This window comes from Miscanthus floridulus, chromosome 8 (genome assembly GCF_019320115.1).
Source record: "Miscanthus floridulus cultivar M001 chromosome 8, ASM1932011v1, whole genome shotgun sequence".
In the NCBI taxonomy this organism is placed as follows: domain Eukaryota; kingdom Viridiplantae; phylum Streptophyta; class Magnoliopsida; order Poales; family Poaceae; genus Miscanthus; species Miscanthus floridulus.
This window is the reverse complement of record NC_089587.1, coordinates 62484207-62554726: the sequence shown is the minus strand read 5'-3', so window position 1 is coordinate 62554726 and position 70520 is coordinate 62484207. Positions and strand designations below refer to the sequence as shown.

Sequence of the window (70520 nt, the reverse complement as noted above, 5' to 3'; positions counted from 1 at the left end):
GATCATGACACCAAATTTTTGAGTTACTTTTGGAAAACTTTATGGGGAAAACTTGGAACACGATTGCTGTTCTCTACGACGTGTCATCCATAAATGGATGGACAAACTGAAGTTGTGAACCATACTCTATCAATGCTACTGCGAGCTATCCTCAAGAAGAACTTGAAACTTTGGGAAAAAAGTTTGCCACATGTCGAGTTTTCATACAATAGGGCAGTACACTCGACCACTAAATTTTGTCCATTTGAAATTGTATATGGGTTCAAACCCACTGCTCCCATAGATCTTTTGCCTTTACCTATGCAGGAACGTGTAAACTTCGATGCAAGCAAGCGAGCCGAGTTTGTCAAGAACCTTCATGATAGAGCTCGGACAAACATTGAAAAGATGACAAGGATGTATGAGAAGCACGCCAATAAAGGTCGAAGGAAGGTGTTATTTAAACCAGGAGACTTGGTTTGGGTGCATCTACGCAAGGACAGATTTCTTGAACAATGCAAAAGCAAGTTGCAAGCCTGAGCTGATGGTCCATTCAAAGTGCTACGCAAGATCAACGACAATGCTTATGAAATTGATCTGCCTAGTACTTATGGTGTGAGTACCAGTTTTAATGTGGCCGACCTATCTCCATTCTTTGGATTGGAAGAGTCGAGGATGACTCTTTTTCAAGAGGGGGAGGATGATGTGACCATGCCAGCATCGGGGACCTCGGTGATCTCTCTGACCACCTCTACAAGCTCTTCGACCACCTCGGCAATCTCTTCGACCACCTTGGCGACCTCTCCGACCACCTTGGTGACCTCTCCGACCACTTCACCGACCTTGGTGACCTCTCCGACCACCTCACCGGCTGATACACCACTCCAAGTCCCTACTGGACCAATCACCCGTAGTCACGCCCGAAAGATACAGCAAGAGGTGCACGCGCTACTTTGTGAATTTCAATTAAACATTGATGGTAATTTTGAGCTACCTAAGTCATGCATGTTGTTATTACTCAGGTTCTCCGAGAAGGAAGACAAGGATACATCAAGGATGGATCAGAGAGAAGAGCTACGTTCGAGTCAACCCAGCATGACAGAACCATCTAGAAGAAACAATCATATCTTTTGTCTCCCAAAGGCTATGAAGGTGAATGAGTACTTGTTGGATAGATCTTGAAACCTAGTTTCCAATGCTGTCATGCTGATCAGTTTGGAGTAACCAGCATGGTGTCCGACCAGTTTTAGTGAAGACTGCTCCGAAGCTCAATAGTCTGCATGAAGCTAAAGATCCCATGCAAAACTATACCACTCTATAATAATTCGTGGTGCATAGCATACATGGTTGGAAAGATGATGAAGTAAGTTTTCCAACGCATCCAACGGTTCATCATTTGGACTTCCTAGGAAGGAGTTATGACCAAAACATTAAAGACTGCACCGAAGCCCAGAAGACGCGCGGAAACTAAAGACCACCTCGTGAATGCTCTAGACCATTGACCTCCCACCTCCCAACCTGGCTTCTTCAGTTCACATCTATCTTAGAGACTTCTCATAGTATAAATATTACCTCTAGGCTACTAGAAAAGCACTTTTTGATGATTTGATAATTCTAGTGATATTGCAGCCAAGCTGCCGAGTGCTTACTCAAACCCTTATTCTTCCTTGTTCTTCCTGGACTTGTGAAGAGATTCCTCTAGGATCCACTAGTTCATGCTTTGTGGGTTCCAGTACGGCTGCCCCGCCTTGTGTGGATTAGCTCCGGTTGTGGTTCTTCGATCGTTCGGAGATTGAGTCAAAGTCTTCATGGTTTCGGTGTCTCTCTCCCCATTGCTTGGTCGCATCCAACCTTTGTCAGGTATAAAGCTAGTTACTCTGCTATTCTCCAGCAAGTTACCCTTTTATCCCCACTATCTTGTTGCAAGTTATCTTGATTGTGACCTACTATCGTGAAGATCGGGCCAACTCCCGTACTAAAATAGTTCAGTACCTATCAAGATCCGATCTCAGAACCGCCTCCGAGGTCGCCTTCATCAACAACTCGCCGCCTGCTTCCTCCTTACCAGAGGAGGTAGATCAACAACGACGATCTGATCGCATCCATTGATCAGATCTATTGGAGGCTGCTCGGGAAACTCTAGGAGTTATGGCCCTACCTTTTGGGTTCACCAATGTCGCCGCCACCGTCCAAGATGCCCTATGGGGCAAATTCATCAACCAGGTTGAAGACGTCCATCCTCTCGCTGACCAGATAGCGTCATACGCCACCGACCAGACTTTCTGTCTAAAGCTAAGTCACGCTTTAATATTTTTCTAAATATTCTCCAGTCTCCATATATCGCCGCAATGTTTCTCCGAACTGTTTTCTCCATGTTTGCTCTCCAAACGATTTTCTGAACCCTTGAACACCTCCAGAGACGGCCCTGTCTCTGGCTAAGTCCTGTTGATGCTCGGACACCTCTAGAGACGGCCCTGTCTCTGGCTCCTCCCTACATATGCACGAGCGTCTGCCCTCTGCGTTATGGGTGGTCAGCAGTGGCTCCTTAGCGACGCTTGTTCCTCCTACATGTGCACGAGCTCCGTGCTCCGCGTTATGGTTAAACAGGCTAGCTAGGGCTAGAGACTCAGCTACACACTAACTGTGCGGGTGGTTTATATTAAATACATCTTCACTCCAACTGATCGCCAAACTACATACACTATTTTTTCTCCAGAGTTCATATATATTTACATCATGTACTACCCATTATATATGTTTGTATTACAGGATCATCGTCTAGGTGATCGGATCACCTGGTGCTTAGGAATCCCCACCAATCAACTGGTCAGACCACTCGGTTCATGGACTCCGTCGCCGACCAGTTGATCGGACTATTCGCCGGTCGCTTCTACTCAATGCTCACTTCACCGCCGACTAGTTGACCAGACTGTTTGTCGCTCATGCTTCATCTCTAGCTACGCCGGAGACTCCTCGGTGCTCGGTTTCTTTATGCTCGAGGAGTAAGTGGGCACACTTCACCGCACGGAAGTCGCTAGCTATGCTGGGGACTCCTCGGTGCACGGACCTCGCCAGCTTCACCAGGGACTCCTTGATGCTAGGACATCGCCAGCGACGTCGAGGACTCCTCGCTCCTCGGTGCTCGGACCTCACCAGCTTCGCCGGGGACTCCTTGGTGCTCGAACATCGCTAGCGATGCCGGGGACTCCTTGCTCCTCGGTGCTCAGTCATCACCAGCGACGCTGGGGACTCCTCGGTGCTCGGTCATCACCAGCAACACCAGGGACTCCTCGCTCCTCGGTGCTCGGACATCGCCAGCAATGCTGGGGACTCCTCGGTGCTCGATCATTGCCAGCGACGCTAAGGACTCCTTGCTCCTCGATGCTCGAACATCGCCAGTGACGCTAGGGACTCCTCCCTCCTCAGTGCTCGGACATCGCCAGCGACGCTGGAGACTCCTTGCTCCTTGGTGCTCGATCATCGCTAGCGACACCGGGGACTCCTCGCTCCTTGTGCTCGATCATCGCCAGCGATGCCAGGACTCCTCGCTCCTTAGTGCTCGGACATTGCCAGCGACATCGGGAACTCCTTGCTCCTCGGTGCTCGGTCGTCGCCAGCGACGTCGGGGACTCCTCCCTCCTCGGTGCTCGGACATCGCCAGCGACGCCGGGGACTCCTCGCTCCTTGGTGCTCGGTCATCACCAGCGACACCGGGGACTCCTCGCTCCTCGATGCTCGGTCATCGCCAGCGACGTCGGGACTCCTTGCTCCTCGGTGCTCAGACATCGCCAGCGATGTTGGGAACTCCTTGCTCCTCGATGCTCGGTCGTCGCCAGCGATGCTAGGGACTCCTCGCTCCTCGATGCTCGGTCATCGCCAGCGACATCGAGACTCCTCGCTCCTCGGTGCTTGGTCATCGCCAGCGACGCCAGGGACTCCTCGCTTTTCGGTGCTCGGACCTCGCCAGCTTTGCCGAGAACTCCTCGGCGCTCAGACATCACCAGCTACGCCGGGGACTCCTCGATGCTCGATCATTGCCAGTGACGTCGGGGACTCCTTGCTCCTGGGTGCTCGGACATCGCCAGTAACGCCAGGGACTCCTCGCTCTTCGATGCTCGGTCATCGCCAGCGACGTTGGGGACTCCTCGCTCATCGGTGCTCGGACAGTGCCAATGACACCGGGGACTCCCTTGCTGGTTGGATCTTGCTACGTCTCATGCATCGGTGTGCTATCAAGCTGCTCCATGCTATTCGGATCAGGGTGCTGATCTTGGGCAGCACGTCTGGGGTCTTGATACGTGCATGTCAGACGACGTCGGCAAGCTTTCAGACTTCTTTTCCTTTGACCCTGCTACAAGATTCATTCTTCATGTTCCAGTAGGCTTAGGGACTAAGTGGGCACACTTCACCTTGCGGTGAATGTGTTTTTTCTCATCTCATGGCTACACCTAGGGACTGGCTGCCTGCTCAATTGGTCTTCTACTTTCTGACCCTGGCACCACGTGACTACGTCACCTACTGTCAGGCTCGGGGACTAGCTGTGGGGGTATGGCTGCCGGTATCCACAAGACAAGACATGGGCTGCACCATCAAAGGTGGCCCAGCCCATAAGATCAAGGCGTGCACGGCGCTGCTCGGCGTGCACCGCAAGATATTGTATAGTACCAAATAGGCTACTTTCCTTGTAACCCTGCCCCTCTAGAGTATATAAGGAGAGGTAGGGGTCCCCTAGCGGACAAGATACATACATCTCAATGCAATACATCAGAACACAGGATGTAGATATTACATCATACTGACGGCCGAACCTGTATAAATCTTGTGTCTTGGTGCTTGTATTACCATCTCGCTCCTGATCTCGCTCACCTCTATGACAAATCTACTATCGTGGGATACCCCTCGGTGGACTGTCGGGCATCTTTTGTTGACATTCCCCTTTCCCCACTTTCGGCCTATAGGCCTGCTCCCACGCTCGTGGCTGCTTCTTCACGTCGGCCCACTCACGCTTTGCGCTTCTCTACGCTGGCCCATCTCCCTCGGCCCGTTTCCCGTGTGGCCTTCTACTTCCCCACGTCGGCCTAGCTTTGCCGAAGGCCTAGGTCTATGCACGCGCTTTCCATCCCTCTCTGAGTCGCTGACCACCTTGGCCCACCTAGCAGCCATCTTCCTCCTTACGTCGTGTCCAAGCCAGAAACATCTCTATCACCGCCGTCTGACTCCGCGCCTGCTACGCCTCTTGCCAAGCCTTGTGCCGCAAGCCGCCTTCCCTCTTAAATACCGCCTGGGCCTGCGCCGCCTCCCTGTCCAAACCCCAGAGCAAGCACCACCCCTGCTCGAGCCCGAGGCAGCCAACCCTAGCATCGTCGTGAACTTGGAGAACCGTTGTCCGTCTCATCGAGCCCCGTGCCTGTCTTGTTCCCTCTTCGGCTTTGAGGTAACCCTAGGTGAGTCCGCCGTCGTCCTCTCCTTCCCCCCATGTCTTTGGTTCATCAAACGATGGATAGTAGGCTAGGTTTGTTGAGCTTCGCCGTGTCGGCCATGGCGCCGCCGCCGCTGGGTTCGCCGCCGGCCCTGTTCTGGCCACTTCCTTCTCCCATGCAATCCTGGGCATCCGATTTTGGTCCAACGACCGAAAATAGAAGATACCCCTTCGCTGGCGTTTTTGCAAAAAAAAACCCTTACAACTAATTAGATCCTAACCCACAGTCCATAGCGTCTTTCTATATTTCATTTTCTTCTTTTGAAAGCGTACTTTGTTTCGGTTAGATCTAAAATACGTTTTCACCTATTTACAGTTTTGCCACTAATCTTGTTTTAGCCATAAAATCTCCGTTTTAACTCCGATTTGGTCCGTTCAAGTTGTGTTAGGTTTGTAATTCCATAATCTTCATGTTCATACTACTGTTAAGTAGGTTTTCAACTTCTAAAATTCGAGGTTAGATTTAATCTATTATTTTACTAAAGGAAACCTTGTTTAATTCATAACTTCTTTGTTTTAGCTCTGATTTTTGTAATATTCGCGTCTGTGTGTTCATAGTGAGACGTAGATTTATTTTCCAAACTTTTCATCTTGATTTTATGCTGTTGGTGTACTATTCTAATCTATAGCTTTTGTTTGCTATGCATGATTACTTCTAGATGCTTGTATGTTGCTGTGATTATCGAGTATAGACAGTGAGTAATTCGTGGGAGACCAAGAGTATTACTTTGATGTGCTGGATCAGCAGGAGTACTTTGCTCAAGGCAAGTATAGCATGGGATCATCGTTGTTTCCTATTTACTTTAATACATTAAATTCATGTTGCATGTATCGCCTTGATAGGGATTCCCTAGAATTGAACTTATACCTTGTCACCTACAGTATATGCATTGGGTAGCTTTGCTAGTGCTCAATTAAACTATGATCTTATAACTTGACTAATGGTATATGCAATAAACATTAAAATATGACTTTTTAGCAACTTGGAAATAGGGGGCTGGAGTGTTTAGCTACTTTCTAAATGCTTCAGATTCCTCTCCCTAAGGACTTATCTGTAAGTGATCATCCGGGACTTACAGTACAGCTGTGAGGGTTACATGGCTCTGGCTTTAGCTCAGTATGAGAACCTTTTCTAGCTTGTTAGTGGTTACCTTTATTGACATAAGAATGGCTTGCCGAATCGGTTATAGTGCGGCCTCTGTCCCCATGTGTATAGGCTGCGTGTCAATGTGCCATCGGGAAGGAGGGCTCTACATCTGTTTGCCGAGTGAATTTAATGGCCCTAACTTGTTAGATGAACCTTTGAAAGGCTTCATAGTGACCCCTGCCAGCTCACTTTGGAAGTGTTTTGGGAGTTGCAAACCCGGGCATATGGGTATCATGACTCACAGTGAAAGTGTACAACCTTTGTAGAGTGTAAAACTGGTATATCAGCCGTGCTCACGGTCACGAGCGGCCTTGGAACCCTTATGGAATAGATGAACACTAAGAATTATCTGTTTGTGCTATTCATTATTCATGTTTACATTGATCGTGTGTTTTGCATTGGGAATTGAATCAACTTGTTGCTACTCTTAAGCTAAAATTGTGACAACTAAAAGCTGAATGTTGTTAAACCTATGCCAAGCCTTTTGAGCCTCATGAACCCCATGTTACACTTGTTGAGTATGATATGTACTTACGCTTGTTTATTTTCATTATTTGGATAAAAATCCCGGATGGATAATAGATGGCTGTGGTAATGACGATTTCCTTGAGGATTACTAGACTTGTGGTCAACCAGTTGATGTCCATGTGATATGGAGCTTCCGTGAGAGATCTTTTCTCACTTTCGCTACATTTATGTGAAGACTCTGTCTTATTCGTGATGTAATAGACACTTGTGATGATACTATTCATAATTTATCGGCTTATGTGTGTGACTGATCTCTGGACGCACATAAGATTTTGCATCCCATTTTATCCTTAAAATCGGGTGTGACATGGAGGAGGACACCGGGGTGGGTGAGGGCGCCGCCATTGGCTAGGGAGGGAACTGGCAGCACGCGCGACGAGAGGGGCGTGAGCGAGCGGATGGGGAGCAATGGCGTGGGATGGGGTGCGCGGCACGGTGGAGTCTTGCGTCACGAGCAAGCGCGCATCGCGGGAGGGATCGAGGCAGCGTGGGAATGAGCGGATGGTGCAACAAGCGGATAAGGACGTGGAGAGATGAGTGGAGGAGGACGTGCGGGCGCCGTAGCCAATCGTTATCTGTCGCGTCTGGATACGCCGGATGTTCGAGTCAGAACATTATCGTTTACTCTCTTTGTCCAGAAAAGGATGCAAATTCTCGCTTTTGATGAGTCAAACAACTCGAACTTTGATTAAAGTTAAGTAAAAAAGTATTAACATTCAAAATACAACATAAGTACAAAAATTAATTATAAAATACATTTTTGTAGTAAACTTTATTGGATATATAAATGTCAATACTATTTATTATAAACTTAGATTAAACTTAAACTAATTTAACTAGTACAAATCCTATAATTACATCCTTTTGAGCAGAGAGGATAACACAAATCTACTCATACCACTTGCAAGCATTTAAACTCAACACGATAAAAAGTAGTATTTTATAGTCAAAGCTTGGAAGACAACCTCAAATAATTGTCAAATGTCACTCTTTTGTCACCGGATCGGAGGGAGTAATGGTGAGCATGTATGTGGAGGCGTACATACGCATTTGCATGTTCTTTGTTCTATAGGTTCCAAAATGTAGCTCAATTTAGTTTTATACTAAGTCAAACGGGTGTGGTACTTCGAAATAATTATGAACCGTTGATCTAAATAACAATTATCATATATAATTATCTTCTAAGAGGTAATAGAAGAAATAGGGAATATCTTTCTATTATGGCATTTCCAGTGGCTTTTTGAAACCGATTTATCGTCCGACGTGGTGTACCAATGAATCGACTTAACCACTGCACTAGGTGACTCATGAAAGAGAGAATGAACCGATGCAAGATCATGAGTTGATTCTTGATGAATAAACAAAAGGTTTTGGAGGAGGGAAGAATCAACCTTCCCCTCAGGTGCGCGGAGGAAACGGGTCCATCAGGTCAGGCTACTGAGAGAGAAATGCGTTTTTTTATTTCTACATGGGGCCCATCGTGCTTTTTACTCTCTGAGTCGACTCATCCTTTCTGACAACATTGTTGTCTCTCCTCGATGAACCTGTGCACGACTATGGTGGCCCTAATATGCATGTATGATCTAATAACTAGACATGAGGATTAGATTTTCTCCTAACATATTTTTTTATCGTGAAAATTTCAAACATGATTTAGTTGTACCTTTTGTTAATATGGAAAATCTAAATTGGGTAAAGATTCTCTTAACGAGTGTGAGTGGCGACAAATTATACGGACTTTGAGAAATAGATACAACAGTGGCAAAAAAAAAAATGGTGCCCTCAATAATATGCAAGTTGAGTGAGCTTGACATATGATTCCATGACCCACAAGTGAATCTGATATGCATCATTTTCCAAATGTCACAAAAACTAACTTTGCAATGGCATCTCTTTCCATGGACAAAAAATATGTATCAAAATTAGTGGGGCATTATTGTCCAAGAATATAATTTATCCGCATAGGATAAAAAAGGGACAGTTTCCTTATAAATACTAATAATTTAATCTACATTATTAGCCATTTTTAATTATTTTTTTTACTTTTAGTTTTGCTGTGCAAAGTGAATGCAATGCCATGCCAGAATCGGAGCTCGCACGATTAGGTCAGTCTCAACGAGGATTTCAAAAAAGTTTTATTCTCATTAATACAGTGACACATCAGCAAATTTGCTGACTTGGCAGCTTAATTATGAAGAGAGATATAAAAGAGAGTTTTATAGAGTTTCATCTGGATGAAACCGCTATCACAGTTACCAACGCAAAAGCTGATGTGGCAAATCTTGGTACATTGGATAAAAAAACTATGTCATAAAACTCTACTTAGTCTGGCCTGACGGGCCACCGGGGATGAATGCCCATAAAAAGGGCACGCAATGGCAGCCATCCACGCGTCAGACTCCTGTAAAATTATTCCCTTTGACCTTTGCTAATGATTTGACGCAAGAACAAAGCCGACGTGGCATAATTATATGAAGGATCACACTGCCACGTGGCAGCTGCAGTGGTCGTCTGACTAGGAAAGATGCATGGCATCGAGGGCGACGCCTCCAATGGAGAATCTGTAACTAGTGCTATTCGTTACAGTATACTAAAGATGCAACCACCTCTGTCTCACTATTGATAAGATCTTTTCTTACTCATAAATGGTTTTATATGGTTGCCAAATCATCTATTCATATGGGTGCGGCCAGTAATAATAAGTATCGAGTGATTAATCAACAACATTCCAAGAATAGACATCTTTAGCAACCACTTGTGTTGGAGGATCTCTTTTAAAAAAACTTGTTAATAATTATGTTAATAATAATCTGATAGAAAAACTATTTCCTAAACTAACTTTTTGGTTGTACGAATACACCAAGCGCAACAGGACCAATTTAACGTGCCACATGCATTGACGTAAGAATGTCCGCCACGCTAGCACCATCGGATGACCAAGGCTAGTGTGGTGACATGGTGGGGGCTCACTATGTCGTGCCATGCATCCTAGCACGACAAGACCTAGTATACAGGTCATGCTATACCCTCTTATTTCTTCTTTCCTATTCCCCCTTCTATTCTCCTTGCCTAAGCTTTGCTTTTGTTAGTGGAAATTTGCAATTTTGTTGGTAGTTTTTTCAGATCTGTCAGGAAGATCAAGTTATCGTGTACTAAGCTCAGTATTTCACCTAGTAGATACACATTTTGTAGATCAAAAGATTTTTTAATAAATGGTAGTTCTTTTTGATTTATTGTTATCAAATTATGATTAAAGTTCTAGTTGTTTTAGCTATAGTAGACATGATAATATAATGGATTTAAACCAACTAAGGTATTGTATCTTTGTAGATGCTAGTGTTATCAATAGCTGGATAGGATTTCTCTCTCTTTTTAGTGTAATGCAATGAATAAGGTATTGTTTTAGTGAAATAAATTTTGAAGATACATAATTCAATGTTTTTTTATTATTTTTCTTCGTGATGAGGACAAGACACCTAAAAAATGCCCATAAAAGTTAAAAACAAAGTGAGCTCGTTCCTATGTTTGCACAGTGACATAATTAAGAATGATGATGATGACTATGCAAACATGCAGAAGACTCTTTCTATGTTCTCTACAAGAGATGGGGTGGGATATGCCATGCATTAGACCGACCTTGGAGTGCAAGCCCATCAAAGCTAAATATTCGGTTGGTCAGCAGCCTAACAGTACTCTATTTTGAAGGCCCTAACTCTTCCATTCGGAGTGTGATTGAGGTCCATGATCACCTGATGGAAAGCTTATTTGATATGCTTTCAAATAAATCTGATCTGACCTCAATATCACGTTGGCAAGGCCTCCAAATAATCAAGATATGTTGCTACTAATTCTATCGAGTACTACGATGTCGTTGTGGGCCTGTTAATCGCCATTGGGACCCTGGCCCAAGTGGGAGCACACACAAACCATGTGGAGAACACTTCAAGGATGTCTAAGGACATCATTCTCCTTGGCCACCACCTTAGAAGGCCAGTGTGCGCGTCCAAGAAAAGTTGGAGGCCTAATACATATATGTCTAAGTTCATCTCAAAACTCTATGGAGCAGCAGACGCCAAAATGATGCCGGCTTATGGACTCCGTTTTGGATGTCCCATGCACGGAAAGCTAAAGAGGTAATCTTTTCAATGGCATTAGTCTCACTTTAAAATTCCTTCAGAAATCATCGTAACAAGTTGACACATCCAGAATCTGTCAGGGTGATGTATCACTGTCTTTTGGGCTGTTGGGCCTTGTAATATGTTAGGACTCCAAGATTCCTTAGGGACGCAAATGGTATCCTTGACCGTCCGTTAGATTATATGTTCAATAATGATCTCTCAAGTTAGATTTTAGGTTTTGGTTTAGGTCAATCTGTCTTTGAATAGTTATCGTTTATCGATTTATGAGACTCCAATTTTGAATGCTTAATCATACATCGCAATTGTCACTTTCATTTAGATTGCGTTCTTCGATAGTTTTTGCTTGTATTCTTCGATCCGCGGGCAAGGATAGGCGGTGGATAAGTAGAGGATATGTGGTGCTAAGGTTAGAGGGTTTAGATCTTTTTATCTCAAGCCGGATCGATGTGTCAAGTCTCTACCAAATCATTGTTTATCTCGACCTGATAAAAGATTGGGACCCGTTCGCATCAACTCGCTCGAGCATGGATCCTTTAAAATGTATGCTTAAAGTGAAACCTATAAAATGGAGAAAGAGTATTTTGGCCCTTTGTTGCAACCTCCGATCGGTGGTAGCGTGCATCTACTACTATGCATGCATGCATGGGTAATGCCTAAATATCTAAGGAAATTAAAAGTCGTGCAAGTGCAACCATAGCCCATCTTGATGAGACGTAGACTTGTAGATGCTTATCGATCGTAGATAGCTCATCTAGTTCTTGTCGGAGAACGAGCAGCGCGATATGGTGAAGACAAAATGCTTTGGATGGCGTTGGCACCAAAATGTAAGCCATGGTGTAACTACAGGGATTGTTTGATCTAATATGTATTGTAGGAAGTGAGAGTGGGAGTACAGCTCTTTCATTCATAAGAAGAAAACAAGTTTAGTCTAATACAATGAGAGTGAAAGGCAAAGACCCATGTCGACGCTCACAACATGCATTTAGATCCTGTTTAGATTCATTATCTGCTAATAGTTAGTTGTAGGGTGTTTGGATGCACATCTAACGAAAAATGCCACTAAGAGACAACTATTAGCTATTATTATCTTATTTGGTCCAACTAGTGATATAGTTTTCATCTAAAGATCCAACTAACAATTAGCAATTTTATTAGCTGCGCATGTTTAGATCTAAAAGAAATAACTATTATGTTAGCAGATAGCTATTATCTATATAGATCCAAACATGACCTTAGTCAACCCAAGTTCCTCTACAAGCTCATGAGTAAATCGTCATTATTTCTTGATTATTCCCTGGATCTATCAATACTAATAGATGTGGATCAATACAAGTGAATTGAAGAGAAGCAAATGAAAATTTTCTCCCAGTCCACTCAATTTACATATATTCCCTCTGCCCTGTTATATAGTGCATTCTAGGAATTTAATACAAATTAAGAGAGAATATAAAAGACACATGTATCCTCATTTTATTTCCTAATCAAATGCTATCGTCAACGTAATTAATGGTGATTGGTTGATAAATGGAAAGTATTTAATTAAAATTGATTTTTGTCCTCTAGAATGCATTATATTTGAGGACAAATTTTGAATACTAGACTGCACTATATTACAGGACGGATGGGCTAGGATCAAAATGGGCTTATCCAAACAACCTCAATTCAGAATAAAATAGCAGTATTATATAGTCCAAAAGGAAACTGATCACCATATAGGAAGGGCGAATTAGGTCACGGAGTAAGTAAAATTGATTTTTTTTCTATAAACAAAATAAAGAGTTGCAGCCTCTGCAACCGCACATACAATTTTTTTCGTACAGTTTTCAGCTTATCGGTTGATCACAAAATAAGGGCACAAATGAGAGAAGAGAAAAAATAATAACAAAATCTATTTTTACTTTTGCATCCAACATTGTTACCTGACCTCCAAGCAACGAAGGCATAAGGATACCGAGATATATACTTAGAAATGAGTATGTCGATAAGATTTGGTCAATAAGTATTTAGGAAAAAAAAAGTACTGCACGACATATGCGTATATTTGTATTTGAAAATCCACAAATTATCGTTAAATCTGAATGATTCCAAGAATACATGTTATAGAAAAAAATCAATAATGACAAATGGACATCGAAGACACTACTGGATTCAGGAGCTTTGCCGAGTGCCAGGGGCATTCGGCGAAGCCACAAAAACACTTGGCAAACGACACTCGGTAAACTGGTTATCGGCAAACGCTAGTTTACCGAGTGTTTTTTGTCGAACACTCGGCAAAGACTTTGCCGAGTGCCCAAAATACACTCGGCAAATATTTTTTTCGAAAAAAAGCCATCACAAACATTTTTTTGAAAAATAAAAAAAGCCACCACCGGCCGGTCTCCGCCGGCCGCCGTCTTTCTCCTCGGCGACGCTCTTCCCCTGCGTCTCGCCTCCGCTCCCCGGCTTCACGGCCGCCGCCACGAGCCACCACCGGCCACCACCACCACGCCACCGCCGCCCACCACCACCACGCCACCACCCGCCACGCTAGGGAAGAGAGGGAGAGGAGGGCGCGGCCACCGGATCCGGGGAAGAGAGGGAAAGGAGGGGGCGGCCGCGCCAGATCCGCCGCTGGGGAAGAGAGAGGAGGGGGCGGCCGCACCGGATCCGCCGCTGGGGAAGAGAGGGAGAGGAGGGGGAGGGGCGCCGGCGGTGGGAAGAGAGGGAGAGGAGGGGAGGGGGGCCAGGTGCATGCGGAGGAAAGAGAGTGGGGCGTTGGGTGTTGAAGATATTTTTTGTTTGCCGAGTGTCCCAAATCGGGCACTCGGCAAAGTTTTTTATTTATTTTTTTCTTCTCATTCTTTTTTAGAAAAAAATATTTTATTACTTTGCCGAGTGTTCTAGATCTGAGCATTTAGCAAAGTTTTTTTTTCATTTTTTTTCTTCTCCTTCTTGTCTAGGAAAAATATTTTATTTCTTTGTCGAGTGTTTTTTTGACACCATCTTTGCCGAGTGTTTTTTTGACACTCAGCAAACCTCTTATTTGCCGAGTGTTTTTTTACCGAGTGTTTTTATCGCAGCACTCAACAAAGAACTTGTTCGCCGAGTGTCCGAGGGAATACACTCGGCAAACATAAAAACACTCGGCAAATTTAAGGATTCCGGTAGTGAGACCATACAAAGTTTAAAATCAGTTTGGAATATACAGGAATTTTTTAAGAATCATACATGAATTTCACAGAAATCGGTTTGATTTTATAGAAAGATGTAGGAATAGAGAAAAAAAATTCCCATGTTCTAAACCAGACTTTACCTAACAAGTGTTTTTTATGGCATGGAGTACTTAAACATTATCTAGGTATAGGAACGTGGGGGTAGTACTTCCAATGTTCAAAAAAAATGCAATGCTCGTTTTTTTGAGAAAGCAAACAATTTGAACTTGGACTAAATTTATATAAAAATTACTAACATTCATGGTACAAAATAAGTAATATTAGATTAGTAATAGAATATATTTTATAATAAATTTATTTAGAGCCATAAATAATAGTACTATTTACTATAAACTTACTCAAATATGAATTAGTTTGATCAGCGTGGTTTCGATAATTATATTCTTACGAGGACGGGAAGTATACAACAGAGTAAAAGAGTGCGTGTTCGTACGGCCTAAAGATACAATTCCAACTGAAAGGTACTGTGGCAAGCTAGTTGGAAGGCGCGCCATGCTAAGCTAGGCCTAGGCGGAATTCAAGCCGCAATTCCAAACCGAGGTGTAAAGCTAGCCAAGCAGAGGCAGCCAACGGCGAGCACACTTGTCGCGGCCGCCTTGACAAGTCAGAACCGAATCCGCCCCGCCCGGCCACCTCCGAGCGAGGATTAACAATTCCAAGTTTTTGTTCTCCAGGAAACGACAGGAAGCCCGATGGAGCAAGCGGAATTATTGGCGCCAAGGGGGAGATTCGATGGAAGGAGGACTGGAGGAGGAGGAGAGGTCGGGAAAGAGAGCTCGGCAGCTGAGCTGAGCTGAGCCTACGCTCGCTCGCGGGGGCAGGGAATTCGGCCATATCCGAAAGGCATCCATCCATACCAGGCACACGCACACGCATCGCCCATCCATCCACTCAGCATCATCTCCCCCGGCGCCGACGTCGGTTTCTTTCCGGGATTCCTCCATGGCCAGGCCAGGCCAGCGAATAATAATCTATCCCCCATCCCATTCGCCCCGCCCCAGAGATGAGAGAATCCACCTCGGCTGGCCGGCCGGCCATCCCCCTCCCGCCCTTAAATATGATCCCACCCCCCGTCTCCTGCCACCGTGGAGCTCCACAACCCAAACCCCTCTCTCCATCATCATCTCCTCCAGCTTCTCTCTCTCTCTCTCCTCCTCCGGCTAGCTTAGCTGCAGTTCAAAGGCGCACGTACGTGCGTTGTTCGGAATATAGCTTGGGGTTCTTGCCTTGGTAAATCTTCATTCTTGCCCTATGGCTTCCATGCTTGGGTTTCAGGGTTTAGCAGATTCCTTTCTTTCTCCTTCTTGCGCGGCAGCTAGCTTATTACCATGGTGCGCAAGCTCTGAGTTTCTCATCTCATCTATAGCTGCGATGCGACACCCTGCGCATTGCCTACGTACCATGCTTTAGAAGTTCACAGATCGATCTCAGGCCAGGATGATGCACAGCACAGCTAGCCACCTAGCACCTGTACATGTTGTGCATGTCGAATTTTGCCCACCGCAAAATGTGACCAGAGCTGTCCAAGTTCATGGCGTCATCCTTTCCATTAAGGAAAACATGGTCGCAAATGCAGTAGAATATAGCAGATAGCTCACCGTTGAATTGGCGTGCTCACTCTCTGCTGACAGCTGCATATATATACATGCTGTAGTCCACCCCCGTTTTCTTTTTTCTTGAGTCCATAGAGAAAGGGATGATGGATATACGCAGCCACGTAGCCTGTTTTGTAACTGTCAGATCAATTCCCTCTTAATGAAATACGTGCAAAGCCAAGTTCGCGAAAAAAAAAGGGTCAGATCAAAGTGTTGCATCCTCTTGCAGCTGAACTGCGATTTGGAATTCTAACCGCACCAATTTCCAATTGCAGGCATGCATAGCCAGTTGGTCTGCAGCGGCTGCAGGCGCCTTCTTCAGTACCGCAGGGGAGCCACCGGCGTCTGCTGCCCAACCTGCAACACTTTCACCGTCGCTAACCCATCAGGTACATACATATATGCATAAAGCACAAAGCCTTTTTCCTTGTCTGAAACAGCTTATTGTTGACATGATGCTACAGTCTAAAGATGCAATTGCCTGTTCGTTTTTTTTCAGCTAAATCTCTGCTTTCTTGTAGGACCAGAGATGTCTGAACTCGTCTGTGCCGGCTGCTTCACCATGCTGGTGCACTCCCGCAGCGCCACCAACATACGCTGCCCGCACTGTAGAAGGCTCAACTCCACAAGATCAGGTGAAACCTCGTGTCCAATTCCCTTTAGTCTGCCTGCAACAAACAGGCTACAACTGCATTCTCCTGCAAGTTTCATCCTCCAGCTGACACAAGTTTCCTGATCCTAAACTGAAGCAGGAAACCAAATGGGGCACCTGTCATGCGGGCAATGCCGGACAACTCTGGCATACCCACCGGGAGCGACAACAGTCGGGTGCCCAACATGCAGCAACATCAATCCAGTCAGGGTATGTGTACTGCAACACTGAATCTGTCTTTTCATCGTCGTTGCCTATGTCGTCAATGGCAGGCCTTGTTTAGTTCCAAAAACTTTTCCCAAAAAGTGCTACAGTAGCCATTACATCGAATTTTGCGATACGTGCATGGAGCATTAAATGTAGACGAAAAAAAAACTAATTGCACAGTTTGAATGGAAATCGTTTGACGAACGTTTTGAGCCTAATTAGTCCATGATTGAATACTAATTGCCAAATAAAAACGAAAGTGCTACAGTAGCCAAATTCCCAAATTTCACCCAACTAAACACAGCCAACTCATATTCCATTTACAAACTACTTCCTACAGAACAACAACGCCGGTGGCTCTGCACGGACAGCGCCATCGGTGAGTCCTTGTTTTTGCCTAGTCTCACCGGTCAGTACAGTTCCACACATATATAGAACACCAAAGTTATTAGGAGGCAGTACTATTGGTCTCCAAAGTAATTCTATGGGATGGGATGGGACCATTAAGCAGTTGATGACCACAGCACAACCACCCCTTTTGTTGCATCAATTGTGGGGCTGTCCTTCATAAAAATCACAACTTTGGTAGGTTCAGGTTGCTCCATGGTTTCATGGGAATCAGTTCCTCAAGTAGGCAAGTACTTGAAATCCTACCAATGATTAGCATATTCCACACACGTCCCGCCGAGATTTTTCGCTTGAAATCCTCTTGGACCATCTAGTATTGCGATGAAAGTGCTGGTCCATTGGGTTGAAACAAACCGTCTGAATCCAGACTGATGTCAAATGTTCGTCGATAATGAAACAGGCTTTATTCGCTCAACTTTCATGCTCCTACTTGCAGGATGCTCGGCCCCAGACGGTTCTTGTGGAGAATCCTAAGACGCTGGATGAAAAGGGCAAACTGGTGATGAATTTATCTGAAACACTATGACCATAATCGTTTGTTTTCCCTCGTTGTCAAGTCACTAAGTGAACTATGAACAATCAATCTGACTTGACTGTTTTGTTTCTTCTGATATGTCCCAGGTGAGCAATGTCGCCGTTGGTGTCACCTCATGGAAAACATGACCAAGAACTCCTGGTAATCGTCCCAGGGGTTGCCTATAAACTAAACCCTTCGTGGACATGTATAACTACTATCATCATCGTCAACAACGACAGCTAATGTAAAATCAAGTGTGTTTTGAAGCTTGATGTTATATAAAAAGAAGAAGTAACTGTTGAGCAGCAAAAGATCTGAAAAATGTAAATACGCTAGCCAGCCGTGTGCGCTAGCCTGCTGTGTACTTTGAGCCAAAAAGGAATGGAAAGGAGCGAAGCATTGTGTCCTGGAATTTTATTCTTGTCCTACCAATGTTAGACACGCTGAGTCGACTCTGCACTCTAGCGGTTTGCAAATTCGGATTCTCGGGTTGAAAAAACAAGACAGCTACTTTGTGCTTGTGGAGAAAGGATAGTGATAGCTAGCCACAGGGGGTGTGCTGCCTGCTTCTTTTTACTGTGCACAGAAAAGCGGCACTCCTAATTCGAGCGTTCCTCATGATAAGATTTGACCAGCTGAAGATTCTGCAGCCTCAACTCTATAGAGAGTTTTTGCAGAAACTGCGTCGGTCGTTTTCAGTTTTTTCTCACTGCTGAACTGAAGTGCTGACCTGGATGATAATTCTAAAAAAGTGCTGATCTGGATGTGGTTATCCAGAAGGTAGAAGAAGAACCCAAAAAAAAAGCAGGCACCTTTCAAAGGAAGTCTGTGTAAAAAGATGGCTGTTTGTGCCTTTGTGCAGCACAGTTTTTCAGTTCATGCTAAATCCATTTTGCAGTGATGGGATGCAAGCAGTAACCAGATTGCAAGTTCAGATAACCGGAAGATGTCATGACCGAATTCGCAGCACAGTTTTCAGTTCATGCGAAATCATTTGGCCCCCTGTTAGCGAGTGCTAGATGGGTTGAGATTTGAGAACAAGGGGACAGGCAATGGCAAGCTCACCTGAATTTGTTAGTTGATCTCCACCAATAGGCCCAACGGCCTATTGGGCCCTATCTCTGCTCCCTGATCGGGGGAGCCCAACCCTAATTCGGTTGGAGGGCCCCTGTCGCACAGCACACATAAAAGGAAGGTGGGGGTGAGGGCTCGGACTACGAGGTTGACCGGAGCCGCCACACCCACCCAAAGAGAAACCCTAATACCGATCTAAAGAGATGCTGCCAGCGACGGGATGTGCCCCAACCACCGCCGTCTCCCTCTGCAGGACACCGCCGGCGTCACTGGACTTCATCTCGCCGGAGCTGAACGTCTTCTACACCGCGGCACCGGCTGCGGTGCATCTACTGAAAGGGCGAGGAGCCTATCCGGATATACGGGTTACACAGAAAGGTACATACACATCGTCGATCCTAACAATGGTACCAGAGCAGGTTACCTCTGTGTGTCCCTAACCCTAACCGGGTAAAAGCAAAAGAAAGAGAGACCGGCTCACGGTCTACCGGTCATCACGGCCACCGCGCGTGGGGGAAAGGAGCCGCACCGTTCGACGGCGCACGGCAAAAGTAAAGGAAAGAATAGATCCGTGTTCGGATCAGAGAAGAATAAGAAAAGTAAACAAGATCCATTCGGATCGTAGAAAAGGAAGGGCCATCGGCCCTTGAACTCTAACCCTAACTGGGTTAAAGAATGGATGAAAAGAAAGAAAAGGTTTCGGCCTTGAGATGAACAAAGCCGAACCCTAAATCCAAAAGAGAAAAAGAAATCAAAGAAAAGAAAGGAAAACAGAAAAGAACAAAGAGAAAAAGAAGGGTCGGAAAACTAACCCTAACCCTAGATCCCGATTCGGATGAACTCCAAAAAGGAAAACCGAATCGGTCGAATCAAAAGAAAGAAAAGACATAAAAGAAAACAGAATCGAACCCTAGAACCATTCGGATGTCAGAGAAAAGAAAGGGGAAAAGAGATCTCAAGAACCCTAAGACCTAACCCTAACTCGCATGGAGAAAGGGCTAACCCCAATCGGTCAAACAAAGAAAAGCATCCAAATCCGAAAGGGGAAGGGGAAAAGAACAGGGGTCGGGACACTGAAACCCTAACCCTAATCCCATTCGGATGAACAAGCGAAAAGAAAACAGTGAAAACCCCATTCCCAAACCCTAACCCTAATTCCTGTGCGTCGGTATGAAGAGAGAAGGAGACGGGGAAGAACGGGAAAAGAAAGAACCTCGCCGGGCGTCGCGAAAACCTTTCGCCGGCGCGGGAGAAGAAAGACCGCCGAACCGGTGCTGCTGCTCGCCGGGCTCGGCAAAGGGGTCACCGCGGCCAGGCCGCTCGACGGCGGCGCGCTCACTCGCTGGGGAGCGCGCACGCCGGCGAGGGGGCCAGCGGCGGTGCCATGGATGCCCGCCTCGCTCCACCACTCGCTCTCGTCTGGCTCGGTTCTGCTTGGCTGAGAAGAGAGAGCAAGGTAGAGAGAGGAGAGAGCGGCGCTGAGAGAGAAAGAAGAGAGAGAAGCAGAGACTTCGAATGGCCTAGGGTTTCCAGTCAGAGGACGCGGCAGCGGTTTTGTTCGCGCGAAATCGACGCGCAGCCGTCGATCTCCATCGGACGGCCGAGATGGAACGGGCCAGCGATGCGGCCCAAGCGGGCGCGCGCGGCCGAGTCGCTTTGCCGGCCCAGGCCCAGGTTGCGGCCTGGGTGCGGCAGCGCGAACGGAGAATAGCTGGGCCGAGCTGGTTTTACCGGTTGGGCCGAAAAAAAGGGAAAGAATCAAGATCAGTTTTTTCTTTTCCAGTAATTGCTAATTTCTGGAAAATGAAAAAATATATCAAAGAAAATATGAAAAGTGATTTTACCTATGGGTAAAATTCAAGAAATTGAGCATATGTTTCCCGCTGCGAAAGAAAAGTACATCCTCCAGTGATTTTGAACCGACATGATATTTAACTGGAGAAAAGAAAAGATTTTCCAGAAAACGTTTATTCCCTGGAAATTGATTAATAGATTAAAGGAAATAGAAAATACTTTTTTTCCCTGTGGGTAAAATTCAAGAAAAGGAGAAGTTTTTCCACTGCTAAAGAGAAATAGTTTATTCTCCAATTAATTTTGTACCAACGTGGTATTTAATCGGAGAAAAAGAAAGTTATTCCGCTGCTAAAGAAAACGTTGATTCTCCAGTTATTTTGAACCAATGTGGTATTTAATTGGAGAGAAAAAGAGATTTGACATGATTATGATGTTGTTATTTTCTGACCAACGTTGATAATAACAATATCGTAATGTTAATGATTTATGTATTAATTCTACTTCTGCCCAACGGTGATGTAGAATTAGTGTATAAGAACAGATGTTAATTTTAATGATTTATGCATTAATTCTACTTCTGCCCAACGGTGATGTAGAATTAGTATGTAAGAACACTTGTGAAAGTTAAAGATTTATGCATTAATTCTATTTCTGCCCAACGGTGATGTAGAATTAGTGTATAAGAATAATTGTGTGTTTTGATTTTGACCAACGTTGGAATCAAGGCATGCAAATGATGTGTTATTTTATGTTAAGAAAAGTTTTAACCTGGTTTTCTCATCTTGTCTAAGGTGGACTGGGTAGTCACCTCACCGTATTCCACTGAGTTTGTGGCACCGGTGAGGGAGACAAAAGTGAATGATGCCATTTGGGCAACTAAAGAGAGGGATTTTGAATCCCAAAAAGATATCCTATGACTCCTTGGGCATAGGAAATGAATCACTACCAACAAGAAAAAGTTTGGCTGTGATAAAGAACATGATTGAACCTGCAATTGTAGGCTAAATCTCAAAATGTGACACGGTCACCGAGTACCTCGATAGAATAAAGAGTCAGTTCACTGACACTTCAAAGACATATGCTACTCAGCTGATAAAGCAGCTGGTGACAGAGTGTAACTCTGGAAATGGTGGCATAAGAGAGCTCACGATGCGTTGTCGAAATTATAGCACTATCGTTCAGGCCATATTTCGAGGGGGAGAATAGAAAGACAAGTTAAGAATGATGTTCTTCCTCCATTAGAGCTCTCAGATTAAGAACAATGCAGAGAATGCATAAAAGAAAAGTATGTAAAGAAAGATGTTAAATGAAGCGCAGGAATTTTATAGATTATTCACACAGACATCTGTGGTCAGTTTCCTATAAAGAGTGTGGATGGTTATGATCCATTCACAGATGATTACTCCCATTATGACTATATTTATCCAATCAAAGAAAGAAAAGATGTATTGGATAAATTTAAGACATTAAAGATTAAAGACAGTCAGGTCTGACCGTGATGGAGTACTACGGTCGGCATACCCTAAAAGAATGGTATAGTAGCCCAGTATTCAATACCGGGCGAACCTCAGCAGAATAAAGAAGCTAAAAGAATCGATCGTACCCTGATGGATATGGTGGGCAGTATAATAATTTACTCCACCTTATAGTTGAGCCTATGGATGGAGGCGTTAAAACCTCTATTCATATTCTCAATAGAGTATTAAGAAAGTCGGTGCTCAAAACACTGTATGAGTTGTGGACAGAAAGAATACCCTCACTTAACCACTTGCGTGTGTGGGGGGGAGCCCTGCTGAGGCTAAAGTGTTTAACCCAAACATTGGGAAGTTATATCCCAAAACAGTAAGTTGTCATTTATTTGGCTACACAGAAAAGTCAAAAGGTTTTCGTTTCTACTGTCTAGAGAGACATACAAAGTTTGTGGAAACGAGACATGCTGTCTTCCTAGAGGACGAATTAATGAGGGGGAGCATGGTAGCTCGAGAAATTGACCTTGAAGTGAAGCGGGTGCAAGCGCCCACTCCAATGATTCATAAGCCAATTTTCTCACTACCTGCTGTAGCTGCACCGACAGTGCTAGATACTGTGGTGCCAGCACCAGTTGTTATCCCACCTGTGGCAACAATGAATGAAAATGAGGAACCTGTTCTTCAGGATTCAATAGAACCAATTGCCACACATGAGGGGGAGTAACAACAGCCTCAAACAGAAGATGTGCCAAATGTGGAGGCCCCTAGAAGGTCTCAAAGAGTTAGAAAATCAGCTATTCCTGCTGATTATGAAGTGTACAACACTGAGGAATTTCAAATGGAGGATGATCCCACCTCATTTGAAGAAGCCATGAGAAGTGATCATTCATCAAAGTGGCTTGAAGCCATGGAAGATGAAATGAAAACAATGAATGTCAACAAAGTTTGGGTTTTGGAAATAATTCCTAAAGGAGTCAAAACAGTAGGCTGTAAATGGGTCTACAGAACAAAACTTGGCTCTCAAAGGAATATAGAGAAATATAAAGCACGACTTGTGGCAAAAGGCTATATGCAAAGAGAAGGGATTGATTACAATGAGATATTTTCTTCAGTCTCATGTAAAGTTTCCTTCAGAATCATAATGGCATTAGTGGCACATTACGATTAAGAATTACATCATGTGGATGTAAAGACGGCATTTCTCAACAGCGACTTAGAGAAAAATGTTTACATGGCACAACCGAAAGGTTTTGTCATGGAAGGAAAAGAACGAATGAGATGTCGCCTAAAGAAATCCATTTATGGATTAAAGCAAGCTTCAAAACAGTGGTACTTGAAGTTTGATCAGTCAATAAAGAATTTTGGGTTTTAAAAGAGAATGTAGAGGACAATTGTGTCTATGCAAAGTTTAAGAATGAGAAGTTTATCTTCCTTGTCCTGTATGTGGATGATATCTTACTTGCTAGTAGTGATGTCAGTCTACTATAGGAGACAAAGAAGTTTTGTCCTCAAAACTTGATATGAAAGATCTTGATGAAGCCTCGTTCGTTCTAGGGATCGAGATTCACCAAGATAGAAGAAAAAGGGTATAAGGACTGTCACAAAAGGCATACGTGGAAAAGATCTTAAATAAATTCAGTATGCACAAATATAGTCCATCACCTGCTCCTATAGTCAAGGGCGACAGATATGGGGATTTTAAATACCCCAGGAACCAATATGAGCTCAATCGATAAAGTGAAAGTGGTTCCATATGCTTTAGTTGTCGGAAGCTTGCAACATGCTCAAGTATAAACACGCCCTGACTTGGCATTTGTTACTGGGTTTTACTTGGCAGATTTCAGAGGAACTCTGGAATAGAACATTAAAATTGATAAAGAAAATCTTGCGTTATTTGCAAGGAACGAAAGGCCTCATGATGACATATAGAAGATCTAATTCACTCCACATGGTGTGATATTCAGATTCTGATTATGCGAGAGTGAATGCATATCCAGACGTGGATTTCCTATCATCTCGCAAAAGGGAGCTATTTCATGGAAAAGCTCAAAGCAAACTGTCACTATATCGTCCACAATGTATGACGGTTTGTAGCATGTTATGAGGCAACGGGCAGGTGAACTAACTAACGAAGTTCATACCCGGTTTGAAGGTGGTTGACGACATCTATGGACCACTTAAAGTAATACTGCGATTATAATCTGGCAGTACAATATGCTCACAACATAAGTCAAGTGGTGCTGCCAAACACATTGACATAGAGTATTATGTTGTGAAAGATAAGTCCAGGATCAAGTCATAAGTCTTGAGCATATGAGAACAGAAAGGATGTTCGCGGATCCGCTTACAAAAGGCTTACCACCCAACATATTCAGAGGACGTGGTGTTCAGAGAACATGTAGCTAGCTTGGGTTTAAGGGAAAGCCTAAAATATTCCTGGACAAAAGAAGGCCCAAAGATAAGTATCTATTTCAGAACAGAGTAGTGAGTTGTAGCTGTTAAGTCTATCGGTAATGGACCGTGACGATGAGATATGCTCTATGAGCTAATCTGTAATGGAATGAACAAAAGCAAATGATATGAAAGTGAAAGATGGAATGAGATCAAGGGGGAGAATGTTAGTTGATCTCCACCAATAGGCCCAACGGCCTATTGGGCCCTATCTCTGCTCCCTGATCGGGGGAGCCCAACCCTAATTCGGTTGGAGGGCCCCTGTCGCACAGCACACATAAAAGGAAGGTGGGGGTGAGGGCTCGGACTACGAGGTTGACCGGAGCCGCCACACCCACCCAAAGAGAAACCCTAATACCGATCTAAAGAGATGCTGCCAGCGACGGGATGTGCCCCAACCACCGCCGTCTCCCTCTGCAGGACACCGCCGGCGTCACTGGACTTCATCTCGCCGGAGCTGAACGTCTTCTACACCGCGGCACCGGCTGCGGTGCATCTACTGAAAGGGCGAGGAGCCTATCCGGATATACAGGTTACACAGAAAGGTACATACACATCGTCGATCCTAACAGAATTCACCTCCGTGGACTGGGCGACGGCGGCCTGACTGGCTGCTTCTGACCATCCGGCACCTGACTAAGCTACGCTATGCACACGGAGGCGCTGCGGTGGCGGGGCGGCCGAGAGTGGGGACTACACCGATCGACGGCCGTTTAGTGCGTTGGTGTCCCTCGCCATGGCGCGTGTGCCGTCCCCATGAAAGCTTGGAACGCCATACGTACGTGACCGTGCTGGCCGGCGCCGAGGTCGACCAGCGGCGCGGCCTCGGCCTCGCCACGGAGCTCGACCATGAACGCCGCCGCCGCCGCCGCCACGCACGCGCGCCTGAGGACGCGCTGCCGCAGATCGCGCTGTGTGGTGCGCCCCCTCGGTTCTTCGGGCTGTGTGTGTGTGTGTGGGGTGGGGTGGGGGGGGTGGGGGGTGGGGGTGGGGTGGGGGGGGTTGTGTTCGGGGTTAGTCCCATATCATGCAGTGACCGTGGAAGAACACAACATATAAATTGAGAAAACATTCACCTATCAGACTAGATTCTTGGGTTAAGTAAGACGGTTCGTGGTAGCGAGCTGGGCCGGCTGCAAGCTAGCTTCATGATCATCAGGCTAGTCTTTTAGGTTGAGTAGGGCTCAAAACACTACTGGAATGAGTGTTACACTCGGTGTACACAGTTACGGTAAAAGTTTATTTGCCGAGTATTTTTTATCGGACACTTGGCAAAGACATTGCTGAGTGCTGAAACCAACGCTCGGTAAAAAAAAGTAACGTGACGGCGCGGAGACGGTTATGGCGTGTTTACCGAGTGTCTAATTTGCCGAGTGTTTTTTATCGGGCACTCGGCAAAGATGTTGCTGAGTGCTGAAACTAACTCTCGGTAAAAAAAAGTAACGTGACGGCGCAGAGACGGTCACGGCGTATTTGCCGAGTGTCTAACGGCCTCGGTACTCAGCAAACATGACCTTGTTTGCCGAGTGCCCTGGCCCTGACACTCGGCAAATATGTATGTCTTTGCCGAGTGTCCAGACCCTAACACTCGGCATATATTTTTGTGAAAATAAAAAAAGCATGGCCCGACGCGCCACCGCCTGCTGCCCATCACTCGCGCTGCCCCGTCCGCCACGGCCACCGGAGTGCCACGTCACGCCGCCCGTCGCCCGCGTGCCCCGGCGGACCCGCGTGCCCCACCTGCCGCGACCGTCGGAGTGTCGCGTCGCCCCCACCGTCGCCCGCGTGCCTCGACCGACCCGCGTAGCCCCGCCCGCCAGAGTGTCACGCCGTCCTGCCCGCCACGACCACCGGAGTGCCACGCCGCCTCACCTGCCACGGCCGCCAGAGTGCCGTCCCGCCCGCCACGGTTGCCGGAATGGATAAGGAGAGAGAGGGGGAGAGGGAAGGGATAAGAGGGGAGGGATCCAGGAAGAGGAGTTTGGGCCAATGGGAGAGCTCCATTTTGGAGATACGGATCACTAACGTGGTTAGAGGGTTTACCGAATGTCCCAAGTCTGACACTCGGTAAACTACAGATTTACCGAGTGCCAGATAAGGGGCAGTTGGCAAACCTAATTTTTTCTATTTTCCTTCTTCTCCTTCTTTTCCATAACGTGTTTTCCCACGGACGCTGGGGGCAGGGGGCGACGGCGGGACACATGTGTGTGGTGCGCGTGCGGTGGCTGTGTGTGTGCGTGTGGGTGAGGCTGGCCTGGGGTGGTTATCAGGAGGTTTGCAAGTGCTCGTGATCTAGCACTCGGCAAACATATTTTGTTTTTTTATTTTCAAACTCTAAACTACTGTGCGTGTGTGGGGCCGGTGAGGAGGTTTGCCGAGTGTCCCAGGTCTAGCACGGCAAACGCCAGCTTGGGCACTCGGCAAACCTATTTATTTCATTTTCCTTCTCCTTCTTTTTTCAGGCCGTGTTTTTTCTCAATTTGTTCCGATGTACTTTGAAAATACCTTGTCAAATTGACTCAAAAATATATATTTGATTTTTCTAGGAATATTATTCTTATAGCTCAAATTTAATTTATATCAATTAAAATTTTATAATTGCATTTAATAAATTAAAATTATCAAATGGATCCCAAAATTTAACAAAATTTCACATCAAACAATCTATGTTCTCTATTGCCTATACAAAAAGTTTTGATGTCAAACCCCAATTCGACCGTCACTTTGACTCCAAATCTTACCGAATCCTTCTCAACGCTACGATTTTTTTTCTAAGATGCTTCGGTTTATAAGCATCGTACGTGAAAAATTATGCGAAATCTTCTCAATTTTTTACCACAGCCTCCACATATGATATCATGAGATCTTGACAAATCTCATGATTTTCAGACTTCATTTGTTTTTTTTATAATTTAAAAACTATTCGGCCACACGTTCATGGTCGTGTTTTCTGAACAAGATATTCGAAATTTCTTTTCATTTCCCAGGTAAGACCTCATACCAGACTCAATAACATAAATATCATTTTCTACTCATTTTATTCTATTATTTGAATCACTTGCAGTTCAAATTTGACTTATACCAAAAAAATCCTTAAAATACAATAAATTAATTAAATATAGCAAACAGATCCAGAAATGTACCAAATCTTAACATGGAGTACCACATATTGTATATGAAGAGTAGAAAAAGTTTCAAAGTTAGAAGAGAAAAAAACTTATTTATTTGTCGAGTGCAAAAAAAACACTCGGTAAACTTAGTTCTTTGCCGAGTGCCACTAACGGACACTCGGCAAACTCCTAACGGCCAACAAACTAACTGACGGATGTTCACAAGGCGGTTTGTTGCCGAGTGTCTCTGTGTTTGCCGAGTGTTTTTTCCTAGTAGTTTGTCGAGTGTTTTTTTTCATCACTCGGCAAAGAATTTGTTGGCTGAGTGCCATTATTTTGCCGAGTGTGTTTTTTACAGCACTCGGCAAAAGAGCTTGTTTGCCGAGTGCCCGAAGAAATACACTCGGCAAACATAAAAACACTAGCCAAAGAGCCGGTTTCCGGTAGTGAAAGGCCTTATATATTGCAGCTCCGGTGGACCAGGACCTGTGGGAGCGCCTAAGGCCTCGGTGGTCACCACCCGTTCTAACTGGGCCTTATATTTTGTCAGCTCTGGTGAACCTGAAATATGTGGGAACACAGGCTCGTAACGAGAGAGGCCGGCTGCAAAGCTAGATCTTGACTAACTCCAAGATCGAGAACCACCCATTCGAACACGGAGGATGTATGACCATGCGTTTGCACGCATGCTCGGGATTCATCAGCTTCTCCTTGTCAGACGTCACATGCCAGTGCCGCCGCGTTGCCGGCCCGTTCGAGTGACGGGTGGGCTCTTTCCATTCCTGATGATGTCGGCGAGGAGCCGCCGGCGCCGGCCGGGGTTCACGTCGCGCCGCGCAAAGCGAGGACGAGGGGTAGCCCATTTCCACGATGGGCTGGGCTGTGGTAGCGATCCTCATCCACGAGACCACGCCCCCGTATTTGGAATGGGCAGGGCCTAGATCACGACTTCATGGCTGGCCCCTAGTGATGTTTATTTTTTCCTAAAAAAACTGTTAGTTATATTCCGTGGCTTCCTAAAAAAAGTATATTCCATGGAATTTGCTCAAAAAAAAGTTATATTCCATGGAAAACCAAAGGTTGGGTTAGGTTTTTTTTCCTCTCAAAGAAGAGTGACCTAAGTTCGAAAAAAGAAGAAGAGTGACCTGGCTAGTATTTCATGCAAATCAAAACCTTGAAACCTCTATAAATAAAACCCTGCTTATTATGCATGCAAACAAATGGAGATCTATGTCCTATAAATGTTATTAACTCATGTGGCTTTCTTTAGTCACGTTCCAAGCCTTTGCTCAAAATATTCTCTGATTTTCTTTCATTTTTTATCTCATTAAAGTCTGACTGGGCTCACATGCATGATGCATCTGAACAAAACCAAACTAGAGTAACAGTCGATTTCTGGAAACCAAAAAGAAATACTCCTTACGTCCCAAAATAAGTGTTGTTCCCGCTTTATGAAGAGTCAAATACTTTAAGTTTGACCAAATATATACAAGAAAAATATTAATATTTATAATATATAATTAGCATCATTAGATAGATCGTTAAATCTATTTTCACAATAAACTTACTTGAAGATATAAATGTGATAATATTTTCTACAAATCTAGTCAAAGCCAACAATTTGACCGGCACGAATACCATAGCAACACTTATTTGGAGGGAGCGCTCTAGTTTGGCTAATACTAATGAATTAATAACACTTGCAGTGCACATGTGATCCACCTCCAGCCTCCAAGCACAAAACCAGAGAGATTCCCAAAATTTAGTCAAACCCATGCAAAGATCACCCACCCTCCTCATCCTCTTTCCCCAGATCAATCAAATCACCTCCCAGAAAAGGTTTATTTTATTAATCACCGACACCAACCCTAACTAAAAACATCTTTAAAAAATAATTCTACTGAAAAACATATCCATGTAGCCGTATTTTGCACTAATATAAAATGGTATTATTATTACTACTACAATGCACTAATAATATTATAGTGTTTGCAACTAACCTCCCCGGGTTACGCTTAGCGCTTAGCAACACGCCGGCACGGACGGCCAAGATCGTTTTTGCATAAAGGTCCAGAGATATTTCACGAGCTCACCGCGAGGTCCCTGCAGCTTGTACAAAGCCGTGGTATAATACGCCTTCACGTGGCGTCCCGCGGGCGCTAATTACAATGCCAATGGCGGCCGCGGCCGGCGCCGGCGAGCCCGCCCCGCGCGCGGAGGCGGCCGGCTTCGGCTCTGTCTCTGGCTCCAACCACATGCGGCCGCGGCGGGGCCCGCCGCCCCCGTCCCCGTCCCCGTCCCCCGTGGTCGGGAAGCCGCTCCTGTCGGGCGCGGTGCCGCGTCACGCGTTCGTGTTCGACGGCGAGGGCGGCTTCTCCGAGGCGCCCTGGGGCCTGGGCCTGGCGGCGTCCGGTTCGGCTCGGCTGCGGCCCGGGGAGTTCACGTGGCACCACGTGGAGCTCCCGCGCTCCGCGGCCAAGCTGCTCCACCACGCGCAGGCGCTCATCGAGCTCCTCTGCCCGCCGCTCACGCTGCAGGAGATCCTCGCGTTCGTCGCCACGGGCCCGCACTGCGCCTCCTCCTCCTCCTCCTCCGGCGACGGTGGCGCAGGCGCACTCCTGCTCCGCGTCAGCTCGCCGGGCCCCGTCGGCAGCGCGTACGCGCTCCGCCTCGCCGTGCGCATCACCGAGAGCTCCGTCGTCACCGTGTCCGTCGGCGGGGTCCCGCGCCTCGCGTTCGGGACCAGGCAGGCGTCGCTCCTCTCCGAGGTGCCGCTCGGCGTCGTCGCCGCCTCGTTCTCCGACGAGGGACACGGCGGGGGACGCGCCGTCGACGGCGGCGTCGTCATCGAGGAGCGCCTGCTCGAGTCGCTGCTCGCCATGAACCACGCGGACGGCGCGCACACCGACAACCCGGTGCCGCGGACGGTGTCCAACCTCCTCGTGCACGTCCTTGGCACGCACGTAGACCACGTCCACGACATTGTCACGCGCCTCGAGATGGACCTGGACGCCATCGAGCTGCAGCTCGACAAAGGTAAGCGGTCGGAGGTTGCTTTCTTGGTGGACAATCATCGCGTAAAGCTCTCATTCATTCCTCATCTGGATAAAAGTATTCGCTTGCGGCCAACCTACGCCTCTTTGGTTGGTGTTGGTGACGGCAAAAATGCTGACCTCTTGCGGCATGAACTCAGATCAATGTGTTAGAATTAGATTTGACTGATGATTGCATACAAGGTTTTCTTTAAAAAAAAAAGTTGCAAGGTTTGTTAGGAGGGTGGGGTTGGTATGCTTTGCATCAGAAGGACAAATTCCAGACATTTTGGAATGGTGGAATGCAGGTCCTGAATGTAACTTCGAGGATGACTCTTTTACATGTATTCATGTAATTTCATGAATCAGGATCCTATATAATGGCAGTAGAGTTTCCAAAGTAGACCCTGATCATAAGTTCCAAACCATCTAAAATTTACAACAATGCTATGCGACCTATGCCTAGTTAAATGATGTGTGCTTCAGCAAAGGTTTATTAGCATTGTGCAAATATATAGGGGCACCATATGGCAAACGTACTCTCCTTGCATTCTAGTATTCGACAAATATCGTTTCGCATTTTCGCCTTTTTCTCTCCAAAAAAGATGACTTGGCTTTTTTATTTATGAACTGTGGATTGTGCTTTTTGCAGGTGGTCACTTTCTGAGGAAACTTTTGCTGGATGGAAGGAGATTCCCCAAAATGCATCTTGATCTACAGCGGTTGCTTCAGGTATGAGTTCTCTCTCAAGTTTCTGGGAAATGTATTAGGAACCTGGAATGCTATTTGCCTATTTTATAAGTTGCACTGCTTTAGTCAAAATCGCAATGTGCATGACGTGAGTGCTGATTTGACATTGAGGTTATCATGCTGTGTTGCTTATAATTTGGCTTTCAGGTTCTAAAAGTGCAGTTACTTGATTTCAATTAATCTATGGAACAGAAGTCACAGACTGCTACAATTTTGTTTCTAGGTTGTTTCTCACGGTGAACAAGTATTCCCCCGTGTGAAGGAAAAATGTGCGAGCAAGAGTTGGTTCGCAACCGGAGATATAGCAGCCCTTGAAGATCTGATAGGTCGCCTCAGAAGGCTCAAAGAAAACCTAGGATTCATTACAAATAGAGTTACCACACTTCAGGCTAGTCTGGACAGTTGGCAATCAGAACAGATAAATAAAAGCTTGTACTACCTTTCATTTCTCTCCATAATATTCCTTCCTCTTTCCATTGTCACTGGAGGTAAGTTCATCGTGCTCACTCGTATACTTTCCTGAATTAATTTCTGTTCTTCTAAGGGCTCTCATTTACCTGATTTATGTTGCAAAATTTTGTCAGTTTTCGGGATGAATGTTGGTGGCGTGCCATGGACTGAGCAGAACAAGAACCCTAAAAACCGGGATGGCTTCATGAATGTCATGCTGATATGTGTTGTGATCTTGTTACTTCTGTTGTTATGTTTCTTGTTTCCTTCATTATATTCTCATGTGACTGCATGGAGAACCCGCCGTGAACTGACCCGGAGCAATTCTCAGAACAAGAGACATCTGAAACTCTTCAAAGGTCACAAAGAAGGTTACATGCGCCTATGACAATACAGTTGCAAACTGTAATGTCCATTTCAGCTGTAAGGTTATTGTCAGTGATGTTGTAAAATTAGCGGAAAAAGATCCTAGATAGTCAACACATGTACAGGCTTGAAGGAGAACCTCCATTTGAGGTTCATACCTTGTTCATTGCTTAGTTTATTTTGTTGTAGTCGTCCTGGGGTAACTTGTAGATTCATGGCTGTCACTGTACCTTTATTTGTTCTGATGAAAATGTGACATTTTTTCAATGAAGACCACCCGACAATTTGTCATTGTTGTTCCAGGTGGACGTGTTTCATAGTTGTACGCAGCAAATTCCTGCCTGTTTTCAGCACATTTTTTTCATTGTTGTTCCAGGTGGACGTGTTACATAGTTGTACGCAGCGAATTCCTGCCTATTTTCAGCATTGAAACAGTCGGAACAAAGCTATGTCTTTTCTTCTGAAATATGCTGTTGTTTCTATTGCATTGCTGCATGCCAGCTTTTTCTTCTGAAATATGTTTGTTTGTATTGCTTTGCTGCACATACCTGGCAATTTACATTGCCGGCGGTCGGCAGAACATGACCGAGTCTCCTGCACGAGCAATGAAAGTTGCAAAGCTGTTTATGCAGGTGTGCTGATTGGATCCATCGAGTAAACAGATACCTGCATATGAACGTTGACATTTGGTTTGGAATTTGGTGACAAACCTGGCCAGAAGGCACCTTCCAAACGAATTACATCCGGCACATTAGTATCTACCAACATTTCTGATAAAATATAACAATACAAATTCCAGATGTTGCCATCTTCAACAAGCAAGCATATATCAAAGAGTAAAATGCACCCAGAGTCCTTAAACTTTTTGGGTTTTCCCATCTGGGTCCTCAAACTAAAAAAGCGACTATCTGGGTCCCTAAACTATTGTCACCGTGCACCAATGGTCTAAAACCTGCCATGTCAGCACTAACATCTAACGTGGCAGTGCCAGAGTGACAGCTGGACGACGTGGCCATACTACCTTCTAAAACAAACCCTGCCACGTACTCTTACTCACTCCCAAGTCCCTCCTCTCCATCCGGGCGGCGTCGGGGCGGGCCACGAAGGTGCCGTCGCCCTTGCAGGGCCGCAACCATGGAAGCGTGGTCGGCGCCGGCGTCTCCGGGCTGGTATCCGCCCGCGAGGGCCACATTCATGGAGCAGAGCGGCAGCAACGGGCATTGGCTATACAACCCGAAGACCGACGCCAGCGATCCTCTCGGTGTCGGCGCTGCCGGCATGCACACAGCGGCGTCTCCGCCTCAACGTGCCTAGGGATAGCATATGGGCTTCTCCGACTTCCGAGTTCCGACTCCATCCCGGCGTTGAGCAAGGAGCGCAAGGGCAGGTTCCCGGGTAACTACTCGCATCGGGACTTCACGTTCCGATTCTTCCTGGAGAAACAAGGAGTGACCGGGTATGCCTGGTTAGTAGCCATTGGCTCCGCCTTGGTTGAAACGCCCGCCGCCGCCGGTACCCGGGTCACGGCGAGTACCTCAGGTACATCAGGGACTTCTGTGATGCGTTCGGGCTCATGAACGACGTCGTCAGGCTCAACACCAAGGTCCTGCACGTCGCCCTGGCGGTGCGGCGCATAGCTGACGATGGCATGACGCGCTGGACGGTGAGGTGCTCGTCGAGACATGGTGATCGACTGTGACGGCGAGGTGGTCATCGCGGAAGAGGTGTTCGACCCTGTCGTCGTGGCCTCCGGCCAGTACGCCCAGCCAAGACTCCCAACCATCAGCGGTATGGACAAGTGGACGAGGAGGCAGCTGCATTCCCACTCGTACCGCGTCCCGGACTCCTTCAGCGCCGTCGGCCTCGGAGAGAGTGACAAGGAGATCACGCTGTAGCTCCGCGAGGTGGCGAGAGAGGTGCATATCAGCGTCAAGTTCATGGACGACGCCACCGTTGTCTCCGACATGAGGAAAGCTCTGTCCAGGAACCACAACCTGCACCTGGTCCAGCTAGCATCCTGGTGTCACCTGACCTGACTAATGTGATCGATCTTTGCTTTGCATTTCGCAGATCGAGTGCTTGTGTGAGGATGGGCAGGTAACGTTCGCCGATGGCTCTCATCACGGGCACGTTCGCCATGGTCGCTGGGCGCGAGCTCACGATGTGCCACCGCCGGGCTCGAGTTCGCGATTTGCCGTGGACGCCGTGGGGCGTGCGTGCCCGGGCAGTGGCGCTCTGCTCGCCGCCGTGTCCCCGCAGCTGCCACCTCTGTGCTGCCGGCAGCAATCTCCATGATTGTGCGTGGGCAAGCGAGCACGGGCTGGATGCCGCAGCCGCCAGGTGGGCGCACGAGCAAGTGCCGCCGCCAGGCGGGCGAGGGGCGAGGCGCCATGCCATGCGGACGAGGGAGCAACAGACGGACGAGGAGACAGGTTTTTTTAGAAGATAGCATGGCCACGTCGTCGAGCTGCCACTGTGGCACCGTCACTTTGGATGCTGTGTGCGGACGTGGCAGGTTTTGGACCATTGGTGTATAACGACAATAGTTCAAGGACCCAAATAGTCGTTTTTTTAGTTTGAGGACCTAGACGGGAAGACGGTAATAATTTAAGGACCATGGATGCATTTTACTCTATATCAAAACAACTCAACAGTGTCAATATGATAATATGATTTCTGAATATAATTTCATATTTGAATACAAGGGTAAACTCCAAAGCGGAAAGCAAGCTTCATTGTCTGCAACGAAAAGAACACAGGAAAGAGATTGACCATCCAGTACAAAAGATTTTCCCCACTCCAATATGCGATAAAAAGGATTGGAATATTTTGATGATACATCTCTGGGAAAAATCGATATTATGACATCTCACTTCTATGCATCTATTGTTCAGAAATTTATAAGACTTGATCTTCAGCACTAACTTCGTGATATTGAAAGCCATAGGTGTACTTAACGTTGCTTGTTCAGATTTATCATGACTACCCCAAAGATAAACAATGAGAAGTGGTAAAAAAGGAGAACTAAGTGGTGCACCTTGATCCAACTTCATTACCGGCTTTCTGTACAGGAGATGAATGATCTGTAGACAAAAGCAATGTGTCCAAAATGATTCACTGTGCCGATCCACAGACAGAGTAAGACAAAAACATTATAATGATAGACAGAACCACTTGACGTACCAGTAGAAATAATTCTATCAATGTTATCTATGCGTCGCTGTATGGACTTGAGTAGCATGTTCATTGCTGAAATCCTCTTGCGGATACTGGAAATCCTTGCTGAATGTTGCATTATTACCATTGAGGGTGCATTCTCTAATAGCCTGTCTAGCTCTGCAAAAACTTAGTCTTAGTTTCATACAGTTACTGCATACACATACATACTTTCCATCAAAATAATGTGCACACAGACAATAGCACAATAGGTGAGACAAAATTTGAAAAAAAAAAAAGCGTGGAGCCTTGGAGCATAGGAAAATGTAAGAGATTTCTCCAAGTGGCTTGGGGTTCTCCAACTGGTATTTGGTGTGTCCAAAAATTTTTTTTACCGGGTTGGAAACTTGGTCACCTGCAGGCAAGTTGGACGCTGACACATGTGCCCATGTCAGAATCATGAATTTCTCAGTTTAATAATTTTAACTGTTTAACTGCTAGAATTTTCTAGTTCATCCATTTATTTGTTAACTCGCTTGAGATAATGAAGAGACTGAAATTGGACTAAATAAAAGGTAGATTCGGGTGCAACTAAAAACAATTATGTTTATAGGAGGAATTGGATTATTTACATTCAGCCTCTCGGACAGTACATAAAGAGTTTACATGACTTGGGGCCAAGCCAGTACACAAGGATCCCAATCCCAAGTAACTCTATCCTAGTCGTGATATACTCTATAACAATGTTAAGTGCAACTAAGAACAGCAGAAGTAGATTCAATCAAGTTCCTGGGTCACAATATTGACAGTTTGACACAGTAAAGTTCAAATCAGGTTCATATGCATCTCAATACTCGCAAGAAACAGAACATGCAATCTCGCATAAGAAATACTATGGTGCATTAGTTAAATTACAGTTGCAAGTTCCAACGAGATATAATTTCGACTTCACCCTGTTCACTATTACAATCCCAAAGAAAACAAGTAAATTTTTGGACCGTCCCTGAATTTCATTGCCATGGTGAGGAAATTACGAAAGTGCTGAGTAGTTTAAGAAAAGAGGCAAAGTAGATAAATAAATATAGAGCTCACAACTCATTTGCTAGTATGTCATCTAAATACCACTAGTCTTCGGTTAGAATCCCAAAGAGGCAAAGTACATTTTTGGGATGTCCCTGAATTTCATTGCCATGATGACGACGAAATTACGAGAGAGTACTGACTAGTTCAAGAAACAAGGCAAAGTAGATAGATAAAATACAGAGCTCACAACTCAATTGCTAGTATGTCATCTGAATCCCACTACTCTTCGGTTTGAATGAATGCCACAATACGCAAAAGCTAGTGTCCAGACAGAATGGTACGCATCAGAAGCCGGAGAACCCTAAGCCAGAACGCGCGCACGGCATGACAGCAGCAGCAGAGAAAGTCGAAGGCTGGGGCGGAGAGAGGCACCTACCTCCGTTGAGGCGGTCTACGGCAGCGGCGACCTCGTCCTGGCTCCGGGCCGTGGCGGCCGCTCGCTCCTCGTGCTCCCGCAGCGCGCCGGCCAGCACCCCCGCGATCGCGGAGGCCAGCGCCTCGCACCGCTCCGGAGGGGGCGCGGCGGCAGGTTCGTCCTCCACGCCGCCGTCGCCCGCGCTCTCCGGAGGCCGGTCGCCGTCGGCTGCCGTGGCGGCGGAGTGGGAGGGGAGATCCGCGCCGTCCATTCGAGTGGTGGTCCCATCCGGAGAGCACGAGCGGGTTTGGTGGAGAGAGAGATGAGGAGCGAGACGGCGTTGAGCCTTCGGTTGGCCGAACAGGGCTTCGCATTGGGCTAGTGAGCCTTCGGTTGGGCCTCAACGAAAGGCCCTGTCGTGGGCTTCACTAGTCCACGCTTGCGGCTTCGAAATGGACCGTAGATTGTGCATTTCTTTTCTTTTCTTTTTTTACGGAAGGATTGTGCATTTTTTTTTGGTTGGCTAATCCAACAGACAATGTTTAAGCGAGGAAGGCAGCTTTTTAGTAATGTTGAGTTTGTACATGAGCATAGGGACTCAAACACCGATGCTCTTAGAATAGCTCATAGCTTGATCAATGTTGAGGTAGGGCGGCATGTGTGGTTCTTAACTTATGGTGTTTGAATACAGGTGTTTGAATAAAGAGGGTGGTGTTGCTCAAATAAAAAAAAACTAAAGTTTAAGCGATTTTTAAAATAAATACTCAGAACGGGTATCAGAGTTTGGAATCGACCCAAAGCCAGACTCGCGACAGTTGTGCATCAGGTTTTCGGCTTGGTGAATATGGAGCAGAGTGGGACTTGGCCATTAGGACACACTTATGCTCACTGCTCAGACAGTGCGATCGACCGCAGACGAGCCGAGAAAGTCAAAATACTAATGGAAGCAAACCATTTCTACAATGAGAATCAATGTTGAGCAACAGCTTGTCACAACAGAAGGCTCGAGCTGCATATGCTACCATCAGCCAGCTTCAGATGCAGACAGCATGACAAGCTGCACTGAAGCATACCAATCGGTGAGCTCTTCACCACAGCTGGACTATGTTTCTCTGATAATTTACAGATAGATGCCAGATAAACCAGCTCCAAAAAGGGCAGATACCGCAATAACACAATGAAAGAGCAGCCACGCTCAGCACAAACACAGGAATTACTTAATAGGTAGGTAGATATTAGCAGCAAATAAAGCTCCATCATAATAGGTTCACAAAACAGACAGACTGATTTGTCTTAGTGCAAAACTCTGGATATAACTAGAACCACGATAGCTGGCCTACTGAAGTGCAGGTTTCCAAGGCAAGCCATTAGACTGATGGCGAACAATGACGCCACGCCAGGTTGACATCTCTCCATCAGCAAACGCATCTGAAGAAATGTATGTACACAAGCATGCCATCACGTCCACCATCCATCTCCATCAGCTTACTTGGATCTCTGCCTCATCTTTCGGCGCTTCCTCTTCAGCCTCCTCATGCGCTTCTTCTTCCACTGATGATTGACAGATGAGAATGCATCAGTCGAGTGAGCATTAGATAAAAGGAAAAAATAATAGCACAGGATAGACGAGAATGCAACCAACTAAAATGCAGAAGAATAGGACTGTTCTTATATACTCCATTCCAAATTATAAGACTTTTGGCTTTTTTGAGATTCAAGCTTTTACTATACACTTAGATATAGTGTACGTCTAGATACATAGCAAAAGCAATGTACCTAGAGAAGCCAAAACATCTTATAATTTGAAATGGAGGGAGTAAAAGAGAATAACCCAGTTAACTGACAACAGAAATAAAGTACAAGGCAATTCAAGACAGACAGAAATACATCTAACTACTATGCAAAAGAACAGTACTACCCTTATACAAGAATAATGGTCCGATGACACTTAGCAGAATGAAACAAAATAGAAGGCAATTCAACAGAACCTGTCTGTCACGCACAATTTTCAACTAACTACCAAATAGAATTCTTATCTTAAGTGCCTAGCACCTTGCTAACTTTTTATGCTTCAGGCTAAGTGGAGGAAGCCAACAATTAAACAGATTAAAGGTAAACGCGGAATAAAAATCTCATTCAGGAGTATGTGAATGACTAGCTGACTAGCATTAGTAATGACAAACACTGATAAAAATAAACATACTGTATTAAGACAATTGCATATTTCCAGTGCCATGTCCATTGCAGTGCAAACAAATCATCAAGTAACAAAATATCTAAATCTCTAAACAATTAAAGCATTGACAATCACCAAGTAACAAAGTATCTAAATCTCTAAACAATTAAAGCATTGACAAGTTCTACAGTCACCATCAGATGCTGCTAGAAATACAATTCTATACTAATAACTAGATTTCAGCAGCAGAGGCTTAAGTCCACAGGGCTCATATCAAGTGTATGCGATAAAGAAACCTTCACCGTGGCCGGGTCAGAACCCTAGCAGGCGGCGGGGCCACAAGCGCGCGACGCCTCCCAGACCGCAGCGGCTGGACCATGCGGAACCGGGGCACGGGACACGAGATACCAAGCCCGCGCAACACGATCTGTTTCAGCTCGGCTCGGCTCGCGCAGGGCGGCACCTCGCGTCCCATGCTAACGATCCAGACCCGACCGCCGCTACGAGGGGCACCACGCGCGCACGGCAAGATCCGCCGTCCCGAAAGGGACTCCACCCAAAATTGCGCCACTCGAGCCTCTCTCTTTGTAATCACAGCCCCGGAACATGGACGAACCGAGTAGAGAGCTACTGGTTGCTACGCAACACGGATCTAAGCGACGAGATAGTAGGCGCGAGGAGTAGGAGGGGAGATCGATGGAGGATACCTTGGCCCTCATGGTCGCCTTCTCGCGTGCTCTCCTTGGCGCGTCTCCTCCTGCTGCGTCGGCGGCGGGTTCGCGATGGGGAGAGGGGAATGGGAGGATGGCGGCGGCTGACGGTATATATAGGTGGGGAGGGATGCGGAACCCTAGTAGGAATGATCAGGTGGCATCGAGAACGTGGTGGGCTTGGGCCTTACGCCCTTACGTGGGCCACTGGTCTTGGCGTCCACCAGAAAACCACTATATTGTTTTTTTATGACCCATTTGAATCCTTCATTTTTAGAGGAATTAGAATCTCCTTTATGGGCTAGGTTATTTAACTTGAAATTTGACACTCTACAACCTTTTTAACTTTAGATATAATCTTATCTTAAATTCATAGAGGTGAGAGATAGAAATTGATTTCATAAATCACCACACTATGTTTCTGCTCTACAACTTATAGCACGCATTCGTCTCGCCCCGTTGTAGCACAAATGCAGCACATAAGTATGTGCCTCATGTGACTAATAGTAGTCAAGTATACTCCGCATATGGCCATATTGACTTAGCTTATTTGTACCTCAATTATGATTATTAGAATGGATTTCAATGATCCAAATAGGGCCTAAAGGATTTTTAGAAACTCTGGTGTGCTCGGAGAAAGGATCTATGTGAAGATATATTCCAAAGCTCGCTATCAACATTTAGTTTCATTACAGAATATCTTGACAATGTAAAATTGGCTGGGTTAATCGAGGATAGTGAAACAATATAGTTACCAAGGAACAAACGACCTGTCTCCAAACCAAATGGATAGCTCTTTCTGAAGCCTTTTTTGAAGTTTAATGTTGATGGCGCAGTGGCGCAATCCTGAGACACAGGAACTATTGGAGTAATGTGTAGCTACAGTGCAGGACATTATGATGTTGCAAGTGCTATGGTAATTAGTGACCATGTTGGTCTTCCTTGGGAAGCTCTAGCCTGCAATGAAGCAACTTCTTCGGCTCTTGATATGGGTGCGCACAGTGGGTAATAGCCTCTCAGATTGCTTGGAAGTGATTATGAATCTTCATAAGAAAAATTTGTGTGCTTTATTCGTTGACCTTAAAGGAAATTAAGGCTAGATGCGCTTTGCAAGAGGTCATTTTTAAGAGGCCCACCTCCTACTAAAAAGTGTTTGTAATTTGGCAGTTTGGCACTAGGGAGATATTTTGTGGCTCTTTGCTATCCAAAAATAATACATATATCAAAGTATCTCAAAAACATTGTAAAATAAATAAGATCCTACCGAGGGGCTGCGACAGGAGAGCGAATGGGCCGCTTGAGCTAGTGGACTAGACAGTTAAGATGGACCGGACGAAAAAATATGCCCGTGGTTGCAGCCAAACATATGCCTTTATGACATAAGATCATGCCATCTCTTGACGTCTGCGGCCACATCCGTCTGCCGCCCCTGCCACATCCGTTACATTAATTTAAATTTAAAGAACTAAAGACGTAAGTAATAGATCCGTGTGCGTCCATCTCTTACGTGTGCTAATTTAATGAACTAAAGATGTACTAAGTAGTAGATCCGTGTGCCGGCCATCTCTTGACGTGTGCAAGTAATAGATCACACATTGGTGAACATTACTTTGTTCATGTTTATTTCACAGTCCAAGACGTTACAGCAAACACAACACGCACTGCTGCTTGCAGTAGCCAGTAGAACACACACGCACTGCTGGGAGAAACATTCATCAGGGAACAATCTTGCAGGCCTTCATCTTGTCGATCCAAGTATTGAAGGACTTGGCGGTGTTCCGGAAGCCGAGGAAGCCGTGCTCCTTGCTCTTGTTCATGCTGTCCAGGAACTCCCAGTTGGCATAGAACAATCCATCGACGAACCACCAGTTGGCCACCTCGTGGAGCTGCGTCGCCACAAGCTGGTTCTCCTCGACGATCTCCGCCCACACGGCGGCCTTCCGGGGCATGGCCAGCGCGAGCTTGACGCGCTTCTTTTCCCCCCTGTAACCAACCCATTCCAGCCCGAACCGATCGGCGAGGATCGGCCACAGCTGCTCCCACTTGAAGATGTCGCCGTTGCTGCAGTTGAACGCCTGGTTCTTGGCCATGCCCGTGGGGTCCACGGCCGCCCAGATCTGCTGCTCGGCGACGAGGTCGGCGTCGGAGGCGGTGCTGAACCCCTCCCACGCGCCTCGAGAGCCCGGCCACCGCAGCGGGACGCCCTCCTTGCGGCAGATGGCGGCGTACACACACAGGCTGCACACGATGTTCATGGCGCTCCGGGGCGAGAAGCCGAGGATGAGGTTGGGACGGTGCACCGACCAGCTGATGCCGCCGCCGCCGCGCTGGGAGACGGCGTCCAAGAGGACGTCCTCCTGGTCGTAGTAGAAGTTGCGCCAGCCGAGCCGCGGCATGTCCTCGGTGTAGGGCGGGCTCAGGGGCTGGGCTGCCGCCGCGCCGCCGCCGAAGATGCCGCGGATGATGCCGCCGACGATGCGGCCGGCGATCGCCTCCGGCGGGCCGGTGTAGTGCTTGGTCCCGGTCTGGAGGCAGACGTGGGCGAGTGCAGGGCAGTTGGGGACGACCACCGAGAGGACGTTGCGGAGCATGGCCGGGTTGGCCCTCCGGTTCCGCGCCTCGATCATGTGCGGGGACAGCGCGGCGTAGAAGACGTGGGTGATGTCGGTGAGCGGCGCCAGGGCCTCCGCGACGGCGGAGGAGTCGCCGAGGTCGACCTGCAGGTGCGTGACGGCAGAGGCGGCCCAGGGCGGGAGCGGGCGGCGGGAGAGCGCGTACACCTTCCACGGCCCGCCGGGCGTGTCCGGGAGCGGGAGGATGCCGACGAGGGAGCTCCCCACTATGCCGGTGGCGCCGACGACGAGCGCCACGCTCCGGAAGTGCCCGTCGGGCGCGGCGGCGGCTTGCTCGTCCTGCGGCTGCGTCTGCGGCTGGGCCGCGCCGATCGCGCGCCTCCACCACCAGCTCATCGTGCTCGTACGTACGTACGTTGCGGCCGGCCTGGAAATTGAACAGAACGAACCGGTCGTATACTGTGTGATGGAGGGGGATACATACATATATATTTTTGGATAGATAGATGAGTTGCTTCCGAGGCTTTCCAATCTCCTCTCCTTTACAACTAAGGGCATGTTTAGTTCCCAAAAATTTTTGTACGGTACCCATCATATCGAATCTTACGGTATATGAATGAAGTACTAAATGTAGACGAAAAAAAAACTAAATGCACAGTTAGGTGAGAAATCGCGAGACGAAACTTTCGAACCTAATTAGTCCATAATTAGATACTAATTGCCAAATACAAACGAAAGTGCTACAGTAACCAAAACCTAAAAAAATTTCATCTAAACACGCCCTAAAAGAACAAAGCTTAACACTATTTGGTACGACATTCTAACTTGGGTCTATCGTCCTCCCTACTGTAATTCCGCACCCCTAGCTCCTACGTCCGTCCCTTGCGACAAAACGATGCCCTCCGCCCCACGGCCGCCGCCGCCGCTGCCGCTCCCGCCAGGACGTACTCCGCTGCCGCCGAGGAGGTGAGCGCCACGCTACTCTCTCCTCGCGATCCCCGCTCGTCACGTCGCGTCGCTGTGCGTGTGCCGTGCCGCCGAATCTACCGCGTTTTCCCCAAGCTTTGGAGGGGGATGGGAATCGTTTCGTTGCCGGCTCCCGGACTTCCCTGCAACCGCCAACGATTGTGTTGTCATATGCTTACTTTTCCTCCAACTGCGAAATCCTCTCCTCACGGCTAGATTTTCGAAACTTTTTTTCTCCGCTTTTGTGAGATGTAAATGGTGGTGGATACTGCGTGATGGCGACAGTTGTTTGTTGTTGACCTTGATCGGAAACATATGGATGGCAGTAGCTGTACAGGGAAATGGGTAGGTGGGGGGGAATCTAATAAGAGGGTGTTTGGTTTCATTGACTAAATTTTAGTCCATGTCACATCGGATGTTCGGACGCTATTTAGGAGAACTAAATATGAGTTAATTATAAAACTAATTACATAGATGGAGACTAATTTACGAGACGAATTTATTAAGCCTAATTAATCCGCCATTAGCACATATTTACTGTAGCACCACATTGTCAAATCATGGACTAATTAGGCTTAAAAAATTCGTCTCGCAAATTAGCCACAATCTGTGCAATTAGTTATTTTTTTCGTCTATATTTAATACTTCATGCATGTGTCCAAATATCTGATGGGACAGGGACTAAAATTTTCATGTAGAAACCAAACACCCCCTAAGTTGTTGGGTCATGGAGCAGTTGTGTATCAGATCGATGATGATTAATTTGCTTGCTTTGAAAAAGCAAACGGTTTAGGAGGCCGTATCGTATCGTGGATTATTTACTGCTGGCTAGTTTAGTGTGAGAGAAAAACACTATTCTCGACTAGAAATTTACGATCATTTACGAGCAAGCGAACAGGCTGCCTGGATTGTTAACCAGTGATACTGTTTACATTTGTGAAGAGGAAGAGCACCTGGCATTAGGCGGGAACATGGCATCGTACTCTACCTATGCTGGGGGAGTGAACAGTGTACTGACTAGATGCCAGGTGCTCAGGTGGTAGATGCTTACCTGAAAAAAAGTTAACTAACTTTGAATAACTGAACTAACGGTGGCGTAATGAGTTGTTTTTGGTGATTCAATGGTTTTCTGTAGATAGCGAGAACCTAAGTATCCAGTGTGATCTCTCATTCTCTGAACAGTTATACGTCCTGTTAGGTTATTAATTAAGGTTGGGTTTAGTTCGTGAAATTTAAAAATTTGGCTACTGTAGCAGTTTCGTTTTTATTTGGCAATTAGTGTTCAATCATAGACTAATTAGGCTCAAAACGTTCGTCTCGCGATTTCCAACCAAACTGTGCAATTAGTTTTTTTTCGTCTATATTTAATGCTTCATGCACGTATCGCAAGATTCGATGTGATGGCTACTGTAGCACTTTTTGGAAAACTTTTTAGGAACTAAACACAGCCTCAAGAAAGTGGCTGGGTTCTCAGGGACAGTTGGTACAGTTATATGTCCTGTTAGGTTATTAATTCAAGAAAGTGGCTGGGTTCTCTACAGATGTACATCTATGTTATGACCTTGACATTTGGCGTAAAGTTTTAGGCTGTGTTTAGTTGTAGGAATTTGGATTTTGGGGCTACTGTAGTACGTTCGTTTTTATTTGGTAAATAGTATTCAAACATGGACTAATTAGGCTCAGAACGTTCGTCTCGCAATTTCCCACCAAACTGTGTAATTAGTTTTTCTTTTCGTCTACATTTAATGCTCCATACACAGGCCGCAAATATTCGATGTGACAAGTACTATAGCAACTTTTTACAAGTTGAGGTGGAACTGAACAAAGGCTTACAAAGCCACTTCTTTGCTTATTTAGATAACTGTAAGGGAAGCATTGAATACCGCATTAGATGAAGAAATGTCGGCAGACCCTTCTGTTTTCTTGATGGGAGAAGAGGTACCACCAGTACCTGTACTTGTTTATTTTCTGTGTTCCATTCTTGCTTCTTTGGGTTTAATAATTGTTGTGTCTGTGGTAGGTTGGTCAGTACCAAGGTGCATACAAGGTCAGTAATATTTCCAAAGATTTATGCTTCTTCTTTTTTTCTCTCCCTGTGGCAACTGAAAAGTAATATATGAATGTTACTGGTATTGAGCTTCTCTTCATTGTGGCAGATATCTAAGGGTTTGCTTGACAAGTATGACCCTGATAGGGTTCTTGATACTCCAATTACTGAGGTTATAAACCCGCAAATTGATCACCATTGTCCATTCATAAACTGTCAGGTTGACCCGATCACATTCTCATACTGATCTTATTTGTTTTAGTTTAGGCTGGCTTCACTGGCATTGGTGTTGGTGCCGCCTACCATGGTCTTCGACCTATTGTAGAGTTCATGACATTTAACTTTTCGACGTAGGTTAGTTGTTTAATGAATTCTGCAAATCACCATACTAATTCAATTATTAACTATTTGCTTGCTTTGATTTGTTCTTCACTCATTGGCATATCTGTTGGTTTCTGTACTTATTTTCTCTACATGCTTTGCAATCCCAGAAAATTCCTATTTGTTGCAGCATCCTATTGCATATCTGTTTTTGCTCTTCTCTGTTTGCTTTATATTTCTTAGAAAAAGCATTTATTACATAAATTAGAATGGCTCCAAATGGTTGACGATTGTAATGCATTTTGTTAAGTAGCACCTCATTGGAGAAAGATGTATATACATAACCAACATGTTAACATGTTCGTAGACATTCTTCTCTTGAGAAAAAGTGACATGAACTCCCTCACTCCAGTTTATTTTCACATGGTAGAATATCTGGGAAAATCTGTCAGATCCATTAAACACTATGATCCATTCTAATTTGATTACTGAATCAGAGGGGCTATAATCTGATATGGTGTCGTTGATGAACGTTTGGTGATTACAATTCCTTGCACAGCAATTTGTCTACACAATTTTCTGCAACAATAATGTTTGTTATTCTGGTACCGGTCTCTATCTTTGAGAATATGAATACTGGAGACTCCATATGCTTAAAAACAAATCTGTTAATTACACACTGTTGTATATTCAAGCAATTGATCACATAATTAATTCAGCTGTCAAGTCGAACTACATGTCAGCTAGCTAGATATCGGTACCTATTGTCTTCAGGGGTCCAAATGGTGCTGCTGCTAGAGTTGGTGCCCAACACTCGTAGATTATTGTCACAAACTTACCTCTATATTGTTGTTCTGTTGCTGTTCTTATTCTTTAGAAGACAAATAGTTATGCCATATGATTTAATGTTCTGAAAGTCTTGTGCTGGGACATACATTGACAGAGGATAGATTAATTGTAGGACTAAATAGTTCATTCCAAGAGTTATTTATCTCCATACTGCAATATTTAGTAGAACTGTTCTTAAAATGGAAATAAAATGTAAATGTGTCTACTGAGAAAGAGGTGTAAGCTTTAGATCACATTAAAATGATGCAGTGCATATCATCTCATGGACATTATAGTCCTGTAAATATTTACAGATAGGTATGCTGCTGTAATTTGATGGAATTACTTTCTGTCTTAGTATGCAGTGCTATGCAGCTTGGTATGCACATGTTCCCGGATTGAAAGTTCTAGCTCCATATTCTGCAGAAGATGCTCGAGGTTTGCTAAAAGCAGCAATCAGGGATCCAGATCCTGTTGTGTTCCTTGAAAATGAACTTCTATATGCTATTTCTTTCTCTGTTCAACTATACTCTCTATGTTGTTTGTTTGAGTTGACGTATCATTATATAATGCATTTTCAAGTCTGTTGCCTGGTGTTGTTGTTCCCTTCCCCTTCCTGTAAAGGCCGATTATCAACTTTTTAATACTGGGATGATTGTTATATTAACACTCCATCCTATTATAAGTTTTGTTATATTAACAGTCCATCCTACTAATGGCTATGTTCTCCAACTCTTTGCAGAAAGGAAATATGATATGGAGTTCAAGTAAACAAATAAATCAGGTGAGAACTTCTGAAGTGCAGATGATATGGTTGAGATCTATAGATAGCTTTCTTCAGTATATATATATATATATATATATATATATATATATATATATATATATATATATATATATATATATATATATCATTGAATTATGGGTTGGCATCATCTTTTAAATTCATGGAGATTAAACGGAAGGTCGTTGATTTCTTCCCTCAATTTTCTGCGCACTAGAGTACCTGCTTGTCTCAACTGAGCAGTCCTTAACAAAGATGACCGGGTGCACTAAAAAATATTTAAGAACTCAGAGTTTGCCCATTCGCTCACATACATAGGCAAAACTGATATAATTACATGAAACCATTCTTCACATGTTGCTTCCAATTTATTTACCAGGTTTGCTTCAAAACTGATTTGTGAATATAATTTTTTTTCGTGACCGTACCATTGCATGTTTTTCATTAAGAGGGAGTTTAGATAACATTTTTTCAGAGCCCCACTCCTAAACTTTATTGACTGCTATGTGAGGCTACAAAACACTTAGATTTCTAGACATAATGTATCTGCAAATGTTGTTGGGGTGAACAAGCATCGGAAGGCATGAACAAATAGTAGCACTGGAAATTTGGATTTTGTAAGCAAATGAATATGATTTTTTTTGCGAGGAAAATGAATATGAATGTAAGCAAAACATTGCTTCTCAGCCTATTTAACAATTCATGTTTTATTTTTATTTTGATTGATACTCATGGAAACCTACGTTATAACATTCATGTCTTTTTTAAGTTCCTGTTTTCCTAATTCAAAGAATACAGTGAAAGATTTTCATCGTTGTAAGTTTTTGCTATGCTATTCTATTGCTGCACGCTACGAAGGATCTTTTAAAATGGTTTTCTAGAGTTGTGTTGTCATAATCTGTGTTTGTTTGAAGTGGAACACTCAGCTATTTTCTTTGAAGTGAAACATTCAAATTTTATTGCAATTAGACCTGCAGTAGTAAAGTGTCAGGCTGTATCCCACATACCTTGACTTTGGCCGTCGTTGGGCCGTTGGTCAAATATTATTTTATTCCCGTCGTTGGCCCCGCCTGTGTACAGCAAGGTCGACGGCACGAGCACTATATGGTGAGTATAACATACTTTGTTTTAAGGTTTTGTGAGAGATTTTTCAAGACACATAGTATTACCCATGTGAAAGACACTAATATATATATATATATATATATATACTCGAACTTGTGTACAGGATGGTATGGAGACGTGGCGGAACTTATCGTGGATTTATTAGCGCCCGAAAGAAATGAATATCGGATATTTCTTTTTGCCAATATAAATATGGTAAAGTTTGTGAGCCTCTGACGCCGCGCTCTCCGTCACTATTAAATGTCACTTTAACGGTGGTATTTAATTTCACAGGATTGTTATCTTATCGTGCGATCTGTATATTTTCAGTATATAATTTCGCTGTCCCGTAGCAACGCACGGGCATGAACCTAGTATACGTATAAGAAAAACACTTTGGAGTTTGGACTTGAGCAGCATGCATCACGAGCTGATATAAATACTACGTACTGCAACTGCGAGCCTGTGCCGTCAAGAAATAGAGAGGTGAGCTGCTCTTAGTACTCTCCATACTTGTCAATGTGATAACACATAGACTGCCCTTAGGTAGCGTTTGGTTGGGGATCAAGGCGGAGGGGGAAGGTAGAGTGGGACGGTCCTGTCTCTGATTTTTTGAGACGGGATGAGAATGGGATGACTCCATTTTCGGTTTGGTTAATAAGGGATGGAATCGACCCATTTTGTGTTTAGTTCAGAGGCATCAAAAGTGGGATGAGCCACTGACAGTGGGACCCATTTGTCAGTTTGTTTTTTCTTTTTCCTTCTCCTCCCCTTATCTCTTCCTACCGACCTCCTGACACCTCCTCTTAGTCACGCCGACCAGGGTCTTCTTCCCAGGTGAGCCCGGCCGCAGCCCGAACCGGGCCTCCTCCACCGGCGAGGCCGACAGCTCCTTTGCCCACAAGGTCGGCCCGCACGCTGCCCTGTGCCTCCTTCATCGGCCACCCCATGTCTCCTCATCCACACGAAGCCCCGGGCCTCCTCATCCGCTCATGAGCTCGGCTGTGCATCGCCGTAGGCCTCCTTTGCCCCGAGCTCAGCTACACACCACCATGTGCATCCTCCACGCCGAGCTCGCTCGCTACGCTGCCTTCGCTTCTTCCTCACTACGTTGCCTTCTCTTCTCCCTCGCATGTAGGTAGCACCGCCCCACCTAGGGTCGCTCCGCTCGTCAACGGGGGCAGGGTCGTCCCGCATGTTGTTCGAGGCCCAAACCTTCGAACACCGGGTTGTCGCACAAGCGAACTCTTGAGACGGGTCAAGAAGAAAAGATGAACACAAGTGGAACAAGACGGCGGATTTCATTCAACTCGAGTTCTTCTCCTTACACTCCCTGTTGACGGTGACTAACACCCGTTTTTACCATCAACATTCCACCCAAAAGTATGGAAAATCATCATCACATGTGAAGATTTATGCTTAAATTTCACCTAGTTCCACTTGTATTTGGAGAATTATTTGTATGCAGGAAATATGACAAATTTTGCCCAAAATGGTGACAACCATGGACCATAGGAGCAAGTGGATGTGGCAGGGCCACCTGGGCCCACTAGGCAACGCCGCTCAGCCCCACCTGGTGCCCACTTGGCACATTGCCACATCAGTGATCCGTGGGAGCTCCTCCTCAGCCAATTAGAAACATTGATCCAAGTCGGTTTGATCAATGGTCACGCCATGGGCCCATTGTCATAGGCTTGGAGCTTCACCAACCAACTTCCCATCCGAGTTTCACCATGTGCTATCCAAATAACCGCCATTGGGAGCCAGCCAATGCCGTAGGATCAAGAGGTGGTGGAATGGAGGGCCGAGTGGTGCCCTCCCTAGGCCTCCCGGCGCCCAAGTCACCTCCACCGACCTCCTAGCTACCTACAAGTACCCCCATGCCTCCCTACACTATACATAGGGGGTGTGGATCTCGGTGGAAGACATCCCATTAAGTTCTAGTGATTTCCAAGCTCCTCTAGCTTAGCTTTAGCTATAGAGTAGTAGTCTAGTAGTGGAGTAGAGCAAGAGTGGAGCTTCTTGGAGTCCGAAAGAGTATTCTGGGTCTAGTATAGCTTCTCTGTAATTCTTTCATTTCTGCATTACTTTATTCGGTATTTATTTGAGTACTTTATTCTAGTATTGCTTGCTTCACTTTAAGTACTTAGTCATTAGTGTTCATCATTAGTGAGCTTAGGTTCTTGTTGTTTAGCATTAGTAGCATAGGTTATCTTATTATTAGTAGTCTTTCATTAGTACCGGTTCCACCATCTAGTTAGGGTGCTTTGATCTCATTTCATTGGAGCTCGGATCGAAGTAGTAAGTTTATAGATTAAGTGTAGTGCTTAGGCTATATATTACCTATGGATACGGCTAGGCCTCTGGATAGATTGGGATAGGTGGCTAGTGGTGACAGCCTTGTCCATCCTCTGTATTCCCCCACGATAGGTCTAGTTATTAAATCATAGGGCTCGTGGTAGACCTTGTCTATTTAACTCTCCTAGTTGGTAGGCGGGCTGTGTCCCGAAGTACTATTCTATTTCTCCTAGTTATTTGTTTACCCTTAGTTATAAGAAAGATAAATCGCTCACTCTCCCACCTAGCTATCTCTGGTTAGCTTGTTTATAGTAGTTAGTTTAGGTAGTTTACACTCATCCTTCACTATCGTCCACCTACCTAGGATCAACTTAGAACCTACCTTTAGCAAATCCTAGTCCTATATAGATTCTAGCCTTCCGCCTTCCTATGGGATAAATTATAAATTCGACACTCGGTACTCACTGAGCGAAGTGGTACACGATTGTTCTGTGCGCTTGTGGAATCCTCCAATAGACGTTAAGAAATATCAACAAGCATTTCTAGTGCCATTGCCGGGGAAGGCAACTGGCATTGAATTTATAAGGCTGAATTTGTTAGCTAGGCTCTTTTTAGTTATCCTAAGTAGTTTATCCTTTTTTCCTCATATCCTATCACTACCCTACACAATCATGGCCAACAAGCCCATTCGTGATTTTTTTGCACCCTCGGCTGCTAATGTAGCCACCGGACCCAATGTTATCAATGGGGACACTAACTTTGAGCTTAAGCCAGCGTTAATTACGATGGTTCAAGCTACTCCGTTTTGTGGGAAAGCCCCCGAGGATGCAAATGCTCACCTCCAACATTTTTTTAGAGATTTGTAGCACATTCACCATTAAGGGAGTGAGTCAAGAGGCTATACGTCTTCGCCTTTTCCCCTTCTCAAGGAAAGGCTAATGCTCTGCGCAATAAAATCTCTAGTTTTCAATAACTAGCAGATGAGTCGATTCCTAAGGCTTGGGAACAAATACAAGAGTATATCTCTGCATGCCCACACCATGGCATGGAAGACTGACTTTTGATCCAAAACTTTTACCATGGATTAGTGTTGTTAGATAGGAGACATTTAGATGCTGCTGTTGGTGGTGCATTCTTTTTGCTAAGTGTTGTAGATGCAAAGACATTGCTCGAGAAGATGGTCTCCAACCAAGGATGGAGCGATGATCGACTCCAACCCCATAAACGAGGTATGCATTCAATCAAAGAAATTAACATGCTTGCAGCTAAGATGGATCTACTCGCAAAGCGAGTGGATCATTATGAGAAGGTGAGTGCCCAAGAGACACTCAAAGCCATGGATTCCCACATGACTTGCGAAGTTTGTGGAGATGTTGGACATTTAGGCAATTCCTGCCCGAAAACCCAAGAGGACCTCAACTTCATGAACACCGACAACAGGTTACGTCCACAACATCAAGGCTGAAATCAGTGCTCCAACATTCACGGAGGTAATAATTATTACTCTTCTTCTCGTTTGAATAATCAGGGTAATAATAGTTTTGCTTTCTTGAAAGATCTTGTTTATAGTCAAAGTAGAATGACTGATAGCATTACTAAAAAGTTAAATGCTCATGACAAGATGTTGGAAAACATAAATGCTAAATTGGATAAATTTTCTTCTGTCTTAAAGAATCAACTTAGTTTCAATAAGATGATAGAAACCCAATTAGCTCAAATTGTTGCTGCTATCCCATCTATGAAAAAGATAGAATTCCTGGCAAACCTAAGGGAACAATGGAAATAGCCAACTTTGTTACTGCAAAGTATGGCTATGCTTTAAGTTCTTGGGGTTCCTATTTACTAGATTCCCCATTTATCATTAAGAAAGGTGATCCCTGTATCCCCATGATTACCTGCTCCATTGGAACTCATACCTTCCATAATGCTCTGTGTGATCTAGGCTCTAGTGTTAACATAATGTCAAAAGCAACATACGACAAATTGTTTTACACTACCTTAGCACCAACTTTAGTTTACTTACAATTGGCTGATCAATCCACCCGTTATCTCGAGGGAGTAGCCACTGATTTATTAGTTAAAGTTAGGAGTGCCTATGTACCTACTGATTTTATGATCCTAGACATGGGCCAAGGATACACTTTTAATCCTTGGTTGTCCTTTCCTTAACACTGCAAATGCTTGCATATATGTGGCTTCTAGGCAAATCCAATTCCACTTTGCTAGAAGAAAAGAAATATTTGTTTTTGCCTCTAGACAACCCCTCTTTGATGAGAAACAGGAAAAGAAGAAGCATCCGAAGAGAATCAAGATGAAGAAACCAAAGCCGATTAAAGAACCGAAGAAGGCTGTTGTTTACACCAAAATTTGGAAGAAGAATTGTAGGAACTCGAAAGCTCCCAAGATCATGTCGATTGCATGAAGGTCGGTATCAGCTGATTCGAATGCAGCACTAGAATCGGCTCTCTTCAGATAGCGCCAGCAGATAACGACAGAAGCTACGACCGGCGCCGAAAAAAACATGTTGGACTCTACAAAAAGGGAAAGATTAGGGTCCAAGTTATCTTAAATTAGGAATGTTTTCTCTTAGGCCAAAAATTGTGATGAGTCGTGCTTAAGTAGGATTCATGCGTAGGTTCCGGGTATAAATATTGGACCCCGGCTATTCTAAAGGACACACAATCAATCAAATACAAGATACTTACTTTTTTTTGGCTCAGACCACCCCTTAGGAGTAGAGCAGAGTAGATCTCGATGAGTTCTTCAGCGAACAGGGCTGCATTGGTTCGGTCGACCTCCGGCTTGTCTGTAAGTACCGTCATGGCTAATACTTCTGTTCGTACGGCTGCATCGATCCAGTTGACCTCCACTGTGACTCTGGTATAAGCTAGTTATCGACTCTTGTTTAGTTCAAGTAAGGCTGCATCGATCTGGTCGACCTCCACTGCTCGAACTAGATTAAGGTCAAGTTATCGGCTCTATTTAAGGGTAGTGTCCTTCGATAGATTTATTAAGTTACCGATATTGCTTATTACTTTCATTATTTATTTAATTACAGCAATATCACTTTGCCCGATTGGGATTGATCTAGATCGGCCTTATATCATGTTTAACCCATCATTTATTAAATCTAAATTGATCTAATCTGCACCTTAAACGATGAGTTATGTTTTATCGGCTATTTTATATCAATCTTGATCGTGCATAGTGTGTGGTTAAGGCTTGTTTGGTCTTGAATAGATCTATTGGCTAACGAAAACCGTTCCATGGCCCGTTATCACGGCCTATGTGATTCTGCCTCACACCCCACCATTAGCACCGTGGAGTGAGAATCGTTATTTGGTAGATCTGTTCCTGATAAGGCATGACCTTAATTATGCGCTATGCCTAAATCGGCTATTTTAGCCGATATCTAGTGCTTTCACATATGCAGTTTACGTCGTGAGACCATTGAAGTAAAGATAGGTTGAAAGATGTGTTAACCCCATGATCTTATTATTGTATTATGACCTGCATGATTCTGCCTCATGCCCGACTGATATTAGTAATAAGTTAGTGTCATTGAATTTATTGCTATTTCTATGGCCTGCATGATTCTGCCTCATGCCCCACTGGTCATAGCGGTAGATGAGATCTAATATGTTCATAGATTTATCTCTATTAAATAGTTAAATGATGATGGGCTGAATTTTCATATAAAAAAGGGATTCAGTTACTTGCAGTCATTGGCTTAGCATAAATTAATTAGTGTTGACATCCTATTGCTATTGACTAATATTTGTCTAAATAACAATATTCATCCTAAATGATAACCGATTTTTCTTCAATAACTCCATGAGCTTTAACTGATTTATTATTATGAGTATGCTGGAATCGACTATTTAGTCGATCTCCTTCCACATCGGCTCTCAGAGCCGCACATTCGGGACTGTCTGGCAACACCGGCACGTTTCGCCTTAAATTACTAATTAGCTTTCTCTCCTTGTCAATTGTAGGGTCAAATTGATTGGCACGTCTCAGGAGGAGTGCGCAGGATCGATAATCCCTGCGTTGAAGCTAGGTGGATCTCCAGCTCCATCGAGCGGACCCTTCCGGCTTGCTTGTGTGCCTTGGCATGAGACGAAAATTTCATGCCTACACCTATCAAAAAAAGAAGAATAGAAAGAGATGGTGTAAAAAGAAAGATCCTTCCTCAAACTCATCATCCCCCGACCCTGATCCTGACAAGGCCTCTGTGGTGGAACAAGAGGAAACGCCTCTGCCCAAGGACGAATGACCTTGAGCCCGACATGAAGGTAAGTTTTCTATTCCTTGCATTCATTTACCGCATTTCATTAATTGCATCACATTTGAATTTCCAATAAAGTTGCTTTACATTGCATGATAGGTTAGTTGCACTTAGCTACTCTATGTTAATAAATAAAGTTTGTAGTAGCTAATGCTTGATAGGATAGATATGCATTAAAGCAACACATATAAAAAATATTTAATATTAATGAATAAAATCCAGTAGCATCCCTGTTGAATAAGTTATCTAGTAGTTATAGGTTTAGTTAGTTATTTATTTGCATTCTAGTAGTATTAGTTAGTCAATAAAGAAAAGAATCCAAAGAGCTGCCAAAAGACATTCCAACCTATGCAAAAGGCAAGCTTGGGGGATACATCTCTCCTTGCTCAGGTATGAAAATCTTAAACCCTCTCTTTACATTCATGTTTGTTTTATGTTTCAATATTCATGATCATAGAATGTAGAGAGGAGTGCCTTTAATTTATTTTGAGAGAAACTCTACTCTAATAAAATGATGATAAAATTGGAGATGATGAATAGTTGCTCTATAATACTTTGCAAAAGCTTGTCATACGACCTTATACTTCTTAAGTTTTGAGCATGATAAACTTAGAGTTCATCTTAAGTTGAATGCTTTCGTGGGTTGCAAATGCTAGAACCAAGAATAGGCTTTTGTGAGATGTGTTGTAGTCATGATTAAAGTAAATCTTTGAACCTATATGAGGAATAGTAAAGACAACCTGGAGTCTTGTTTTGCAAAATGCTAAAACTCACTTGCTAGAAGTTCCTCAATGGTGATAAATTCCTACCATAGCCAAATATTTACTTACACATTCATACATGATAAAGCCACCATAAACGTTGCTTGTTTGTTTTGAGTTTTTCAAGCCTTGTTGATCTGAGTAGAGAAACGTTTCATGCCTTTTGATCAAGATCATGAACACCCACACATGTATGCTATTCCTACACTGGGGATACACAACCACATTCCATTTGTTATTGCTCTATGAGAATCAAAGTTACCTCTCTAGCTATCTTACATCAAAAGAGAGACATGGGCTACAGAAGAAAAAAAAAGTAAAAGAGAATAAAAGAGCAAAAAGCTCTAGTGTTCAAAAAAAGAAAGAGAGTGAGAAAAACAAAGTAGCCATGCCCTCTCAAAAGAAGCTAGAGAAGGGAAACTTCTCAAAGGAGTACCACTTCCACCAAATATGTCACACACATGCACATCTTGATCAATTTGTATGATTTATTGCTCCTTGTGATCCAAGTGTTTGACTTAGCAATAGATTCAATTCAAGTAAGCTATGCTTTTACTCCTACCTTGAGCTCCACATAAGCTTTAGGATAGAAATTAAGGCTAACATTCATGGCCTTGGTGAGGATTTCAAACACCATTGAGTGACTTGAGTATAGAATTTGAGGAACTTAGGCAAGTTTTCTTTCAAAATCATTTGAAAACCTCCAGAAAGTTTGAGCTAAACCAAAGTAGGCAAAAAGTATCTATCTAGCTACACTATCTTGCACTTGCTTGTATCAAGGTGAAAGCTATAAGTCCCACATAGCTAAGACCGATGGTGAAATTTCTAAGCGCTAACATGTTCAATTCAAGAGATAGTATTTGTTTTTATATGAGTTTTTGCAAGGCGTTAAATTGTACGCAACTCCTGATCCAACAATTTATCCTATGCTAAATCGCATCTTTGCTGAGGACAACAAAGGGGTAGCTTGTGGGAGCTTGTTGACGGTCACTAACACCCATTTTTACCATCAACATTCCACCCAAAAGTATGAAAAATCATCATCACATGTGAAAATTTATGTTTAAATTTCACCTAGTTCCACTTGTATTTGGAGAATTATTTGTATGCAGGAAATATGACAAATTTTGGCCAAAATGGTGACAAACATGGACCATAGGAGCAAGTGGACGTGGCAGGGCCAACTAGGCCCATTGGGCAGTGCCGCCCGGCCCCACCTAATGCTCACTTGGCACCTTGCCACGTCAGCGATCCGTGGGAGCTCCACCTTAGCCAATTAGAAGCGTTGATCCAAGTCGGTTTGATCAATGGTCACGATGAAGAGGCCATGGATCCATGGGCCCATTGTCATAGGCTTGGAGCTTCACCAACCAATTTCCATCTGAGTTTCACCACGTGTTGTCTAAATAACCACCATTGTGAGCCAACCAACGCCGTAGGATCAAGAGGCGGTGGAATAGAGGGCTGAGCGATGCCCTCCCTAGGCTGCCCGGTGCCCAAGCCACCTCCACCAACCTCTTGGCTACCTACAAGTACCCCCATGCCTCCCTACACTATAAATAGGGGGTGTGGAGCTCGGTGGAAGATGTCCCATTCAATTCTAGTCATTTCCAAGCTCTCCAAGCTTCTCTAGCCTAGCTTTAGCTATAGAGTAGTAGTCTAGTAGTGGAGTAGAGCAAGAGCGGACCTTCTCAGAGTTTAGAAGAGTCTTCTAGGTCTGGTATAGCTCCTTTGTAATTCTTTCATTTCTGCATTACTTTATTCAGTTTTTATTTCAATACTTTATTCTAGTATTGCTTGCTTTACTTTAAGTACTTAGTCATTAGTGTTCATCATTAGTGAGCTTAGGTGCTTGTTGTTTAGCATTAGTAGCATAGGTTATATTATTATTAGTAGTCTTTCATTAGTACCGGTTCCACCATCTGGTTAGGGTTCCACCATCTGGTGGCAAGTGGTGACTGCCTTGTCCATCTTTTGTATTCTCCTATGATAGGTCTAGTTATTAAATCATAGGGCTCATGGCAGACCTTGTCTATTTAACTCTCCTAGTTGGTAGGCGGGCTGTGCCCCGAAGTACTATCACATTTCTCCTAGTAATTTATTTACCCTTAGTTACTAGAAAGATAAATCGCTCGCTCTCCCAGCTAGCTATCTTTGGTTAGCTTGTTAATAGTAGTTAGTTTAGGTAGTTTACATTGATCCTTTCCTATCATCCACCTACCTAGGATCAACTTAGAACCTACCTTTAGCAAATCCTAGTTATGTATAGATTCTAGCCTTCCGCCTTCCTGTGGGATAAATTATATAATCGACACTCGGTTCTCACCGAGCGAAGTGCTACGCAATAGTTCTGTGTGCTTGCGGAATCCTCCAATAGACGTTAAGAAATATCAACACTCCCATCATGGGGGGCTATTTATACACGCCCATAGGCTTTTTGTGGGACAAAAATGCCCCTTCACCTACTACATATTAGAAGAATACTCCTTGATGCTCGGGGCCTGCTCGCCAATCAGAGTCCCCACCGATCCCTGGCACCACCGATCTACTAGAGACGACCGGCGCTGCCTCATGTCTCCTCTCGACTGACCAGGCGGTCCCTGCCGGGTAGAGGCTGTCGGCTCCACGTGGGTGGCGGACTCTGTCTGGGGCGTAACCTACAAATTGGTTAGATGGATTGCATACGACTATTCGGCTGTGTGAATAGTTCAAACCATTTCAACGATCGATCGCACCCGACTGGGCCGAGCCACCCCTTCGTCAAGGCAAATAGCTCGTTCCATGCCCTCGGCTGGGCACGATCACTCGGACCAGGCCTCCCCTTTCGTCATAGCGAACGGGTCTTGCCCTGCTCGGTGGTGTCGCCGCTCCATTCGCCTAAGCGAAAAGACCGAATCGGTTGCGAGCCATGGGTGGTATTGTGATAAGGCACATCCACTTCCATTTTCGCCCCTCTATTCATGTTTTCCGTCATTTTGCCTGAATGAAATATCGAACGCGTCTTTGCTCTCAAACATGGGGCGGCATCTGGGACCTAATAGGGGTGCTTAAAGGCTAGATCTGCCCCCAACATTAGCCACTCGGCATCGCATGGAGCGGCTTTCGATCTTTGTGCAGACACCTTTCACCGTTATCAGAGCATTGCACTATGGGGTCCAGGCGCCGTCCCCGGCAAGGGTGGAGATTCGTGGCGGTGTTTGCATCGAAGTGGTTTTTTTGGCGGTTACTGTTTCTCAAAATTAGAACCATCATGGAGGTTATGCGATCTATGGCGTCAGTTCTCGGGTGTCATGCCGCACGTGGCGAGTGCCTATTTAAACCCCCACCCATGCTGGGAGGAATCCTGTGCTCTCATCTTTCCTCGGGCCCTCGTTTAGGAAGCAAATTTTGCTTTCGCTTTTTGCCTTTTCGCTCAAGCCGTGTGCTGATTCGCTCGTCCTCGCCCGAGCTCCACTATTCGCAAGGTTCTTTCGTAGGTTTGTCTTCGCTTTGTTTTATTCGCTTTTCTACTTATCGTGTCTTTGTACAGTTTTATTGTTTTAGCTCTTTTCGCTTCTTTACTATTTTTTGGTTTTTGTATGTAAGTCACTTGGATAGATGTCGAGTGAATCATTGTCTGGCAACATCTCGCCTGCTAGGGGCTCGTCTGATAGTTCTAGCTCAGAATCTCGCACCCATTCTTAGAGCGCATCTGATCAATCCATGACTGGCTCGCCGAATGCTCGAGGTGACAGGTTGGCACTGGAAAGTCCTATTATGGGTGGCTTAGGGCCTTCACACACTGATGTTGTTGAAGAGGGTGATTCAGATGTTAAAATTGTGGAAGAAGGTGAAGAGGGCAAACCCCCAAACCTGGTGGCAACCGCCACCGCGGGGCAACCTATTTTGACTCCGGTGACCTATCGGATAGGGCGTTCGCTCGTCACTAAATCAGAGCTCGATAAGTATGTTGAATAGGGGCGGTTGAAGTCCACGCTTAGCGGTTTGTGCCGTGCTTCGGGCCGAGAGGAGGTGCCGCACCCAGAGCCTTATGAAGCAGTCATGTTTTGTGATTTTTTTGAAGCGAGATTACAGTTTCCTTGCGAGGATTTTGTTGGCGAAGTGCTGCAGCATTTTAACCTACAAATTCACCACCTAACTCCAAACGTTTTTGCTCGGCTGGGCATGTATGCCATGGTGATGAAGATGTCTGGGAGCGCTTTAAGCATGAACACCTTCGCTCGCTATTACGAGACCCATTTGCACAAGAAGGTTGTGAAGGATATTCAGAGCAAGGTCGAAATGGTGGCCCATTATAGTTTGTATAACTTTGTTCTGAAGAAAACCAGGGGCACTGTGTTGATAGTACTGGCTTATCGCAACAAATGGCCGTGATGGACCGATTACTGGTTTTACCACCGTGTGTGCTCCGACGAGGATGTGACCGAGGCGATGGCGAATGACTTGCCAAAGGCGCACATTTTGGTTTCAGAGATGACGCCTACGGAGGGATATTGCCAGGCTGAGCTCTGGGCTGATGGACCAGATGATGTCATAGCCGCGGATGCTCTCACTATGACATCTCGCTTCTAGATCAGTCATGACTTGGTAGAGGAGTGGGTGGCTTGCAACAGCCCGCCTCTAAGTAGCAAGACCCGCTTATTTGAATTTGAGCGGAGGGATAGGTATGTCTACCCGAATCTCGGCGTGGAGAGGCCTGACGCCTATTCGACTAACTTTAGCTTTGTGAATTTGATAGAGCATAAGGCGGAGCTAATCATTGGATTTTATGGTAAGAAAGAGCACAAGGGCAAGTGCCAATACTTGGCTGGAAAAAGGCGCTTGAATCGCGTGTTTGATGCGATGGGCCTTTGCTATGCGGACTGTGTTGGTCCTTCGACGAGCCTTCCAGACAGGGATTTCGCTAGGGCTGGCTCGTGGGCTTCAGCAGCAAGGGCTAGTGTTTTGCCAGGGCCTCGAGAAAGATCTAGCGGTTAAGGATGAAAAGATCCAGGCCCTCGAACAGGAGCTAGAGATGGCCAAGAAGTTGGCTGAAGAGAATAAAGCCGCTCACAGGACTGTCGAGGAGCAGATGGAGAAAATGCGTCATGAATTCACGGAGTACCAGAAGCATAAACATGAAGAGAGCAATTGAGTTGTCATCGGCGCCTAGAGAGCGGCGAATGTGTATAAAGAGCTTATTGAGAGCATGGGTGAGGAGACGGATGTGCCCAAGGATGTGCCTATTGTCGACTTCATGGAATGGCTGATGAATGAGCTAGCCACCATGAGTGACTACATGACCGTTGGGCAGGAGTATGCTTCTTTCATCTCACTCCGCGCCTTTGCCCAGGCTCTAGAGGAGTACGGGTGCGAGCATCTCGAAAGTTTTGAGATCAAAGACCCTCAGTCTTACTGGAATGCCCCTAGCCGTGCTCATGACGCGGCGAAAAGATTCTTTGGTGGGTTCTGGCATCTGGGAGGCAGGTATCTCGCTCTTCTCTGGGCTACCATGACCCACGACAAGGTATGGCTCTCTTTTCAATAGGGTTCTTCATTTCATTTTGTTGTCCTTTCTGCTATGGATTGCGAAAAGATGTTCTTACGTTTTGCAACCTATTTTGTAGTCATCCGAGGAGTGTGCAGCTATCAAGGAAAAGGTGAAGAAGCACATTGCTAAGCAGAATGCTCGTGAGGGTGCTGAGCAAAAAGACATCGTCTCCCCCCAACCTTTTAGGGAGAGGGGATACGCGAAGGCATGAGTACTCAAGGTGGGCTCCTCTGCTAGCCCCTTGGCGTATCTCTAAGTCGAATAGGCACTGCCCCCCAACCTTCTGGTGGCAAAGGGATGCGAAAACGCTGACGCTCAAGAGGCTTTTGTGCCAGCTCCTTGGCGTATCGCTAGGTCGAATAGACATCGTCTCCCCAACCTTTTGGTGGTGAGGAGATGCGCTAAAATGTTGACGCTCAAGAGGCTTCTGTGCCAGCCCCTTGATGTATCGCTAAGTCAAATAGGTGCTGTCCCCCCAACCTTTTGGTGGTGAGGGGATGCGCAAAAATGCTGACGCTTGAGAGGCTTCTGTGCCAGCCCCTCGGCGTATTGTTAAATCACATAGGCATCGTCCCCCCAACCTTTTGTTTGTAAGGGGATGCGCAAAAACACTGGCGCTCGAGAGGCTTCTGTGCCAGCACCTCAGCGTATCGCTAAATCGATTAGGCACCATCCCCCTAACCTTTTAGTGGCGAGGGGATGCGTGAAAACACTAATGCTCGAGAGGCTTCTATGCCAGCCCCTCGGTGTATCACTAAGTCAAATAGGCATGTCCCCCAACCTTTTGGTGGCGAGGGGATGCGAAAATGTTGACGCTCGAGAGGCTTCTGTGCCAGCCCCTCGGCGTATCGCTAAATCAAAATGGAGCTGGTGTTGTTTCTACTTTGCAGGCCATGCTTTTATTGTTTTCGAGATGACATTTTACATTCAGTTCGGCGCTAGGTGTATTGACAGATATGTACAATCGGTATCTTTCCTTCTGCTTCTTAGCTCGCAACATCTAGCTTGTTTGGATGATTCGCCAGAGCGAATCAGCACTATTGTTAGGCGAATTAGCTAAATTGTTGCACAACGCTATGGTGTTGTGCTTACCAATGCAGAGCTGCTACAAGAATCTAGTCTCGTGGATGCATGTGGCTCCATGGTGTGGTTTCACCGGATGGGGGGATGTTACGTTTTTTCTTGCAACATCCCTCCATGCTTGCTTGTCGCAGTGACACGGTCACATCCTGTTGCCTCATCTTTCATTTCTATGCCCGGCAAATACTGGGCGCATGCTCCTTTTGGATAGTATGTGGTATGATCTTTACGTGTTTTCACGCAACATCTAGATTTCACCACTGGTTGCCTTATGCTTGTACAACCTTTTGTCCCATCCCTGGGACTTTGCTCTTTCGGCGATTGCCAAAACCCCTAACACTCTCTCAATCCCACTCATTGCGCTTATGCGCGAGGACTCTTCACACACTATCACAGCCGATCTGAGTGGCATGGGGTGGCTATCCTAATGCTTTAGCGCTAGACTGAGACTTGTTTTGGTGTCTTGGGGAACCCTGGGCATCTTATTTATAGGGTTTGTGACATTTTTAGGCTTGTTTCTGGGTTGCTAAGTTCCGTGACATTTTGCACAAGCGCAAAACGGTGCAACCTCACTTGTGCTATCGCCGTCGATATTCAGAACCTGCCGAAGTCAGGTTTTGTTTTGATGTCTAACATTTTAGACCTTGCGTGGGGGAAGTTAGAATTGAATTAATGGGGTACAAAGGATCGCCTCATTAAAAAACCTCACACTTTTCGCAATGGCTTCCCCTATGAGGAAAAAGAGTGCGGATCCCCTTTTTGAAGTTTACAAAAATAGCTAAATGAAAATTATGACCCTTTGAGGGTGGAGATGTCATTGGTAGAAATGGCGCAGATTGTCCGCATTCCATGTGTGTCTCATTTCAACCCCTTCTTCGTTGAGCAGCCTATAAACTCCTGGCTTGACCATGCTTGCTACCACGAATGGCCCGTACCACTGGGATTGTAGCTTGCCTTGCTTGTCGGGATGACGAATTAGCACCATGTCCCCTAGGTTGATGTTCTTTCACAAAATTTTCTTGTCTCTCTAGGTCTTTGTTTCTTCATGATATTTGTAGAGGTTGGACGTGGCTTGCAACCTGGCGTTTTGTACGGCCTCAAGTTCAACATATCACTTTATTGGGGGTGGTTGCTACAATCTCGGTGCGGATAGAGCCTAACTTGAGCTCCTCTGGTGTGATTGCTTCTTCACCATACAAGAGGCAGAAGGGGGTGAACCTAGTTGTTCGAGTGCACGAGATGATGTGACTCCAGACAGAAGTGATCAGTTCCTGTGCCCATTTCCCTTTTAGAGAATCAAACAATGATTTAGATATTGCGTTGAAAATCAGACCGTTTGCTGTTTCGATTGCTCCGCTGCTTTATGGGTGATTAACAGAGGCGAACGCTAGTTTGATTCCTAGCTCACTGTAGAAATTTCTAAATTCCATGCAGTCGAATTGCTTCCCATTGTCGACTATTATGTAAGACGGTACTTCAAAGCGGTAGATTATCCTTTGCCACACAAAGCTGATTAGGGTGCCCGACGTGATCTTTGCTAGTGCCTTGCCTCGATCCACTTTGTGAAGTATTCTAGGGCTACTGCAGCGAAACATAAATTCCCGGGTGCTATTGGCAATGGCCCTACTATGTCGACCCCATCTCTGTAATGGCCATGTCGGAAAAATTGACTTGGTTGGGTTAGCTAGAGCTTTTTGCTTTTGGGTGAACATCTGGTAGCCCTCGTAGCTGTGGAGTAGCTCCTTTGCATCTTCCGCTGCTGTTGGCCAATAGAATCCTTGCCTCATCGCTCTATGGGCGATTTCATGCGGTCCCCTATGGGCCCCGCACATTCCAGCGTGCATTTCGCTTAGGAATTGGAATCCCTGCTCTTTGCTTATGCATTTCAACAATGGTGCCAGGATTCTGCTTTTGTACAACTCTCCTGCTTTGATAGAGTACTGTTTCATTCTGGAGTTCATTCTATTTGTTTCGTGTTTGCTCTGCGGCTCATAGGTTTCGCTGAGGTATGCGAAAATGGGTGATCTCTGGCCCTCGCTTGTGATAGCATGTATGCTGCAAAGGTCTTTCTTCCTTTTCTTGTATGGCTTTGACTGACAGCTCTTGATAGAATACATCTGCTGGTAACGACGCTCTTTGTGCGGCTGCTTTCGCTAGTTCATCTGCCTTGACATTCTCGCTTCTTGGAATGTGACGAAAGGAGAATCTGGCAAAATGTTTTTCCATCCTCCTTACTACTGCCAAGTACTTGATCAACTTAGGTTCTTTCGCGGTGAACTCTTTCTCGACATGTCCCACTGAGAGTCTGATCTAACTATGCATCTCTGAACTCCTAGGGCTCTAAGCTTTCGCAAACCTAGGAGCACCACCTCGTATTTGGCTATGTTGTTTGTTGTGAGGAACTCTAACCTGGCCACATACTATAGCTTTGGACCTTTCGATGGTGTTAGTATCACTGCTATACCCACGCTAGCAAAACCCCAAGCGTCATCGCAGTGCACGGTCCAAGTTGTCGCTTTGGATTGTAAGGTGGTGTCGAAAACCGCTGGGGTCCAATCCGCGATGAAGTCAGTGAGCACTTGCGACTTGATTGCTGATCTGTGTTCGAAGTCGACCACAAACTCGTTTAATTCAGTGGCCCATTTTCCTATTCTTCTAATGGCTTCTCTATTGTGAAACATTGCTTCCAGTGGTTGTGCTGAGACCACTTTGATGCGATGAGCTTGGAAATAATGCTTGAGCTTCCTTGATGCCAAAACCACTTTGTATGCTATTTTCTCTAGTTTGGAATAGTTAAGCTTTTCTCCTGATGGAGCCTCTGATATGAAATATATTGGGAACCGCTTCATCTTGTTTTCGTGCTCCTTCTCTTTGACTAACACTGCATTGACAGTTGTTGGTGATGCTACAAAATATAACAACAATGTTGCTGATGGCAAAGGCTTAGATAATGTTGTTAGTTTGGTCAAGTATGTTTTAAGCTCATCGAAAGCTTGCTGCTGCTCAGGGCCCCATTCAAAATGATATGAGCTTCGAAGTGTTCTGAAAAAGGGTAAGCCTTTTCTGCTAATCTCGTGATGAATCTATTTAGAGCTGCTAGCCTGCCAGTTAGCTTCTGCACTTCTTTTTTTATTGTTGGGAGGCTTCATATTTACTATCGCTGCTATTTTCTCAGGATTTGCTTCGATGCCTCTCGCTGACACTAGACAACCGAGCAACTTGCCTTTCTTGACGCTGAATATACATTTGTCTGGGTTCAACTTGAGGCCACTCTTTCTTAGGTTCTTGAATGTTTCTTGGAGATCTTGAATATGAGTCTCCTTCTTGTCGCTCTTGACGATAATGTCATCAACGTGTGCTACTAGGTTTTTACCTTTCTGTTTGTCAAAGACTCCGTCGGTCATTCTAGAAAAGGTGGGGCCTGCATTTCGTAGTCCCTCGGGCATGCGCTGGTAACAATAAGTTCCTCCTAGAGTGAGGAAGCTTGTTCTCTCTTCTTCATTCAGGTTCAACCAGATTTGGTGATACCCTGAGAAGCAATCTAATAGACTCATTACTTCGCACCTAGCGGGGATGTCGATCAACTTGTTAGTTCTTGGGAGAGGATATGGATCTTTTGGGCAACACTTGTTCAGATCAGTGAAATCTACACACATTCGCCATTTTATGTTCTTCTTTCTGACCATTACAACATTAGCTAGCCATTCAGGGTACTATACCGGTCTGATGACACCAACATCGAGTAGCCTTTGCACTTCGGCTTTTGTCGCTTCTGGTCTTTCTATGGACATTTTCCTTAATTTCTACTTCTGTAGTTTTGCTCCTTTTGCGACATTCAAGTTGTGCTGCGCCAGTTCATGACTGAGACCCCGCAAGTCATCTGTGGACCAGGTGAATACATCCTGATTCTCATGAAGGAAAGCCACTAGACTGTTCTTTTCGTCTTCTGCGAGGTCAGAGCCCACGTGTACGCACTTTTCAGGTACTAGGGCAGACAAGGGTGTTTTTAGGGTGTCTTTGGCTGCCTCTGCCCTTAGCTCTGCTGTCTTTTTTCTATCTGCTTCTTTGTTAAATGACTTCTTCACTACTTCATTTATGAGGCTATAACCAGGGATCGGTTTGCCTTCTATTCGCCTTGAGGCGGCTTGATCTTCGTGCACCATGATTATCCCAAATGGGGAGGGCATCTTTATGCACAAGTAGCTTTGTTTTATCACCATTTCGAACTTGCTGAGGACTCCTCTGTCGAAGATGGTGGTGTATGGGTAATCCATGTTGACTATGTTGAAGGTTATCATTTCTATGCAGACCTTCTCACCTTTTGCAAAAGAGACCGAGATTCCCTTTTTCCTAAGGCATCTATCTTTTCCTACCAAAACTGAACAATGAATTGCTGGTTGGTTCCAGTGTTCTCCTAACGAGGTTCATCTGCTTGAAAGGTTTGATGAAAAGAATATCGGTGAAGCTCCCATTATCTATGAGCATGTTGTGTACTGTGAATCCAGCTATGTTTGCTGTCGCTACAAAAGCGTCTTTGTGTGGAAAATCTCACACTTGGAAGTCATTTTCATCGAAGGTGATTGGTACCATGGACCAGGCTGACCTATTGAGCGGTACCCTTGGCGAGATGGTGTGTACTCTTCTTTCATAGTCTCTTCTTGCTCTCTTGTTTTCATATTCTTGGTTCGACCCGACCGTGATCGCGAAAATGTGGCCTTGGGACGGTAAGATGTTGTTTACAACCTGGTGCTCCTAGGCACCTTCTTGCTTTGTGGTCTAAGGTTGGCTTGATTGTTGCTGTTCTTGCTGAACTAGCAAGGACACAACCGCTGAATGCCCTAGATATTATGTGAAATGCTGATACATCAGAAATGCCGGTTGCTGCCAGATGTATGGATTCTGGTTATGCCCATGCGAAAAGCTAGGGTACTGGAGGGCACTGGTACTTGTCATCATGTAGGGACCAGTGTAACCCTGATTGTTTACCATTTCGCGGTTAGTGCTGTGGAACACATGATTGAACGTTTCGCCGCTTTTGGCGGCCTCGTCTTTCTCTTTGAGCTCTCTGGCCATTTTGTTGTATTAGCAATCTTTTGTGAAATGACCAGCATTTTCGTCGCACATGGCACAATAGGGTATCCTTTGGCTTCTTCCCCTTCCTCTGCATTCGCGTCCACCATGGGGACCTCGTCCCCCTTGCCCACCACGTGGAGCTTGATCGACACTCCGATGCTGGTGGTTTGGGGGCGGTCAAGGGAAACTTTGCTCTGCTAGATTTCTGGTAAATTGTTGATCATGAGAAATGGTCTCATGTTTCACTGCCCTGGGGTTGGTGGTGGTCTAGGGGCTCTTCCTGGTTGCCTCCACAAGTTACGTGTTGCCTTTCGCTTTTTGAGGTTGTCGTCTGACCTGGCGTACTGCCTCATTACCTCGAACAATTCTTTGATAGATGTGGGGTAATTCCAGGTGAAATGTGCGGCACACTAGCCAATGGCTAACCCATTGACTACTGCTGCTATCACCATTTCCTCTAGTGCATTTGACACTTGTGCTTTGATTTGGATAAGTCTCTCTAAGTAATCGGATAGGGACTCATCATCTCACTGTATATAGTTGAGTAGGTCCCTTGTGGTTTTTGTTCCTGGGTGATATCCCTAGAAAGTGGATAAGAGTTCTGCTTTGATGTGGCTCCATGAATGGATAGAAAGGGGCTTCAATGATGTGTACCAATCATGGGCGATATCTTCGAGCACCATGATTATAGACTTGGCGAGAGTCTGCGCATCTCCTCCAGCTAAGGCGACGACTGTTTCATAGCCCGCAATGAATTTTCTTAGGTTTGTCTTTTCGTTGAAAACTAGGATGCATGGCTTGTAGCCCAGGGGGCATAGGTGCAACTAAAGCTCCTTCGACAAAGGCAAGGTGGCATCGAATGCTTCTTCATCTTCATCTTCATCTAACAGGATAGGGTCTGGTATTATGTTTCTTCCTCGACCGGCGCCACCGCTAGCTACCGCTCCATGTAGATCCTAGATTTTGTGTTCAGCCTTTCTCTCTCGATCTCTGCTTGCCTAATTGCCCACTGTGTTTGCTCTGCTCTGTTTCATGCTGCGGCCTGCCTCAGCAGCTACTCCTTTTTGTGCTGCAGCTTGAGTATATCTTGCTGGTACTGGTCTAACTTCTTCAAATCTCTTGCCTGTTCGGTGATTTCTCCATCTTCATCTTCTTCTGTTACTTCATTTCCATCTTGATCGACCTAGACTTCCTGAACCACTCCTTCGAGCATTTCCTTCTGCCCGAGAGGAGGTGTCGTGCTATCTTGTACCACTGGTGGGGCTATAGCCATAACACTCTAGGTGTTAGGCTTGCATAATTGCACATGCATTTGCATGATCATAAGCATCATGCATTCATATATGAGCATTTACATGTGAAACATACAATTGAAACATGCCTTGTTATTCTATGTTTCCAATATGTGTATGATTATGATTATGTGTGATTAAGTGCAAGTGGTTGATGTTGATCACTAAGACACCTTAAACATGCTTAGAATATCACATGGAACAACTTTGGTATTCATGACTAAGGCAAGTTTGGTCTCTAAGTCATAGCTAGTGTAAATCATCAATTTCAAGTTGCATGTTTGACTGGAGTTGAACGTCACTTTAGAAACTTTGCATGGATGTGCACCCTAAAACAAAGTTGTAGAACTCAATTAGCGTAACAACTTTTATTTTTGGCTCATAGGCTAATTCAGCTCCTAACATGCTTGGAGTTGGCTGACAAAATCAATGCAGTGCTATTTGAAAACTTGAAAAAAAATTCTAAGTCTTGCACAGATTTTTAGATTTCATGAAGGAGACTTTGGTGCCTTATAGTTTGAAAAATGTGGCGATATAGACTAAGTTGGTATTGACAATGTTGGAGTACTCACTTAGCTCTATCACATAGTGCAACTAGTTGATCATGAAGTGTCATGGTTTAGGAATTAGATGGGGGTGAATATGCACTGTCAGACAACTGATGGTGGCCTAATGGCCATCTCGGCCTGGCCATCGTGGCCGACCTGGCGCTGGTCGCGCGCACCATGTGGTGTCCATACGCCAGTGTCGGGCCCACCGATCAGGCCAGAGGAGCAACAAAGCCACCATGATGCGCTGCTGCCCTCGTTCGCTTCATCCGCATCGCCTCGCTGCCGCTCGTGAGCCACAGTGGCTTCACCACCGTCGCCTTAAGCTTTGCCACCGCCTAGCATCCTCGCCACTGCACCATTGCTACCTTCAGCTAGCCAATAGCTTCGCTGTCTTCCTCTCTACCTCCTTGACTTAGTTGCAAGTCCAGGCAAGCCACGGTGAGGGTGAATTTGCCGTTATTGTCCTCACTGGAGTCACTATCACCATGGTTGCCATCGTGGCGAGCTCACTGCTGCTCGGCTCCCTTGCTCCTCCTCCTTTCCTCTTCACATTAGCACTAGCTCTAGGTGTAACCTAGCCTTGGGGGTGACCCTACGTCGAACCATAGTCTCGCCTGAGCTGTAAACAATGGCTAACATCGCCGCGCTCTCGCCGCCACACTGTCGTGCACGTGGACGAACCCATTGGCGTGTCCAACCAAACCCTAGGTAGCCTTGGTAGGTCCATGTGGTCACCACGGAACCCTAGCACCCCTCGCAGGGCCTTGCCGTGTCTGGAGACGACCGGCGCACTTCCATGCAGCGCCGCTGTGCCACCATGGCCGATGATGAGCCCTTTTCGGTGCATCTACGCTTCAACCTTCTACACCAATCGATGCGGGAAGATGAGAGGATCACGATGGTGGGGTTGGTTTCGCCGAAAAGCTCACCGTCGGTGAGCTAGCGCCGGTCAAACCTCCTCCCCTATTCCTGTTTGGCTGACGGGTGGGCCCGTTGACCTCTGGCCCCCCATGTCAGCGACTTAGGTTTAGGTTTTAATTGTAATTCTTTTCAAGAATGTTGTTTGAACTTTGGAAAAATCATATCAATTCATAGAAAAATTAGAAAAATGTGAATGAGGACATTTTGGAATCCTTGTGAGTAGATCTACCTGATAGTGTAATATATGATAGTGTAAAGTGGAAA

At 45.4% G+C, this 70520-nt stretch overlaps 4 protein-coding genes, 1 long non-coding RNA gene, 1 other non-coding gene and 1 pseudogene across 7 annotated transcripts; 3 read left to right on the top strand and 4 right to left on the bottom strand.

Moving 5' to 3' along the window:
• Positions 1-15577: 15577 nt before the first annotated feature.
• On the top strand, positions 15578-18815 carry LOC136472297 (protein LOL4-like). 2 transcript variants are annotated; one of them, XM_066470022.1, is made up of 6 exons: positions 15578-15714; positions 16355-16468; positions 16601-16714; positions 16832-16941; positions 17783-17845; positions 17968-18815. In XM_066470022.1, exons 2-6 carry the CDS (start codon positions 16357-16359, stop codon positions 18007-18009), a joined length of 441 nt encoding a protein of 146 aa, XP_066326119.1. In that variant the 5' UTR covers positions 15578-15714; positions 16355-16356; the 3' UTR covers positions 18010-18815. The 2 variants fall into 2 exon arrangements, with proteins under 2 accessions (XP_066326119.1, XP_066326118.1); XM_066470021.1 differs by having other exon boundaries at positions 16829-16941.
• A 10954-nt stretch (positions 18816-29769) lies between these two features.
• Positions 29770-32748, top strand: LOC136472296 (uncharacterized). The gene is made up of 4 exons (XM_066470020.1): positions 29770-30797; positions 31446-31525; positions 31767-32031; positions 32128-32748. The coding sequence occupies exons 1-4, from the start codon at positions 29930-29932 to the stop codon at positions 32379-32381; spliced, it is 1467 nt and encodes a 488-aa protein (XP_066326117.1). The 5' UTR covers positions 29770-29929; the 3' UTR covers positions 32382-32748.
• Positions 32749-35019: 2271 nt separating this feature from the next.
• Positions 35020-37312, bottom strand: LOC136472295 (uncharacterized). The gene is made up of 3 exons (XM_066470019.1): positions 36975-37312; positions 35543-35695; positions 35020-35442 (listed from the first exon to the last, which is right to left on the bottom strand). The coding sequence occupies exons 1-3, from the start codon at positions 37222-37224 to the stop codon at positions 35384-35386; spliced, it is 462 nt and encodes a 153-aa protein (XP_066326116.1). The 5' UTR covers positions 37225-37312; the 3' UTR covers positions 35020-35383.
• Positions 37313-38166: 854 nt separating this feature from the next.
• LOC136472294 (uncharacterized) lies at positions 38167-39972 on the bottom strand. Its single transcript, XR_010762311.1, has 2 exons — positions 39837-39972; positions 38167-38504 (listed from the first exon to the last, which is right to left on the bottom strand). It is a non-coding gene; the product is annotated as an uncharacterized lncRNA (long non-coding RNA).
• A 1506-nt stretch (positions 39973-41478) lies between these two features.
• Positions 41479-42851, bottom strand: LOC136472293 (3-oxo-Delta(4,5)-steroid 5-beta-reductase-like). Its single transcript, XM_066470017.1, has one exon. It carries the CDS (start codon positions 42806-42808, stop codon positions 41555-41557), a length of 1254 nt encoding a protein of 417 aa, XP_066326114.1. The 5' UTR covers positions 42809-42851; the 3' UTR covers positions 41479-41554.
• Positions 42852-43028: 177 nt separating this feature from the next.
• Positions 43029-60943, top strand: LOC136469206 (pyruvate dehydrogenase E1 component subunit beta-1, mitochondrial-like; annotated as a pseudogene).
• Positions 51699-51807, bottom strand: LOC136478754 (small nucleolar RNA R71). Its single transcript, XR_010764466.1, has one exon. It is a non-coding gene; the product is annotated as a small nucleolar RNA R71 (small nucleolar RNA).
• Positions 60944-70520: the final 9577 nt, after the last annotated feature.

What these genes read in the sequence shown, in the direction of transcription:
- LOC136472296 (XM_066470020.1), top strand. Translation starts at nt 29,930, where the DNA reads ATGCCAATGGCGGCCGCGGCCGGCGCCGGCGAGCCCGCCCCGCGCGCG. An exon ending in CGAGCTGCAGCTCGACAAAG is followed by an intron (nt 30,798 to 31,445) that starts GTAAGCGGTCGG and finishes TGCTTTTTGCAG; the next exon opens with GTGGTCACTTTCTGAGGAAA. An exon ending in TCTTTCCATTGTCACTGGAG is followed by an intron (nt 32,032 to 32,127) that starts GTAAGTTCATCG and finishes AAATTTTGTCAG; the next exon opens with TTTTCGGGATGAATGTTGGT.
- LOC136472297 (XM_066470021.1), top strand. Translation starts at nt 16,357, where the DNA reads ATGCATAGCCAGTTGGTCTGCAGCGGCTGCAGGCGCCTTCTTCAGTAC. An exon ending in CACCGTCGCTAACCCATCAG is followed by an intron (nt 16,469 to 16,600) that starts GTACATACATAT and finishes GCTTTCTTGTAG; the next exon opens with GACCAGAGATGTCTGAACTC. An exon ending in TGGATGAAAAGGGCAAACTG is followed by an intron (nt 17,846 to 17,967) that starts GTGATGAATTTA and finishes GATATGTCCCAG; the next exon opens with GTGAGCAATGTCGCCGTTGG.
- LOC136472295 (XM_066470019.1), bottom strand. Translation starts at nt 37,224, where the DNA reads ATGGACGGCGCGGATCTCCCCTCCCACTCCGCCGCCACGGCAGCCGAC. An exon ending in CGTAGACCGCCTCAACGGAG is followed by an intron (nt 35,696 to 36,974) that starts GTAGGTGCCTCT and finishes AAGTTTTTGCAG; the next exon opens with AGCTAGACAGGCTATTAGAG. An exon ending in TGATAGAATTATTTCTACTG is followed by an intron (nt 35,443 to 35,542) that starts GTACGTCAAGTG and finishes TTTTGTCTACAG; the next exon opens with ATCATTCATCTCCTGTACAG.
- LOC136472293 (XM_066470017.1), bottom strand. Translation starts at nt 42,808, where the DNA reads ATGAGCTGGTGGTGGAGGCGCGCGATCGGCGCGGCCCAGCCGCAGACG.